Source organism: Uloborus diversus, chromosome 7, assembly GCF_026930045.1.
Source record: "Uloborus diversus isolate 005 chromosome 7, Udiv.v.3.1, whole genome shotgun sequence".
NCBI classification, from domain to species: Eukaryota; Metazoa; Arthropoda; class Arachnida; order Araneae; family Uloboridae; genus Uloborus; species Uloborus diversus.
Genome location: NC_072737.1, coordinates 16039823 through 16111911, shown reverse-complemented (window position 1 = coordinate 16111911; position 72089 = coordinate 16039823). Strand labels below are relative to the sequence as shown.

Genomic DNA, 72089 nt, shown 5'->3' with positions numbered 1-72089 from the left:
CACTAAATCAGGGCTTGTTATAAATGAGTTCGACTGTATTCTGTTTATTATTACACACTTGGTATTCCGTAGAAAATTGCATTGATTAATCTACATTTAAAATATTTTTCTGTTAAATCCTTTTCAAATAATTTGCGCAAATCATAATCAATATGGCTAGGCAAAGTAGGAATTTCCACATCATGATGCAATATCAACCTTGCATCGTAATGTTGCGGATACATCACAATGTACGGCTCTTTTTTTAAAGCTTTACTTAAATTTACTTTTTTAACTTTCACAAAATATGTACGAGATTTTAAAATATAATGTACAGTAAAACTTGTACAGTTGACCACCTGTCTAAGTTGACCGCTTTTGTCGGGAACGGAATTAGTCCTATGTTATATAATGAAGGAAAACCTCTGTAACTTGACTACCTGTCTATCTTGACCACTAATATACACCAGCTTTGGTTTGGAGTATTGTAGAAAACCCTTTGTAAGTTGACCACTTGTCAAAAGCATTAGATTGTTATAAAAGTTTAATCAGTTATGCCTCAAATAATCAACCAGACATTTTAGAAAAACCTATGAATATTTATGTTTTCATCGAAAAACATTGGGCTCATGTTAAGTCCCAGAAAATGCGCCAAAATTCAATAAGGAGGTATTTTGTTGAAAAGTAGGTTACCATGGTTACAAATGTACAAGAAAAAATCAAATGAAGAATTTGAGTCACTTTTGACTTGTTATGAATTTTTAGAAATAGTTAATATCAAGTAAGTAGTTTTTCATAAGCAATGAGGCAATTTTTTTTTTTTTTTTTTGATAGATTCACAGAAATATTAAATTTGTATGATACTTTATGCGTCATTCTGGTAAATAATCTCTAAAAATATTTAAGCAACATTTTTTCTTATTGTTTTAAAGTAATGTTAAACAATTACAGTGAGTTAAAGTACTCCAATTCGTCAAAAATGAATGCGTGGTACAAGAAATGACAAAAAAAAGTTTTCATTACTACCCTCTATAAGTTGACTACCTGTCGAAGTTGACCACCAAAGTACTGCACCGCAAGTGGTGAACTTCCACAGGTTTCACTGTATTATGTAACATACTCAGCAATAGATTCTAGCACCAACAGGAAATGAGGTTAAAAAAAAAAGTTTCAGGGGCAATATAGCAATAAATATTGCAGACGTGTTTTGGGATTACAATGAGCATATTTTTTCAGTGCAATAAGATGTGAGCTTATGGAAGCAAAATCTTGCTTTAAACCCCGTTTTGAAAAAAGTTTCTTGTTACCAACACCAATCTTCTTGGTTACTTGTTCCTTGTACACCAAAATATTAGTTCTCAATTTTTATTGCTGCTTTGAACTTTAAACTTTTTTTTTTGGTTGGAGGTTTAAGTAATTATGTGCTAAACTTTCTTTATGAATATATTTTCTGTTTAAAAAAGCTTTTAAAAAAATTGCCTTTCCTGCATGTTTTGGAAGAAGTAAAGGTCGTCATTAATTTATGATTCTTCCACCAGCGTCTGTTTGGAAGATTTCTGTAACAAACTCTTCACATCATCATTGTTAAGCTTGACACTCGGCTAATTCTATTATTGCAGTCCAGTGTCTGTACAGACACTGTGCCGCAGTGTTCAGATTCGCATTTAGTCTAGTATCAATTCATCAGTTTAGAGAAAAGCTCTAAACCGGTTTAATGATGTGGGATATAAACTGGTCTTTGGCGATGCATCACCCAGACCTGTTAGTCAGAGTATTGAAATCAACTTACACAAGTCACATTTGAACATTTCAGGTATTTATCGACTGGAGCATCATACTGTTAAGATATGTTATAATCTTTGAACATTGTTAAAGCTAAACTAATGAGAACTTTGCTACATCATTTAGGTTTACAATAATGCAGCTGAAGATGAGAATATGAGCAACATATATGGAAAAAGTCAAGTCCTTTAAAGTCGCCTGAGCCAAGGTTCCATAGAGTGCACAAAGGCACTTTGTCAAAGGTAACTATTCTGGATTGCTGTTATAGTATAATTAATAGTTGTTTTTATTACGAGTATTATTATTTATTAATGATCAAGAGCATCTTTGAGTGGGTTTAATTGGCAATCATAAATTCAGTACAGAATAAGTTGCTTTTTTCTTGTTTCTGAAATTAAAGATACCTTTCTTTCTTGGGTTCACACACACAGGTAGGTTGTAGGAAAATGTCTAAAGAGACAGTCATTTGAGAAGTACTGTTTCTAACATTCATACATGAGTATGAGCATCCATTCTTTGAGTAATTAAAAAACATTGATAATTTAAGAGACAAATGAGAAGCAAAGGGATGTAAGTGGACATTTTCAAGTTTTGAGTAGGGGTGAGACATCGATGTCGATGTTTTGGAAACATCGATGGTTTTTCTTTCGATGTTTTGGTTTCAATGTTGATGTTTTTGCATTTTAATTGAAAATTATCATAAAATTTGCTCCAATTTTCTCGCTAGGTAATTAAGTTTACTTATGGAATCGCCAAAAAAAAAAAATCATTTTTTACACCCATTTTATAAGATCAATTTTTCTGTGTAGAGGATGATTTTTGGGAAGATCACTACAAGATAGTAAAAGATTAACTAGAGGGTGAGGAAAAGGTCAAAGCTATTGAAAGAACCTAACACTGGTAGTCTGGTGCTAGAACTTGCAGTCTATTTCAAGGCCCCAGTTCTTAAACTAAAGGGATATCCTATACGTTACTACGGTGAAAATTATAACTGGTTAGAGAGAGCTGGTAAAAGTTTATTTAAAGTATTTGATGGTGATGGCAATTTCTGTTCCATCGAAAAGAGATGTTTCTCTGACTGGTGGGATAGTCTGAGAAAAGAGAAATACGCTTATAGGGAATGAAGTAAACAAACTTCTATTTCTCCAAACTGTCAACACCAATATTCGGGGTTACTTATCGACTTCCCTCAACAAGTCGTCCCTCTATTACTTACAATTTGTGTTTCATTATTAACTAACAATACAACACATATTTCTTGCTCTTAAAAATAATTGTTAGAATAATTTTGTATTTTTAAAATAATTAGCACAACTTTTTCTCATCATTAAACTGAGGGTAAGTGCTATGATACATTTTTCTTACTAGTTAGATTCTTTTTTGATGTAATTTTACTTTTAGTTTCATTCAGTTTGAAAATATTTCCTTATTACTATAACTAGTTCTATTAATCGGTGCTTTCCTTATCAATTTTTGCCCTACTATAATACTAAGATGTTGCAAAACTATTCTTATTAAATTATATTCATGATTTGAAGTTCAGTATTTTCAATATATTCGTCGGATACGTATTTTGTATTGCTTAAATTAGTGTAGAAAATTCAAAAATGTATGTTATACATTGGTAAAAAGATCAATGTTTTGAAACATCAATGTTCTTTGGTCGATGTATCAATACCATCGATGTTTTAATTTCTAACATTGATGTCGCACCTCTAGTTTTGAGTAAACCATGTTTAAAGATACGGTCCTAGGTAGGCTTTAACTGATTTTTTTTTCTAAATCATGCTATACAGCAGCACCTACCAGGGCTACTAGTACTATCTCTTGCTCCAAGACAGAGGAAAGGTTCACCTACCATGTGTACTGGTTATCTCCAAATTTTTAATTTTGCCACTTACATCCCTTTCCTTCTCACTATCTCATATAAGGAAATAGTGTGGGGTCCATACTAAATACTTTTTTTGATTAAGTTTTTATTTCCAAACTTGATGTTTGTAGAACTTATCTCAAACATTACTCAAAAACCCTTTCAAAGTCCTGTAAGGAATCAAGGAAAACTCTGTACAGTACAACCTCAATTTAAAGATTCTCAAGGGACAGAAAAAAGTTATCGTTAAATCAAAGAATTGAATGCACTCAAATCTGAACGAGTGAAATGTATCATTAAACAGAGGGTTAAATCAAAGTTATGCTGTATTTGAAGAAAAAAAAAATCTTTATCAGAATGGTGCATACCATAAAAAGGTCACAGGCAATTCTCTATAAAACGCACAACTTTTCAGAAGTAAACAATATGTTTTGAAGTTTGAAAAATCGCTGTTTTGCTTTGCAAGCATAAAAATTGTAAGGCACATTTAATTTTGAAACAGTTTTTCATCTTTCCATCTTCATTCAAAGCTTTTAAAGGAAAATTAGTACTTACAGTAAATAGAAAATACCTGATGGCTATTCAAAATGCAGCTGTTATGCAAACCATGAAGCTAGCAGAAGTGCAGGATAATGCACTTTCTTTTAATTGTGAAACGTATTTATTTGTGAATAACTAATAATATTGGTGCTTTCATACACATTGCAAATTAAAATCATTCTGAAGTGCTAATATATAGATATATTCTGAATATTAGTTTCAAAATTTTCGGAATGATCTGTATAACGCAAAAACCTGTACAACGCAAAAGCTCTGGTCCCATGTGTGAGTTATAATGGTCTTCTACTGTACTGCCAAAACATGTTAAACAAGTACTGTAAAACCCCTCCTAACTGACACCCCTCTTATGCGGACAATTTTTAATTCCCCTCCCCAGTTCCAATGCAAATAACATTATTAAACCCCTGTCCTGCTGATACCTCTCCATTGCAGACAAAAAAAAATGTCCCGTTAGTGTCCACATTAGAGGGATTTTAAATTTTTCTTTTTTGATAATATTACTCTTAGATATTAGAAGAGAGAGATATTTTTCACAATGTTTAATCTGGTTTTCAGTTTCCTTTTTAAAATTGTTTCTTTTAGTGAAATTTTAATTATATACTGAGGAATTTGCCCCATCTCTGTGAATGCTTTGATTTTTTTGAAAAGTTATTTTGATTATTGCATACTTGCATAATTTAATGCTTATTGGGCTTTTTATATTTTACCATTTTATTTTCTAGAAGGGCAGATAGAGCATGAGATTCGCACCCTTTTAAAAGATCTCACTGAAAAATTATTTTGATGCGGGGCTTTCTCAAAATTTTGTGACGTCTATTAACACTAGAACGAACCTATGTGGCCCCGCTCGCTTTTTGTTTCTCAATAACTCGAATAATAATTAACTTAACATATTGTCCCTTTCGGACTTTTCATAATTTGAGCCTTTCTTTGTGTATATGTAAGCATTTAAGTATCAGCCTCATAGGAGAGTAGATATTGAACTGTATACCTAGAACGACGAAAGGGGCCACAGTGGCCCCTGTGGTATTTTTCAACAAAGCGGAGAAATTCTAGCTTCTAGTTATTTGCTACACGCATGAAAAGTGTCATTTATTGACCTTCCTTCATTCAGAGGTGGTTGGAATTCTCCCACCCTTCACCCCCTACTGGGAGCAACTGGACGACTAACAATTGAGGTTGCTCTTCTATAGAGAAAAGAAATACACTTTACAATTTACCTTGCAGAGATAATGTCGTGGTATACTAGCTTTCGTTCCGTTTTTATTTAGCTATTAGAGAAAATGTGTCGCGCACGTGGACTCACACAGGAGGGAATTTTGAGAGAATTGCAGCTTTTAGATGAGCTTGATTCCGGCGATAGTGAAAATAGCGATTTGGAAGGTGACGATGAACTGACCCCCACCAAAAGAAAAAAACTCTGATGTTGAATCGAGCAATTCTGAAAGTAGTTTACAGTATGATAATAAATGCATTGAAACTTCAGATAATGAATTTCCAGAAGCTAATTTCTAAGAGATAACGAATTCTGTGCAAAAACGTGGGCGCACCAGGGGTGAGTCTAGTGGTATTAGTCGAAAACGTCGCCGAAAAAGTCCTGCTAGAAATATTTTACCCTCAGTTGGAATGGAAGACATTTCTAAGGGTGGAACTGTATGGAAAATAATTCCACCTTCTGGTATCATAGGTCGAAGTGCAGCCCAAAATGTTTTAAAAGAAGCAAGAGGTCTTTCATCATATGCTAAGAGAAATATTTCTGAAGAAAGTGTGCTTAGTGCTTGGAGATTGATTTTTAGTAATCAAATGATTCGACACATAAAAGAATGTACTGATGAAGAAGCTCGCCGTCGTCTTAGCAAAAACACTTGGACTGTTTCTGTCAGTGAACTCGAAGCTGTTTTTTCAATTATGTACGCACGAGGAGTGTACGGAGTGAAAAACTCTCCTTTGAGCACATTATGGTCCAGCGTCTGGGGTCCCCCCTATTTTTCACAAACTATGACCAGAGATTGTTTCAAGGAAATCATACGTTTCCTTCGTTTTGATCATAAAACTGAAAGATCAGAACGTTTGAAGTCTGATAAATTTGCTCTGGCTTCCGATTTCTTGTACCCTTTAATTGAAAACAGCACATCATTCTACAAACCAGGAGTGAACCTTACTATAGATGAGCAACTTCTTCCATCTAAAGCTAGATGTCCTTTTACCCAATATATTCCGAATAAACCGGATAAATTTGGAATAAAGTTTTTGCTTCTTGTTTGCGTGGATTCCAAATATGTTCTAAATGGATTTCCTTTTACTGGAGCAGATAGTGATAGATCAAAAGACCAAGCTGTTGACAAGCATGTTGTTTTAAAACTGTCTAAACCATACTTGTGGAAAGGTAGAAACATAACTACCGACAATTATTTTACAAGCTTAAAACTAGGTGAAAAATTGAAGTCTCATTCAACAAGTCTGGGTGGAACACTTAGAAGAGATTGTAGAGAGGTGCCACCAATAGCAAAATTAGGGAAGCAAAATCTTCATTCCACTATGTTATTCAAAATGGATAAGGACATAAAGTTTACTGCATACCAAGGCAAAAAAGGTAAAAATATTGATACTAAGCTCTCTTCATAGTACAGTAAGTATTGATGACAATGAGAAAAAGGAACCAGAAACTATGTATTACAATGAAACAAAGTATGGTGTAGATATTGTAGATCAAATGATACATCTATATAGTACAAAATCGGGAACTCGTCATTAGCCTATGCACGTGTTTTACAATGTTTTGGATATATCTGTGATAAATGCTTGGATTCTTCATAAAGAGGTGACCGGAAAAAAACTTAGTCGTAGAAATTTTATTTGGCAGCTATGTGAAGAGCTTCGTGCTCCATACGTAGAATCAAAAGTTCCACAAACTACTGATTTTAAAAAACCGATTGATAAATGTAATAATCGAAAAGACAAAAGTTTAGAATCGAGTCAAATGTAGGGTTAAAACATCCTGCAATGGAAATCATACATGGAACACATGTCCAGAATGCAAGAAGGCAGTCTGTGGGAAATGTGCTTTGAGAAAAGTGCTTTGCATTAATTGTACAAAATGAAAATAAATAAGGTTAGAACATGAGTATTTTCAGTTTTATTAATTTTTGAAAGTAAATTAACTTTGTTATTACTGTTTATTACTATTATTAAGCGTATAAACATGAGTATCTAAAAAAGGAAAAAAAGAATACGATTGAAAATTTTTACATGTACATTTTTGTCTAAGATTTTAATTTTGTAAATATACTAAAAATTCCGCTAAATGTTGCTAAATTAAATCTAGAATACACCTCTCAAATATATTTTATCTGATTTCTTGAATTTAAATGTTTGAGTGCACTACACTCCAAAAATCTGGGAAGGGCCACACTGGCCCCTTCCGTCGTTCTAGGTATACAGGGGTTTTCCGTCTGTCCAGTGTTAAATTGAACAATAAGAATTTTTTTTTTTTAATCTCGTTCTAATATCAACAAAGAGGGTGATATTTCCTCACCCACATTTTTTCCTCGAATGGGAACCCTAAAGAAGGGTTTGAAAAAAGATTGACAGCATTGTGTAGTCGATTAAGCAAAATAGCAGTTTATGATGTAAGTATCAATCACTTTGTTTGAAAACTAACGGAATAATTAAGGGAGGTGAAATGAACGTTTATATTGACACAAAAGCTAAATGTTAACTTTTTGAAATCTCTTTCTTTAGGAGGGAGGGTACCTCCTGGCTTCCTTGCAAGAAGTATTGGAAGAGACCAAAAAGGAGCCCTAAAGCCTTACTGTTCCTTCAATGGGCATTTCTCCAATATTCAGCCAAAATTTGAATTATTACTTTGAAATCTTATATTGAATTTAATTTCTCTCATACATGCACCATATTTATATTCCGCCATTTCTTCTTACTCTTCAATTCCAGTCATGAGATTCCTCAATCATATTCAACCATTATGTTGAACTTCATTTCATTTTTAAAGAAAATATCATTCAAACTTCATTTTTGGTATAGTAATTGCATCTCTTAACTGTCTGCTGCAAAACTGCATGTGTTTTTAATATCTTGTAAGCATAAATGTAGTCAACTATGTATGTTCCCATTTGCATGTACTTCAAAAATATTGCAAAAGGGAGTCCATAAGGATCTTGTTAAGCTGTGTTTGTGTGCATCGATTGTCTTAGATTTGATTGATGTGAGGGTGTTGGTGAATAATGTGTAGCACTAATGGAGAAAAGTTTTTTTTTTTTATAAAACTGTTATGGGAAATGATACTGAGTTGAAACTGTTTTGCAGTTTATCCCAATATCTTTGTGTAATTCAAAGTTTTTAGTTCAACATTTGTTCTGTGGTTCAGTTGCATATGTCTGACCACGGATTGTATGGAAAGACAAACATCCGTTTTACAGCCGGAAATGGACAAATCTATTATTTTTTAGCGATGTCAGCTTTTGCAAAAGCAGAGTCTCATTCAAATGAGCGGAATACAAGCATCAAATTTTTACTTTTCCCCTTTATTCACATAGATTCATCTTATCTAGACGTTGGGAAATTCCATGCAATCCGTGGTTGGACTATAGTCTTGTCTTTCACAAGAAAAGCTCCTGCCGTCAAGTCTGAGCCTGTCTACTGCCATGGAAACCAACTGCAAGGGTTAGAGGAAGGGATTTTTTAGTACCATTTCGCTATTCATCTTCTCGCCTTTGTGCAGTCATGGGGGGTTTTTTTCCAACATGAATCTTCCCTTGGAAAAATGAGACACAGCTCGTTGCTATAGCAATAGAAAGGCAGAGCCATTTCAGCAGGGGCTTTTCTTGTGATAGACAACAGTAATTCTAACCCAGTCAAGTGATTTTATATAAACTCTAACTCAGAAATAGCTATGAAAAAAAATATTGGTTTGATTTTGCAGTAAAATCGACAAAATGAAGAAAAAAAATGTGCCTATAACTTAGAAAAACCGTTAAAACTCGGCACTGAACCTAGTGAATGCTTCTAGATGATAGTACTGTCTCAAAGTGTTTCAGGTCCACAGTGTGTTGATGTGTGAATATTTCATAGTGATTCCTAACCACGCAGATGCCTTCCTCAGAGAGAGAGAGGGAAAAAAAATCAGGATTCTTTTTTTGTGTGCATTTCCTTGCCTTGGAACCAAGTGCTTTATGAAACTGGTAGTCCTCAAGAATTTGTCCTCTCTGTCAATAATTGTTATCTGGAGCATTTCAAAAATCCTTTGGGAATATTTTTTTTTTCTCAAAGTAACGGAACCTTCTTTTGGCAGTGTTTCCCAACCCATTTTCCCTTATGGAAAGCTATTGAACAATGTCCTCATTTTAGCTAACTATAATGCCATCTGCTAATATATTTGTATTGTAGTAAATTGATAACTAAAACCAAGAAAGGATTATTATTTCTAAATTTCAATTTCGCTTTAAAAATAAATGGAAAATTCCGGTTATACTCGACTTATTTTTAATCTTGATATTCCCCTGCCTCCCCCCCCCCCTTATTTATTGTCAGCAAGCGTGGTCAAAATTACAACTACAGTATAAACTCCCGATTATCTGAGAAATAGGGTGGTATGGTAACAGGATAATCCGAATAATAATTTAAAAAGGATACTACTGTATACAGTGGCTAAAAAATATGAATAACACTCACACACACTTAAATTAATTATAGCTAGAAACATTGCTACATTGCATCTACTAACATTGAATGTAGAAAAAATATATGTAAAACAGGGTTCGTACGCTATGGGAAAACCTGGAATTGTCGGGGAAAATGACATTGTTAAATGTCAGGGAATTTGCCAAATTTGCCTCAAAAAAAAATTTTTTTTCCAATTTTTTGCCTGGGAATTTTGTTCTGTGATATCTAATCCTCATTTTTATCAATGCGTCCTGAAAAAAATTGTAAAAATTTTAGGGCAAAATGACTCTGTCAATAAAAAAAGTGGTGACCCAAAAAAACTACCGCAGTTGCCATTTTCGACCCTCAATAGTTCCCAAGAAGGAAATTCCTCGGGTGAACAGGAAATTATGCACAATCTCAACAGGAAAGAAGACATTTTACTGCTTCGGAAGCACAAGCCTGAAGGTGGGAGGGTTGATCAAGGAAAAGGGGTTTTTTTTTATTGAAAAGTTTTCTCAGCTACGTGTCAAACGTAGTCCCCATGTTTGGTCATTCACAAAATCGAAGTAGACACGATCCTTAAATGTCTAAGTTTCCAAAAACAAAGCAGAATTGGATGTTTTCTTTAATTGAAAACTAATGAAAATAACACAAAATGTGCCACAAGTTGTTTCATTAGTATCATTATTGTTTTAAATAATTTTCTTGAAGTGAAAAATTTTGTTCTTAAAACTTAATCTTATCCTCCTTGCCTTGGACGCAAATACTAAAGTGCCTAAGTTTCTAAAAACTGCATTGGATGTTTATTGCAATGGAAACTATTGAAAACAATGCAAAATGTGCCTTTTCTCCCAAAAAATTCGTAATCATTTTCTGGAAAAATGCAAAATTTTATCTTCAGAACATTTTTTTACTCTAATTGATTTAGACGCTTATGTGCTAAAAACTGCCTATTTTCTCCTAATTGTAGTTTTTTTTAAGTATTATTAATTATTTATAACTACTTTTATGCTACGAATTCAGAAATCTACTTATCTTAAATTTTTTACTTAGTCGCCATATTTGGTCGTTCTCACAATGAAAGTAGGTGTAGATTTCCCAAAACAAAATTGGATGTTTATCTCAATGTAAACTATGGAAAGTAACATAAAATAAGTAACATGTGCAGTAATTTATGAATTTTTAAAAATTAATTTTTTCTAGAAAAGAAAAGTTTTAATTTTAACGTAAACATCATTTAATGTGCGAAAGAAAAAAAACTGATAATTATTGGCGTTGGCCTATGATTGGCGGATACTTAGTTTTGTTAACATACATTATATAGTATGCCAATCGATTCAACAAGTTAATCATATTTATACTGAAAAAAAAGCTTTGTATTTTGCTCAATATGTTATGTGTTATATACTAATTAAAAAAATAAAAGGAAATATTGTAAACAAAAGCGGATGCTAAAAGATTGCTGCGCGATTACAGCAAAATGCTAATGTTGGGCATGACACGTCACATCGAAGAAACGCTAAAATTAAGTTGAAAGTACTTTGTTTTCAACAAGTAGTAAATGGATTAAAACGATTTTGAACGGATTGTTAAAAAGAACTTAAAATTTTCAAAGAGAAAAGAAAGAAAAAAAACAAAGATTTTTTTTTTATCTATGGGCAGAAGTTTCAGTTTTTCTGCACTGCTACTTTAAACAATTTTAAGTGCTATTTAAACTTACTTTTGAATGAAGCGAGTAACCTGGAGTTTTCTGAAACAAATAACCTGGAAAAGTCGGAATTTTTTCTAACCACAAGTGTATGAGCCCTGGTAAAAGGTAACAATAACACAATCATATACAGTTGGCTCTCTGTTTAACGACTTTCAAGGGACCCAAAAAATTGTCCTTAAGTAGAAAGCGTCTTTAAATAGAATGCTTTTAACACTATAGTGGACCATCTGAGACCAGAAAAAAACGTCGTTAAATAGAGAAATTCGGTAAACAGAGAGCCAACTGCATTTAAAAAACATATAATGAGTTTTTTTTTTTAAATAGGAAAAGACCTGCAGATAATCTGACCCCTGATAATCGGGAGTGTACTGTACTTGTTTGTCATTACCATGCATTTTTATTTTTTTAATGGCCATTTAAACATGCCTATTCCTTTTAAATCTTTTCCAAATATTCTTACAAATTACATACTTCCTCCTGTATTAATTACAAATAAACTCACATATGTACATACCAGACACCAAAATGTTTGTCAGCCTATAAGAAAGCTAGTTGTTTTTTTTTTTTTTTTTTTTGGTGAAAGCTGATGCAAATTTTGAAACAAAAACGTTGAGTGGAGTTTTGTTTAAAATATATACGTATTTATTTTTAAAATAGGATTCATACTGTGCAATTTTAATTTTCTCAATATTTTTAAGCAACAAATAATCAACGTGCGTAAGATTTATGTAATAAACAAGCAGGGTTCAAAAATTTCATAATATTTTCAAAAATATCCGATATTTTCATTTATCACAAAAGTTTCCAAAATAGTAAAAGAATCCTTAAATCAATCTTTATTTTTTTATATTATTATTACAATATGTTGACTTAAAATTAAGGTGTCTTACATTATTCATATCTAATATTTCATTCTACATTTTTATCTATTTTAATGGAGTTAATTGAGCATTAGCTGTTTTACTCATTTTTCTTCTGTTAGGTACTTTTACAGTAATATGATTCAGAAATAAAAAAATATGCATTAGGCATTGCACAGTCATTAGACATTTTCTTTTTTTCTGACCAACGTGTAATATTTAATCAGGCACTTTTAATATGATTTAAAATTGTTACATTAATTATGTATTAATACATCATAAAAATATAGTACATAATATTTTGGTTACTTTTAAAAATAAATGAACAATATTACAATGATTGATATAGTTTTATGTTGAAAATACCGTAGTTGAAAAAATAAATATTGAAAATATCAAAATATCATAATGTTTTCAAAATAAATGTCGGATATATATCGGCTAACCCTGTAACCAAGCACAGTGAATTACTGTCCATGCGTTGTCCAGCAATGAATGAAAAGACATAACCAAAATTTTAATCAACCGCTTTTGTTATTACAAATCTATTTCACGTATATAAATTTATGCAAAAATCGTACAGTCAAGCCTGCTTAATGGAATTAGGAAATTTGCCACGAAAAATTATTCTAATAAGTTGGATATTCCATTATCCATGATAAAAATAACAAATTACAACAGTTTTGTGCTTGGAAAATGTATTACATTAAGCGCAATATTATATTATCCGATTTTCCTGTAAGTGGGCTGGACTGTATTTTGAGTACTTATACAGATGTGTACTAGTGTATTAGTTTGTAGTATTTTTAATATAAGCTACAGTATATGAGCTACAGGCGAATCTTTACAAGCTGCTGCCTTGTCCTCAGTTTTTTTTTTTCTTTTGTCATGTAAATTAGAAGTTTTTTTTAAGTTTTGTCAAATAATTTACATGTCTTAATACTTTTTAAATGCAATGTAAGTATTGTGGATCAACTATCTTGATTCATGAGACAGAATATCGGAATTGAAAAAAAAAACTCTCAGCAAGTTTTTTAATACTGGATACAAGCAGATTTTCAAGTATCTTAATCTCTAACTTAATTTACTGTAGTAATGCATGTTTTGATGGATACTAGTAATGGCAACAGTTAACTCATAATTAGTTATATGATATTTGAAAAGCGTACCTTTGTTTTCATTTTATGTAATATTCAAAAAAGTACAAATAGTACAGTAGTACAAATTTATGTTTAAGAAACATGAAAAAAATATTCTATTTTTCATAGAAAAGGAAGCAAAGCTTATGTCATAGTATTTTTTATTGTGGTCTTGCTCATTTTGGAGACGCCAAAAACTTGCGTGGGAGGTTTGACTTTCTAGTAATTTTTCCTTTTTAGAATATCTTTGAATATTTTTGTCCATTCAAAATTTAAATTTTTGCCACAAGTCAATTTAGGTTGAAATGAAACAAAGCATTTAAATAAATAACCTTATTAAACTAAATGAAGTGATCCATTTGCAAACAGTTCTTCATTGCATAACTCCTAGAAAAGCTCTTTTTTTTATAACTCAGTAAATAACATTTCTTAAGAAGCGCAACCCGAGATGCTGATTTCTGTGTAGGTATTACAAATCAATGGCTCGTAAGTTTTTTTTTTTACTAAAGACAGTTATGTGTAAAAATAAGAACAATCAACTTTGGCATTTGTTGACTTTCTGAATTGCTAAGCTAATTGGCACTTGTGTCTTGTTTTGGGTATATGATTTCTTAAATGAAAAAGCAACAAAAAATAAAGACAATTAGAGAGATAAAATATTAAAAGGTCAAAAATTATTGTTAAAAAGTTTGAAAGGCCCTTGAAAAGTGAATTTAGGAGTCGAGACATGTGCCGATCCATCTTCTCGTTTTGGAGGGTTCGATATTGAAATATGGGCACACAAATCAGACGAGGATTATGAGTAATATTGGGGCTCAAATAGTTAGTCTGAGTCTTTCCCTTGCTTTTTCTTTTCTTAATAAAAATCTACCAAATGCTGTTTAAAGCTCCTTTAGTCGCATTAAAGGGAGTCATGACATTAGGATATTGTATGAGGCAGTGAGAAGCAAAGGGATGTAAGTGGACATTTTCAAGTTTGGAGTAAAACGCGTTTCAAGATCCTTGGTAGGCTTTCATTGAAAAATTTTTCTAAATCATGTTGTATAACAGAACCTACCAGGGCTACTATAGTACCATCTCTTGCCCCAAGACAGAGGAGAGGTTCACCTACCATGTGTACTGGTTATATCAAAATTTTTAATTTTGCCACTTACATCCGTTTGCTTCCCACTGTCTCATATGATGTATGATGCACCTTGAACACTATCATTAGATTGTAAAATTTTAAGCCCATTCTCCCACTTTTCCACGTTAAGCTGTCCACCCAAAACACCTCTCTTAATAACCCTATGTGATCTGTAGACTCAGCTTCGGTTCCATTGCAAATACTAAATCCAATTTTGCAAAATACTTTTAATTCATATGGCGAATTTTCTTAGGTTTAAATTTCAAGTAATTGCAAAGATGTTACATAAATTATTTATATAGTACTAGCTGCGTTGCCCAGCTTTGCCCGGTCTACCTTGAAAAAAAAAAACCATTGCGTTTAGTGATCTTCAATAACCAGGATTAAATGAAAGAAAAAAAACATCATGCAAAATTTTCTCGCCAAACAATGACGATAGATACTAAAACACTTTTAAGAAATTAAAATAAAATGAGAAAGATGGATTTAAAAGGCGTAATCATGGAAACACAAAATAAAATAAGTTTAAGAATTGATAATGAGAAGGATGAAAATAAACAATGGATTCAAAAAGCGTTTCAACGCAAAATAAAATGGTTAAAAATTTGAATAGAGAAGAGATTTTTGAACTTCATATAATTTGCTTGTAACTTTTTTTCTAATGGAGATAGAGGGTTAAACTTTCGACTTTAGGTCGAGTTAGATCTGGAGTAAAAAAAAGCAGCTCTTTCCAATGCTGTCAAAAAGAAAACTGTGGGACAATTCCTTCACATTTTATTGATGGATTTAATGAAGAAAGTAGTGCCTAAATTTCAACTAAGCCTTAAAAAATTCGAGCTAAAAACATAAAAAACTCCCACCGCAAGTAAGTTAGAGCATTGGAACAAATTGCATAGAACGCGGAAAATTCTTCCCTTTCCAACGATATATACTATTACTATTTGCGAGTAATTCCCCCCCCCCCCCCATATTCGGGAATTTATGTGAAAATTGGGCCTAAATTGGAATAAAAAAAGAACTATTCATCGAATTGTTTTCGAACTGGTCTGCAAACCTTCTCAGGACTTAAAGGAACAAACTGCGAAAATTTCAGGGAAATCGGCCTGGTAGTTCTCGAGTTTTGCGAGTTCAAACACACAGACGCTTTTTGGGGACTTCATATTATACTATGTAGAGATATAAAATGTGGGGTGAATCTAAATGGGTCATAGAATTGATCTGTTTAAAGTGGATCACCGTGTCCCTTCGGAACCAGTTAAACTTGAAAGCTGCTTCCTCACCACCATTTTTCACTCCTAATTTCTCCCATGAGAGGAAAAGTAGGTTCTTCGTTGGGGTTCTAAAAGAGACTGTTCATTTGCAACTATAAATGGACCTATAAAACACAGGAAATGTTTTAATGAAATCAGAAATTGAATATTATACTTTGATGTTCCAAAGTAATTATTCTGTGTATATTTATAATTTGAAGAAGAAAAAAAAATCAAGAAATGCAAATAACAAGCTCGACTAAATTGATATCCCCCCCCCCCTTAATTTCAACAAGAAGTTTTAATGCTTTTGTTATTTATTTATTTATGAAGAAATATATGGGGAATTGCTTTTGAATAATTATAATTTCTAGAACTCTGAAGTTGTGATGTGTATTTGAATCACTAAAAATTGGATCATTTTTCAGAAATTTTTAATTACAATGTGAAAGTACAATTAAGTTTTTTTTTTTTTAATTTAATTGTGTGTGTGAAGTATTTACTGGGAAAATACGCAATATAATATATGATGCATTTTGTCAAATGTGAAATTAATTGCATAAACCATGTAATGAAGTAATATGGCAGCAAATGAAATAATCTGTTTATGTGATTACTTTCTGTGAGGGGTCTGTGGCTCCAGTATGATATTAATTGTTATTACAATTGTCTTTCCCAGGAATTAATCGATATGATAATGGGGTGGTTTCCTTCAGTCAAAAGTATTACTTTTAGTCATTGAAATGGATAGAATGAGCATAAAAAAAATAACATGGACCCAGAAAATATTTTCATTTTCCCAACAGTTTTTTTTTTAAATTAATTTTTTTAAATGTCCGATTTTTCAAACAAGGCGTGGTCTTGATGACATCACAAATGATGCACTTTGCCACATCTTTCTACTACGTTTCCACGTTATGATAATGAAGCAGCGAATTAAATATTGCGCTCTACGCTTGCTATCCATATCGTTGCCAATACATATAAGTAAAGATGCGAATTAAATATTTTGCACTGTGAATGGCATTTCATCATTTGTGATGTCATCGGCAGAAGCCGTAAACAATGAAAGCGCTCCGATTTAAGTAAGTTTTTTACCGTAAACAAATTTATCAAAAAATGGTCAGATCCTATGTTTTTAAGCATGCTCTTTCAGAAAAAAATACTTTTAAAATTTTGGAAACAACCCCATTGTAGCACTTTTAAGGTACCATGTTAATCTAGTTTTGTGTTTTTAAATAATTTCTTTTGTTTTTACAAAATGCAGGGTCATTTTGAATGTGTCAAATCTCCGAGGACTTCAAGCTATAAGTTTAAACGCATGAACTTATTTTGTAAGTACTCTATCTACCAAGAGCTGTTTTAATTGGTCCGAAAAGTGTTGTGGTGAACTTCTGTTAGAAATGCGGGTCATTTTGCATGTGTCGAAACTTAGCCGACTTTATACTGTGAATTTGCACATATGAACTTAATCTGTAATTATTTAAATCTTTCTAATGTAAGTTATGGGAGTTGGGTGGGAAAGAGAGATTCTGATCATTTTGGCAGTTCCTACATATTGGAGGATAAAGAAAATATAATTGATTTTTGTTTAGTGACTGAATTTTCAAGGTTCATGATACTTGAACATGATGTCGGACATTTTATCATGTCTTATTGGATTTCCTTAGTATTGAGAGGACCGGAAGATATAGTGATTTTTATCACATTTTTAGTAAACATATTTAGATCTAATTATTTGGAGATGATATTCAATGCCAAATTGAACAGCTGTTTGCGATCTGAATAAAAGGAAATCAAATGGTGCAATATTGGGAGATTCCAGAGATTGTCAGCAAAAAATGTACGGTTCTGGAACTTTATTATGCAAGACCAATCCTGGAAAAAAATAATGAATTGCTGTGGATTGCCTTACCCACCATACTTGCCTGATATTGCACCATACAATTGCCCATTGTTTCTATCACTAAAACACTTACCAAATCAATGCGAGAAAAAAATTCTAAAATTTAGTTTTAATTCAAAATGCCATCAAGACATTTTGTTACTAAACCAATTGATTTTTTATTGATCTAGGCTTGAAAACTGTTAGAAACAGAATTTAAGTTTAGGTGCCATGACGCCAAGGTTAATTTAAGTCAAAATCAACAACTTAGGTGTCATTTTTAATAAATTTAAATGCATACACATGGAAAAAATTATCAATTAGAAATGTTATATATTGCCATAGCATAAATGAAAATGAGCTGCAGAGTGAAAGAAAATTAATAGAAGACGAATTTGATTTATTTTAAAATCACTTGTATAAATTTATTCTTACATCAGTTGTGAGTCCCGATCAGGATAAGTCAGAAAAGAGAAGTTTTGATGCAATCCAAAACATTAGGCGTCAAATTTGGCTCTTAGGTAACCTTGGTGTTGAATAAAAAAAATTTTTGGTCTCAAAATGCGACTAACGACTGCTTATTTCTACACTGATTGTAAAGTGCCCACCAGATGGCAAAAGGTTGATAACAAGGGTTTTGATTTTTAACCCTTTAAGCGGTCGTGACGTAAAATTCCTTCATCTAGTGATATATTTAAAAGCAAAATTTTACATCACGACCATTTGAAGGGCTAATCATTAAAAAGAATTCGTTTCAGATAGAAAAAAAGACTTTCTGTGCCCCCTAATGTAACTGTTCAACGCAATCGATTATAGGGGGATGGGAAAGAAAGAAAAACAATGTGTAGGAATTCTCTATGATAAAAATAGGTATCTGTACTGTATCTTTACCAATATATGTTTGTCCTTGGTTATGGGTTTTGTGACTTTGCTTATTGTAAATATGAGTCATATCCCAAACCTGTAAAATGTTGCAAGGTGTTTTTGCATGTTCTTGGTTATTAGGTCAATGCGTTACGTTAAACAAAAATTATGAATTTTGAGAGCCTGTCAAGTGCTTAACAAAAGAAAAAAAAGATGCAGTGATTTTCGGGTTTGGTTAGTTTTATTCGCCTAATTATGGGGGGAAATTCAAACAGTTGGTTTGAATTGTTTACTTTATTTTAAAAGTGTGTTTTGTAGAATGTAGAAGCGGGTATTTTACTTTTTTTTTTCATGGGTGTAGTTTTTTATTTTATTCATTTTTGTACAAATGTCATAACTTGTTGTTTTTTATTCTTTGTTTTTTCTTCTTCAACAATGAACAAATGTTAAAAAGACCATCTTTCATGCTGTTGGGGAGTATTCATTACTTTTCTTTGTACCTGTAACATGATTTGGTTTTCTAAAAGCCTGCAAACACCTTATTTCGGTAATGACTTTTTTTCTTTGATATTATTTCTTGCTTTATTTTGAAGTGGAAAAAGCCAATCCACATACTTTGTCTGACCTTGATGGGACCATTATCATGTAAAACTATAAAAGTGTTTTGTTTGTTGATAGCAAGATAAAGAGCTTTGAATTATTTTCCGTATTCGCCATATGGATTGTCTATTTATTTATTTGAACATTGTGCGATTATGGGATAATTTTTTTCATTGTTAATATTTCATTATTTGTTGCTCTTTAGAAAATGAATAACAGCCCTTCTTCATTTATGGGCTAAAATTGTCTGTTTTGTGCTGGCATCTGGTGATCAATCTTAGGCAGTCTGTAGTTTTAGTTTTTAAAGAATTTTTTTTCCTTATCTGTGATAACTAACGATTTGAATTGTCATGAGTAAAATATTACTATTGTGTTATGGTTTTAGGTTCTTAATTTTTGTGACCAGAAAGCCTTTAAACTAGTCAGATTGTAAATCTTGAAAGATTGCAAATGTTTCGCATTTGCGAAGAAATAATGGCTGAGTGTCTTCCAAATATATTGCATGGTTAAAAATGTATTGTGATTTGTGCTCATGACAGTTTTTTTTTTTCTTTTTGTCACAGCTGCTTTCCGGTTGTGATTTTTTACACTGGCAAGCAGACTCCTTCCCCACTTACTCTGGCATTTGTTTCGCTCGAAAAAATTTCTGAAGTTTCAAACTCTTGTTCCTGTAGTAGTATGTGTATCGAGGATTCAAAATACCAAATGCAGTCAGACCTCCATATATCGAAGTAGCAAGTTGCCGGAAAAAAAAATTCAATATGTAGAAATGATTTTACTTTATCATAAAAATCTCCTAAAGCATTAAAATTAAAGCTAATTTTCGCCAGCTGTAATGCCCTTTCATGTTTTTGAGTGAGTTTTCTGTAAGTTTCAGTACTTTCATTATGGTTTTCCGATTTCTCATGATAGCAGGAACTCCGCTTGCGGAAATACTAAATTTTCCAGAAATGACGTTTTTGCGCTTTCACACATCTTTATTCTTCGTTTATTCAGCTCGATCCGCAACGTTAGGAGATTTTTGTTTTGACGATGTAACCGAGAGAAAAGTAAAAAAAACAATCTACTTAACTTGAATGATTTTCACTGAAACTAAAAAGACTAGGAATGATAATCAATTGACAATAGTGATAACTTGAAACTGATTTTACTGTATTACTGGTTGCAACTAAGATTTGAAATTAACTTGAGGGAATTTAAGAACTCCAGAATGGAACAACGATCTATCTACACGCCCTTCAACCCTAGATTCCTTGTGAGGTTCGTAGCAACCTTTAGTGAACAAAATTTTCTCTCCTAACCTTCATTTTTCATGAGACAAACAGTCTCAATTGGAAAAAAGTCTATGAATTTCTCGAAAATTTTTTTGACATATAGAAACAATTTTTCTATGCAATGGACATGGAAATTTGCTGGTACTTCGATATATAGAAAATTTCGATATGTGGAAGTTCGATATATAGAGGTTCGACTGTATTCTGGTAACAGGGGTGATTGTGGTCCGGTATTTTACCGAATTTCCGGTATTTTCGAACGTATTTCCGTTATTTTCATGTCTGAAAATACCGGAATTATGTTCTTTTTTCGTTATGCTTTTATCTCCCTACCTCCGCAATTTAGTTTAAATTATATAATATTCATCAAATATACATGCAAGAACCTTAAGATGGACAGCTATCCCTTAAGAGGGACGAATGTCAAGATAATTTGTATAACACCAGCTCAAAAGTAACTTTGTAATCCATTAAAAATTTAATTAAATGTGCACGCAATATTTTGACTCAGAACTATTTAAAACTATGGCAAAGGTGGACTTAAGTAATAGGGGCCAAAGATTACTCCCCCCCCATTGAAACTTTCAGGTATTTTTTGATGAACTCACAATCACCCGTCTGGTAATAATCGAAGCAAAATAGATTTCTCGGATATAACTTCAGTGTGCCAACTGTGAGGGGGACGGAGTCTACTTGGCAATGCTGCAACAATGACAGTACTTCCATCAGAAAGTGCTCCCTGTGCACCTCTAGTTGCTCAATTGATAAAAATGCCATGAAACGGGAGCCGGTCGGTGACCCTGGTCGATGCACGATGACATTTGTAGAATGCTGTAATGTTCAAAATGTCTTTCTTGATTTGTCTTTTCAACAGATGCTTGCTTGTTGAAAGTGTCTCTAGTTCAAACGAATAGTGGTATTAAATTAAATTGAAGGACTAAGTTATGAGTGTGCAAAGTTGTGCGTTTCTAGGATTGTTCAGTTTACTCATAATTTTTTTAGCACAGAAATATTTATTTATTAATTTCTAAATGGTGAAGTAGCTACCTGTTAAATACTGGCCTTTTAAAAAAATAATCTTTTCTGGGACGATTGTTACTTGCAATCCTTGACGTACTTTGGTAGTGCATGCGGTGTTGATTGTAATATACAACTGCAAAATTCAATAAGGTTGTTTTATTCTTTGTTTTATTTATTATTTTCACTCAAAAGGGAGGTTTAGGAAATACAATTACGTTGAAACTCGCTTCTCATCGCCAAAGTTCCTAGTTGTTCTAGATTCTTAAACATCCCCGTTTTTGCCTGATGTAAACTTTTCGCCATCATCTCCTTACCTTTTAGTTTGAAGCCTTAAGATTGCCACGTAGCACGGGAGAAGGGGAAGACCGGATATTAAGCCCGGATTGTTTGGGTAAAAGGCAGCAACCCTAACTACTAGACCACATGGGAGGGTCTTGTGTAAGCTGACCCTAAGTTTCAGGCAGTTGTGCCAGAAATAGTGTTAGTGATAGTTATTGCACTTATGATCATGTCATGATGGTTCACTTTGAGCTGCTGGTCCCTTGCTAAACCACAGGAGCACTTCTAACCCACCACTAAACCATTTTCAGTTCAATCATGTATAAATACATGAGATTGTTAATCATTTGGTTACCACTAAATTACCAAGCAAACCCTTGTACTACCAGAATTTTCTACTGGGGGGGGAAGGGCTGGGTTCATAACAGACCTTAAATTCGTTTTGATTATTATACTAGGATATGTGTGGCGATATGTCTAAAAACCAAGTTTCTGCAAGGGGATGCCTCTTGCCCCGGGTGATCCCTTTGTGATCCGAAAATTTTGGGCAGATAGCACATCTTAAAACTGTAAATTTTTTGTGTATGATTTTTGCATGCATATGTAATAAGTTTTTACGAGGGGAGGGTCGGGGGATCAAGCTTCCTTATGGTTTCCGAAAATTTCACCCTGTCTTCAGAGAATTTTACTTTGAGTCCACTATTACTCTTGCCTTGCACCCCTAATTCCTGGCACTGCTTTGGTGCAGAATAGCCTGTTAAGACTTATGCCATTAAAATTTTTATAATCAACCAGACAAGCTGTCATTTGAAAAAAAATTATAAAACTAGGAGGGAAGATTTATTTTTGTTTTTAGGACTAGACTTATTTAATGACCTGGGGCGATTGTATTCCAGTTTAGTCATGTAACCATCACCCTGTTTCAGGATGCAGTTTTAATGATTTGCAACAGAAAGTGCCTTTTGTTAATGAACTTTCATGTTTCCTCAAGAGTTTACCTGAATTGTCTTTGTGATTTGTCTTTTGTGATTTTTAACAGGTTTAAAAAGGGGGGGGGGGGTGCTACCAGGTCTTGCTGTGGTAAGTGTCAAGCTAGGCTACTGAAGGTCCAGATTGGGAGAGGCGGGCTACATTTTGTAATGTTCGTAAATTGCATGGATTCTAGTTGGCTGGCATCTGCTGTTTGTATTAACACGTAACAGGAGATGAAATAGTTCAGCAAATAGAATTTATTTTTTTCTTGAATGTGTTGAGGCAGGTATGCAGCCAGTGGTGGGTTACTTAATTTGAGGTATTTGAAAAATAATAATGTAGAGACCAAATGTAATAATAAATAAGTAATAATAAAGTTGGTGATAATTTTCTTCTCTAAAGGCAATGTGATATTTTATCAGCCTCAAAAAGCAATATAGTTAAAATTATTTTTGTGCCAGATTTTTTTGACTATGACAATCAAAAGTAATACTTGCTTTTTAAATTTGTATATAATTGAACCATCAAAATTAGAATAAATAATGATATGATGCCATGATCATATTTGGTAGTCTGTAGTTTTAATGAAATTAGTTTTTTTATAATGATGCCTATAAATTTCATTCTTATCCTTATTTTACTCTTCGTTTTTGTGGCTGGAAAAACATAACGCAGAACATAAAAATTGATAGTTGTTGGACTAGTCCCCCCCCCCCCCCGAGACAAAATTTTAAAAATGTTTTTTGGTTTGTACTATAAATATGATAGTAGGGTAGTATATCTGCTACAGCAAATATATCCTAATCCCAAGCCCTTTTTACAGTATTTAAACTTTTGTGTATTGCAAAACCAAATTTCTTTTGGCTTTGGTAATGCTTATGGGCAGGGACGGGTGACTAAAAACAACCTTGGTAACTAATTGTTTTAGAGACCATGTTACCCTGAATTTTCCATATGAAATAATTTGTCTTGTGCTCCCCCCCCCCCCCCACACACACACAAAAAAAAGATTCTGGCTCCTAAAATTTAACAGCTTTTGTATGTTTCTCCTTAAAGGACCTATAGAATTGGTTGTCACTTGGTTCTACAAGGTGATTATGACTAACCACTGTAAACTGCTCCTTGCAGCAAATATGTTTCAGCAGATGACCATTAATTTTACCGTATTGACACAACAAAACCAAATTCACTGAAGGTAATTTCGGTTCTCGAATGACTACTGGGTAAAAAAACAAAGTTTTAAGTTATGAAATGTCCAAGAAAAGCTTTAGCAAGTTAGCATTCAGAAGTCTTACGACATTACGAACAGCAAAATTTTCAACTAAAAAAAGTGTATTCTAGTATGTGGTCCCCTTCATGTGCACTAAATGATATCTGATGCATGTTTTATCTTATGGTCACAAAGTCCTTCAAGTTCCCTTTCCAAATCAAAACCTCTTGTGGTAATGGAACGAGTTGTTCAACCTGGGTCAAAAAATCTCTTGTCCTGGGTCAAAAAATCTGAGCTGGAAAGGAAAAACTCCAAACTTAGTTCATGCCAAGAACCTGATTTTGAAATTGGAGAGCCTTATGCCAAATCTTTTTTGGAGGGTCTCTCTGTATTCAAGCTTTACAATTTTAGCTATTGGCAAAAACCATTCTAGCCATTTTAGGGTCTCTGGGCCACAGCCTGGTTGGTCTATTCAGTGATCAGGACCCTATGACATCAGCAATGACTTTCCCTTGCACTCTACAACGGTCACCTAATCAGTGCCTAGTGTGAAAGCTACGTAGCAATCCTCCAGTGTTATGGTAACACAGGGTTGCCCCCTTAGGGGACGTTGTGGCTCAGACTGCAATTGAAATTTTTTACTGGGTGTTGTTTTGAGGGGTATTTTTCTCTTTTTTTTTTGGAGGGAGGGGGGGTTGGCTGGCTAACAGGTAAGGAGTGGTGTGGAGAAAAGTTAAAAAAGTGTTCATTCATCAAATTTGATGAGAATCTGCTAAAAGATGTTTACAAGAGAAATTGAATTATAACCATCCTGTGCATGTGCTATCCCTAATGTTGAGTCTCTAATAAATGCGGTCCATATTTAGTTAACAGTTAAGGTCCCATCAGGGCCGGATTTGGAAGTGTGGAGGCCCCAGGGCAACGAAGGAGTGGAGGCCCCTAATCAGGGTTCGAAAATATCTGATACATTGGTACATATATCCGAACATTTTGATATATATGTATCTATCTGATATTTTCGACCCGTGTAAGTTAGGATATTTTGTAAAAATTTTACTGTGGGGGGGGGGGGGGGGGGGCCTTTGTTGTGGAGGCCCCGGAGGAGTAGCCCCACTTGCCCTCCCCTAAATCCGGCCTAGGGTCCCATGAGTGCCAATCGTCAGTATCGCAGCTCGCATGTTTCTTGGTAGAGATAAAACTAAATGCCGAAAATAGAAATAGACGCAGGACTTTAAATTTGAAAGCAACGCAGATTTCAGCAAGCTTCTGTTAAAAAGGATGCATAACTTAGTTTTGTCTCTGTCAGCGTGTTTTGTGACCCTTTCATATCCGCCAAAATAAAATGAGCTTAGTGAACTAAACCTGATTGCAATAGTTCTGTAACATGCAAGGTTGCCAGGATTCAATTTCCCAACTTGGCCAGTATGAACCAAAGTTGGCCAATTATGCAATTTTTTGTCCCTTGCAGTAGTACTCAAGTACCTTCACTTTGATTTCTGTTTAAATGTGACTTGTGTTATGGCGGGGACTGGGGGAGAGTCTGTTTCAGATTTTAGAAAGAAATGGTACAAAGTACTTTTTGCTTTGAAAAATATTTATTGCGGTTTTTGTTCTCTGTAGTGATTGTATTATTAACTGTCATAATCACAACATGTTTCCGTGCTTCGACCAGGGCAATTCCTTGCGTATGTCTGTGTATCTTCATGTGTGGGTATTTAAGTGTATAAATGGGGACTTGTGTGATTGTGAAAAAAATTAGGAAATATATATATTTATGATTTAAAAGGACTATGTATTATAATATTGAAGTTGTTAGTCTGTTGGACTTCATTTTGTAAATGACTTGTACAAAATAAATATTATTTATCTAAATTGTGTTCTGTTTTTCATTATTGCAATTATTTTTGCATTTAGTGAATCGAATGCTTCTTTAAGCAGCTCACTTTAGTTCATAAAATCTACCTCTGAATAGAAGAATATTTATTTTTATTTATTACGAAGATTCAAATTACTCTACAGTACACTCATCTTCAGTTAGTTTTTGCTATAAACTAATTCAACAAATCATTAGAAAATTAAGTAAAAAATAGTTTAAAACGCTCGCATGTGCTCCATTTAATGTTTCCATCAAGTTCGATCGAACGCTCCAATCAAACGGAAAAAACTGAACACGGGCTCAGTTCTATCATGCTCAACGAAAACGGTAAAAACCCGATCCTTGAAATGAGATTTTTTTTTTCTTTATCCAAAAAGAGTATCGAATGTGCAAGAGACAAATGAATAACTGACGAACAAAAAACGCTCTTAAACTTGAGACTTCATCTCAAACAAACATGTTAAATTTCCGTCATTTCAATATTAGTGCATAAAAGGAGAGGGCATTCTGAGGATCTCTCCTGAAGAATTTTGTAAATTGAAGTTTAAAACTTTTAAGCTTAGGTTTAGGAGGAGGGGCTCTTTGTAGAGAAAATCCAAAACTGGAGTCAAAGCGTTCAGGGTCCCCCCCCCCCCCCACCAGAACAAAGCAACTCTCGATTAGAGGAGTAGAAAAAAGGAAAGACTGTCGCTTGTGAAATACAAGGTTTTCGTTTGACTATGAGAACAATAATTACCCGTATGCAGTAAATCACTTTATTCTTCTAGGTAGCTTTCTCTCTCTGGCTTAAGTCGAGACAGGCTATATTTCATTTGTGTTTAATGGTTCAGGAGCCTCTGCTTATACTATCCCCCCCCCCCCCCCCAATCCCTCCTTAATGTAAAAGGTGTCTTCATAGAGGACTTCCCCGTCCGGAAGTTTTGTATTTACGAACTACCCCAAAACAGAAAAAGAAACTCCTAAGAAGCTACTAGATGAAGATTAGAATTCGCAACAACCAGTAGCGTAGCCAAGGGAAGGCTCCCGAAATGAATAAGAAAATTCAAAAATAAAAATGTCCATTTTTTACTTCCTTTTACAAAAAAAAGGAAGTCTTGTATTCGCGAAAAAATCGACTTTATTTCCATTTTACTCACCCCCGAATGAATATTGAGATCGACCACTCGTGGATAAATGCCTAAGAACGTATAGACACGCGAAATATCCATTTTGAAGATTCCCAAGTTAATTACAATGAATTTTCTCGTGACGTATGTATGTCGCATAACTCAAGAACAGTAAGTCCTAGAAAGTTGAAATTTGGTACGTAGACTCTTATTGGGGTCTAGTTGTGCACCTCCCCTTTTGGTTGCATTCGGGTGTTTCTAAAGGGGTCTTTTGCCCCTTTTGGGGGGAAATCATTGTTAATTTCGATGTAAACTCAAGTGGTGTTATTTGGCGATATATCGCCAGTCTTTTGGTCGCCAACTTGGCGACAAATTTGGCGATTTTCTTTTTTTTTAAATTTTGTTTCAATTTAGCCACTGTTGGTGATATTTAGAGAGTAAACTATTGAATCACATTAAAATTGCCAGTAATGGGGTAATGACATTTAATTGGAGTAAAAGGAAGTCATGTGATGCACACATCAGCTCGGTTTTTTTTCCCCCCCACACATAATTGAGGTAGTGAAAAGCAAAGGGATGCAAGTGGCAAAATTTAAAATGTGGAGATAACCAGGACGCATGGTAGGTGAACCCAACGACTGCAACACTGAAATTAGAACCTAGGGACTTTCTGCCTCTGAGCCAAAGAGTGACATAGCTCGGATTTCTCTGTTCAAACTAACTACGTCACTTAGAGCTAGGGACACAATCAATCAAAGTGGAACCCCAAGCCACTCATATTCTAGTTATAAAACATTTGCTTTTCAATGCCTTCAACTTGGGGGGTACGTCATCGCCAATTATACGCAGAAAACGTACTCGTTGAGTCCGTTGGTATGAAAGTCCTGCGTTCGATCCCAGCAGTTACCGAGGGTGCAGGGTTCTTAGAGACTTCGTCCGCTTCAGAACTATGCCTAAGTTATGGACGTGGTGAAAGATGGTGCTGCCAGAGACCCTAAAGTCAGATTTCTGCCCTTATAGAAGCCTTTGTCGCATTTTTTCCGCCTTAACTCCTACTCGCTGAGATAGAAGGGCTGTTGTATATCCCTAATGGCACCAGTAACAACAACAGCTCTTTCGACTTTTAAGTCCATTAGTCTTTTCTTTTAAACGCGAAACATTCAAAAGTAAAGGTATGAAAATTCCTATCAAAATCATAATATCAGTAGCAGGCCGCCGTGTTTCTTTCGTAGATTATCAGGTGTATCTGATTGAAAACCCTTGGTCTGGGCTGATAAACTCGTTCGAAATGAGGTGGAAAACAATTCTTTTGAATGGTTGAGAGCTTCATTGTGTATCAGATAAGATCTAAAAAAGCCTGTAAGTTTAATATTATCTCCGAATGACAGAGTCTGGTATAGTATTGGAAGGCGATAAATTGGAACTATTGGAAAAGATATTGTTCGTTAAATAGGTAAAATGCTTGGAAGAAGATAAAAAGGCTGTAGAATTCGTAAGTAGAAATATATATGTATAAGGAATCATTTCTTCTTTTTATAAATGTGAATTAATCTATTGTAAATGCTCAAATAACGGTGTTATAGCTTCAAAGTGCAATTCTAAACTTCCGTCTACCGTCAAAAGGAATAAAACATTAGATCTCTTTTTAAATTAAAAGTTTAATTGATTTTTTTTTAATTCAATGTTAAGTATAATGAGTTTGCCAGTGGGTGTTGATTGATCATAGGAACACTGTGCCCGAAAAAAAGCCACTTTTTTAGCGTTCGAAACTGACAACTAGACGAAAAAAAACCTCCGAAATCATTTTCAAACTGTAACCATTCAAATATAAAGAACCGCCAAGGCATTGAAAATAATATTATTCACCAGTTTGACTAAACTTCGTTCACGGGAACGATAACTAGATATAAACAAAGAATTGCGCTATTTTGCGATCTCAATCACGTGTTTGACGTGGATAAAAACAAATTGGTGCCAAGCAGACGGCGAATACAAATCCTATTGGTTAACTACTTTTTTTATTATTCAAGAGAAAAATCCCCAAAAGTGGCATAGCGGCGCAAACCTTTTTGTTTACCTTCGATCTATGTGTTCCGTGAATTAAGTGTAAACATCCCTTTCGATTGCTGACTCGCTGATTAGTCAAACGATTTCTTAAAATCAGGCAAAGTTACGGTAACGTAATCATGAAAAGTTTCTGACACGCTTGGCGCAAAATAAAGGAATCAGAACATCAACAGCAATTAAAAGTTTCACTAAAATTTGAAATACTCCGTCGAAACAAGTAAAACAAGTCATTAAATAACGTTAAAATTCCACGTAAAACGTAAACTAATTTGCCAACTAAGCTAAACGTCATTAAAAGCTTTGTATCGCCAATCTCGCAAAGTGATCATTACGCCACCGTAACCAAACCAACCCGTTCTAGCAATATTAGCAAGGCCGAAATACAGTAGTATCTAGTCTTTGGCGTCAAAAATTTTGATGATATTTGATAAAATTGCCATGTGGCTCAGTTATCGAAATCTACTCTTTTCAATGCTATAAACTTGAAGCAACGATCATGAAGGATCTAATTTTCAAGCTTAGGGATTAAGATAATGATTACCCCAATTTATGGCTTTATGTTCTGCACAAACTTAGGGAAGATTTCGATAATTGGGAATCTGGCGATCTTTCTTAATTGGCGTCAATTTTTGGCTTCAGTACCAGCGCGAGAACTATTTTTCGTTTCAAATCTAAACAAAGAAAACGGAATCACACGGTTATTCACATAGAGTTACTATAAACCAGCAGGGTTACCAAAATAAAATTATTTACGCCAAAAATACGACGACCGCACCAGATTCCCAGTTATCGAAATATCCCCCAAACTTACCTATTTTATGACTATAGCGATTTTTCAGGTACTGGTTGAGCACTTCTTTGGATTAAATGCGTGGAATTTAATGGATTAATGAAACGCAAAGATTTGGCGTGCTTTTCCTTTTCATAGAAAAACAAACTAAACCAAGACATGTGGCCGAAGGTGCACAAACATCTTATTACCATTACATCTCTAGGACTGCCTCTACTTCTCTTAACGATAGCAGTAACATCATTACCAACTGCCAAAGGTAAGGAAATAAATCCTTTAACTTGAAAAAAATATTTGTGACTGTTCAACTTATTCGCCATCTTGATGAAAAAGGGATAAAGATATTTTGCAGCGGTTTACCAAATATTAGACTATAATACCTTTATTCTGGCTTCATCAGCAAGCCCGAAATGCTCAACCGCAATGGTGTCTATGTCCATAGATATATAGTATAGCTAGATGCACAATGGGGTCGTTTCCAAAATTTTAAAAGTATTTTTTTTCTGAAAGAGCATGCGTAAAACATAGAATCTGAACATTTTTAAAATTATTTGTTTAATATTTTTAAAAAATTACTTTAATCGGTGCGCTTTCGTTGTTTACGCTTCTGCCGATGACGTCACAAATGATGAAATGCCATTCACTGTTGCCATTCACAAGAGCAAAATATTCATCTCGCATTTTTACTCACGTGTATTGGCAACGATATAGTTTATAGCAAGCGTAGAGCGCAATTCGCAACTCCAACAAACTATAGGGGGCGCTGCAGCCACTGTCTAATGGCCGATGAAAAAACTAAAAGAAACGCACGCTGTAACATATAAATTGCTTCTAAACTTAGGAAATGATAGACATTTTTATTCGCATGTATGATTTTTTGTTCTTTATTCATTTGAAAATATTTTTCAAAGTCTTTTGGTTATTCTGACCCATATAGAAAGAGATTAGAAACCAAAAAGTATTACGAAAGTAAACAATTAATGCAGAACACACAGTAAGTTGTTCTGAAGCAGCCATTTTCACGATGTTGAATTCGGAATTCATCAATTTTTGGTTCGCTTCGAACGGCATTTTCATTTTGTACCGTTTTTTCTATACATTAGTACATATTAAGTTCAATTTCGTGACATTTCCGGCATTTGTTGAAATTTTTGTCACATAGTGCACATACGTGGCAGACTGTCAAGAGTAACGTTTAACACTAGATAATTTATTTCTATGACTATATGATTGGACATCCAAAGAAATCATGCATTTAATTCATTCGTCATGGAAATGATTTACCTGATATGCGAAATCTTGTCAAGATACATTATTCTTTCACACAATTTTAAAACCATAACCCTATAAACAGATTTTTGGCGAACTTTTATTGTTCAAATTCTTAACGTTCTTTCTGGATTTTTCAATCTGTTCTACGATAAATATTTTCAAGAAAATTTATTTGCATACTGTCTATTTCAGTAAGATTCTGTAGTAACAAAGGTTATTTAGATCATTTATGTGGAATTAGGTTAAGGAAAAGTGTCCAGTCAATGTTGTTAATTTCGTTTTTTTTTTTTTTTCATCGAATTGAAAAACTGATATTTATTCAAATTCACTCAGAACAAGATAAATAAAATGTGTACTCACAGTTTATATCAGATATTTTTGATGTTACGCTGTTGCGGATGACGATTCCAAACGATGAATTACGCAAATAAAAAAAATACACATAACAAACTGTTTGTTTTGCCCAAAATGAACACGTGGAACGCAATGTTTTAGTTTTTCCTGCAGTTTTGTAAATATCCGCAAGGTAGCGTATTCGAGCGCTGAAGTTGCGAATATTTAATTCGCTTCTTGATTATTATAGCGTGGAATCGCGGTAGAAAGATGCGCAACAGTGCATCATTTGTGACGTCATAAAGACCACGCCTTGTTTGAAAAATCGGACATTTAAAAAAATTAATTTAAAAAACTGTGGGAAAATGAAAGCATTTTCTGGGTCCATGTTATTATTTTTGCTTATTCTATCGATTTCAGTGGTAGTACTTTTGACAGAAGGAAATAACCTCATTCTGTAGCGAAAGCCAATGGACGCGCGAAACTTGAAATAGACTGGAAAAAGCGTAGCCTACCAACATCACACTAGAGACACACTTTCCAGTGTGGTGTTGATCCTACGCGGATGCAAAGCTGTTTTGCTTTCATCAGGCTAGAGCTGCTAATAGATAGGCCGACGCATCAGCTTAAGTTTAGCCTTTTTGGATCGGAGAGCGTGTTTGAGTGGTTGTCTTTTCTGGCGAGTAATCGCGTTGGTAATTGTCCACTGTAAGCAATTATTAGCGGCATATGAATCTAGTCTAGATATATAAAAATGGAGTTTGGTAAATTTGTTCCCTAAGATCTCAGAAACTACGCGGCAGATTTGGCTGAAACTTTCACCGTTGATTCTTTTTGGTACTGGGAAGGTTTATAGACCAGTTCGAAAAAAATCCTATTGATAGTTTTCTTTTTATTCCATTTATTCCAATTTAAGTCCCAATTTTAGCATAAATGCCCCAATTTGGGGACGAAAAAATCCTTATATATTATTTCTGTAGCCTGTTTTTGGTTTCTACGCCAAATTTCCCTCAATTCTTGATCGATTTCTTTGATTCACGGCTTATTTTATAGCTTATGGTGCTGGCTACTGACGAAAAAATAGACCCAAGGTCTGAAAATTGTTTCTTTTAACCGAAAAAACCTGTTTTAAAGAACCAGAATAAGGTTTTCGGTCAAACTTATAACTTTAATTTGCGCTATGACCGACAGAGCTGAGTAGCTTGATCGGCAGAGCGTTCTCTTCGTAACCAGAAGATTACGTGTTCGGACCCACGTCCGAACAATCTGCAACAAAAAAATTAGAGAAATATCGCGCATTACATGAACACTGAATTAAATGAATAACAACTATGAGGGAATAGAATAAATGAGAACGAAATGCTCCTTGCTGATATGAAAACATTCAGTGATTTTGTGCTAAATTACTTCGAAATTACACGTGTTTTTTTTTTGTTTTTTTGAAGCTTCGGCTCTGGAAAGAAAATTAAAGCATAATGTAAGCGAAAATATAAGTAACAGGTTTAAGATTTCAGACTACAAAAGAATTGTTTTTTGTTCAGAAAAAAAATAATAAATCGTATATTGAAATATATATTCTTCTAATGAGTTTTTGACTCTTTGTACGAATAAATAAAATACTACCTCAATTTGAAGGGTAAAATATATATTTTTTCTTCTTTTTGCTAAAAAACAAATAGCTTATCATTTTTACTACATTCGAAAGCATAGTTCAATTTATTTTGTATTTTAACCGTGCCTGTTAAATGATGAAAACGTGCTGCCATCTAAGTTATAACGGTTTAAGCAGCTTGCGATAACAAATTGTAAAAATTTTCAAAAATAAAAACATTTTTCTTCGATATCTTATCTTATATATTAATCCCCTCTCATTTTAAAACTTATCAGGCTGGCCAATGACGAAAAAAAGACTTACGGTCGAAAATTCAAGTTTTCGAAATCGCCTCTTGCTGTTTCAAAACCTTGATGCTGCCTGTAGTTTTTATGCATTTTTTTAAAGCAAAGTTCTAATGCAGTTTTCCTTTTTTTACGTCGCTTTCGACAAAAAAAAAAAAAAAAAAAGCCTGTGTGTGTGTTCATATTTTAATAAAGCTTAACAGCACTGGACTTAGTTGTTCGGTTTAATTGATAAGTTTTTTTCGGTAGAGCGTTCGGCTATAAACTATTTGAACTTCGGGCAAGCTTGGGCTGTCCGACATAATATCAAATTTATATTAGTATTACGCATTACATGTGCTCATAACATACACACCTAATAAAATAAATGCAGTGGGAATGCTACTTGGTGTTTCGACTCCTTTATGCAGGCTACAGTTATCATTCGGATAAGTTGATTGTTAATCGAACTGTGTTCTTTGACTACATCCAGACCACTCAACATAATGTAAGCATAAAAAAGTATTAGATTTACCTAAAGAAATCCTTTTTGTGCAGAAAAACATTTTTATTGTATGCTAAAATGTAGATGTTTCTAATAGCAGTGTTCGACCTTTTGTACAAATGAAAAAATACTACGCCCGATTAAAACTACGAGTTTCACTCAGTAAACCTTTAATTTTTTATTCGCGCGAATACAATATAAAGCATTAAAAGTATTATCAACTTCATTAGCAAGAAATTATTTTCTTCTCCTCTGCTTTCTGCTGAAAAAAAAAAATACATTTTGTCTACGTTCGAAAAATTACACTTAAGAACGGACTCAGTTCAACTGGTTTTGGTTTTGAATTTTAAGTGTTCGATTAAAAGAGAAACATGTGAGGGCATTTAAGCCGTAACGGTTTAAAGCAACCTTCTATGTGAAATAGTTCAATATTCAAAGATAAAAACACTTAGTTTCAATCAAATTTATTACTTCTCTAGAATGTTTGTTTCAGTCGCTACGTGAGATCTTCGTCATTCTTTAATCAAATTCCATGCTTTGCGAATAATTTTAAATCGTATCATGCTGGTTAATGAAAAAACACAGATGCATGATCTTATTATTATTATTTTTTTTTTGGCAAAAAGCTTTTTTGCTGTTTTTTACTACGCATTCCTTCAATGAATAGCTTTCGAAAAGGAAGGCGCAATTGCTAGGTTTGTTGGGGTGTCGGGCTGTTAATCAGAATGGCGCCAATTCGAATCCGTGCCAATAAATATCTCTTTAATGTTTCTTTTTTTCCCGTCAGATGCTGACATGTGCAGGACTGTATTTGCCACAACCTGTTTTTTTCACGAGTCACCACTCAGCCACACTTTTAATGACATTTATGTTTGCATTGAAAATATGTACGATTAAAAGGGGAGCTATGATCAAATTATCACAACGTTGTATTTAACGAGGTTTTGTTATTGATGTCTTTAAATTACATGCCTTCTCTTCGGCGTTTACTTTTTTTTCGGTTCTTCGTCATAATGTTCTTCCTTTGAAATTCTTAAAGAGCGAAATGCCTTATGGAACGATTTGAAGCACAGTGCGGAGTTCCGCACGGGTCGACTAGTACGTGCACATAAAAATTATGTGTCCATCGAAAGCGCTAATTTTTCTGCTGAAGATGGCACCTGCTAGAAAGTTCTAAGTTGTATAAAAAACGAGTTACGAGCTTTTTTATTCCATGTTCGAAGGCTTTCATCAACCCAATTCATTATTTAATGTATCATCTCAACTCCCAGTTGATAGTTGGAATTGTTGTATTGTTGAATATTTTTGCGTTTCGTCTGACTGTTCAAGGCTTTTCTCAAGTTAAATCTTAAAGTAACGTTTTTACACAAAATTGGCTAATAATTAATGGATTTGGCTGATCATTTTCCATTTAAACGGAACTTTAATGCAATTAATGGTTTTTATTATTATTTTTGATGATTGAACACTTACTCATTATCCAATCAACCAGCAGAAATATCGTCAAAATTTTTGCAGAAAGATTTCCGTAGCTGATGCATTTGGCAGTTTTTTTCAACGTCGCTGTTTTTTGAAGCCGAAAGACTACGTCATAATGTTTCTCAGCTTTCACCATGTAAACAAAGTATCGCCAATCAAAGGATCTTTAAAAAACTTTTTTTACTGTGTTAAATAATCCAGCAACTAAATTAGGCAAATCCATTAACACCAGAAAAACTTCCATTAATTTTCCTTTTTGCACAATTTCAAACAATCGCCAAATTTTACTACTTATTTTGGAAACATTTCGGAAGAAACTCTTTAACCCCATTTTATGATGACCAAAAGTATCTCAGCATCTGGCGACAAAATTAATATCATATCGTTTTACAAAGTAAGGAAAGAAGGGGGGAGCATCATCGAAGGTAACCCAAAACGATTCCTGAAAATTCACACCAAGAGTCCACAACGATTAAAATTTCCCAAAATAACTAAAGCAAGTGTATAAGGGGGTTTGCGAGAGCGGCTACATTTTTTTTAAACACTTCGTACTTCAATAGCTATACAGAGAAGGTTTTAGACTCCATGTTAAAAAAAAAAGTACCAACAGATTAATCTTTTTAAACATGAGAAGATTAATTTCATGTCTTGGAAGTTCTTCAAATTTGTATATACTTAAATGTCGTGCTTTCTTTTCTAAATAAATACCATTTTGCTCTTTATACTTAATGCTATTTTAGTTTTATGAGTAAGGAAGAAGCTCGATTTTAAATCACGTCAAGAAGGTGTGTTTTAAATTCTTTCACTTAAAACAGAAAACAAAAGCAAGTAACGATTTTTTCTCATAATTATTACTGACCCAGGCAACGCCGGGTATTTTTGCTAGTTGTTTATAAAATAAATATTATTTTCTGCATAGAACCGGTTTCTCGTTGTGAGTCTTGTTAATACTACATCTATGGTGGTGCCCAGCCTACGGCCCGCAAAGCTGACCCGTGTGGCCCACTGTTAACAATCGAAAACCATTTTCTGTAACGTCCCATAAACGTTCCAGACAATCCAACCCCCAATAACCCTCACTGATAGGTCCGTCCTTTTGAACGGTATATTGTTAACTATAAATTAAAATTTTAGACGTTTTGATGCTCCCTTGTACAGGGGTGCCTACAGGGGGGGGGGGATTATGGCGCTAGTTGCGCCATCAAAATTTGGGGGGGGGGGATTTTTCTTTCTGGAAAGTTTTTTCTTTCGAACATGAAATTTTTGAATTTTGGAAAGAAAAAAATATTTAAACTCATTCAACAAGAAATAGATGCATTAATAATGCTTTTTTCAGGTACTCTTAAGGGCAATCTCCCCCCCCCCCCGCAATTTTTCAGAAGTGGAGCCGCCAATTTTATTTTAGCGATGCAACTAACAAAGAAAAAGGGAAACTTCGTTGTTTTAAAAAATGAAAACAGTAACTGTAAATGAACAATTGAAATAATAGTGCCAAAAAGTGTTTTTTTTTTTTTTTTTTTTTTTTTTTTTTTTTTGTGAAATTTGAATAGAAAATGTAATTTTAAAAAACAATTTAGGAACATCCATGATTCTCTTTTAATAAGAATATCTAAGTAAGGGCTGCGGAAATGTACGCTTCAAACATTTTTATCAACGAAAAAAGAAATATTCAGTACAATACACTCTTTACTAGGCCGCAAAGTGGGTATGTCTGTATAGTCGAAAACTATGGGTTCGGCTCAAATTAAAGTAGTGTGCATAGAGTAAAATTAGCATAATGGAAGGGAGGACCGGCGACAAAACTGACTTGGTGCACGCTTTGTCTCTCGGCGGCCCGGGTTATACAAAACCATGCTTCATGGTTCTTCAGTTTAAAAAAAAAAAAAAAAAAAAAAAAAAAACATAAATAGGAACAGCTTCATTAGGATATCCCATAGAATAGGGGTAGCCGAAACATTCCTTTTTTTTTTGATGAAAAATGTTGTCCTGAAAATCATTACTAAGTGGAGAAAAATATATGGGTCGCCGAAATAAGTTTGAAATAGAGAGAGAGAGATGCCAGAGAGAGTCCAATGCAAAGAGAGATTCAAAGTATTGTGGTGAATACTCACAACAAAAGTTCTAAATGTTGGAATGTAAAAATCGTATGTAAATCAAAGCTTGATCAAGAGATGCAGGTGGCATATTTAAAATAAAATGAAGTGGAATAGAGACCTAAGGTATCTCAGAAAATTACCCACATCCGTTCAAAATGTTATAAGTCCTTTTCCTAAGGCCGCAAACGCTTGTATTGCAAGAAAACAAAAATATTAGGTGAGAAATTGAAAACTTTATTATGAAAAATCCTACCAGATAATTGTGTTTGGCAAAGGAAAATTGGAAGAAAATATTAACACAATATGTTTACCAATAATCAAAATTTAGAATGAAGATAGGAGAGATGTAGCAAGACTGAAAAGAAGAGTGGGGGGAACTCCAAACCCTTCTTTTTACGTCCCCAAAGCTGGCCTGTGAGTGACTTTTTAAAACTTAGGTTTTGTAAAACTCCCGCACTCTCAGAAATGGACTTTCAAATTTGACGAAATTTTCTTCGTTTTTGACGAAACCACTTCCAGGGATATGCTCCGAGCGAACATTTCGTCAAATTGAAGAAACTGCTTTTGTTAGTGGTTTGAGGATGCGAATTTCGTCAAATGTAACGAAATATTTCTTCATTCAAGTTTCATCAAATTAACAATCATTTTCGTAGTTTTGAGAGCATTAGTTTCGTCAAATTAATTTCGTCGTATATGAGGACGTTAATTTCGTAAATTTTTAAGAAAATTTATTTGCTTTTTTTTTTTTTTTTTTGAGCACATTAGTTTTTTTTTTTTTTTTTTTGAGAATACAGTCGAACCTCGTTAATTCGAACACGCTTAAAACAAATAACTGCTGAAATGAACTTTTTTGCAATCCTTGTCTTATTGTTTATTGTTTTTTGGATAAAGCGAACCACGTTTAATAATAATCGATTTTAATGGTCCCTTTAAGTTCGTTATAACGAGGTTCGACTGTATTTTATAAGATTTGTGTGCGTGTGATCAAATCCTAACTTCAGAATCTTACCACCGTAGTTTCCCACTTTATTGCGTATAGTCACTTTCACAGGCCCGTCATTTACGGGGTCAGGGGGGTCCCCCCTGACCCCGTAGGAATTGACCCCCTCCCCCCCTCCCGTCTTGATTTTTGAACATTCATGTTTTTACACATGATTGGCCGTTGTTTTAGTTCGTTTTCTGTAAAATTTTTATTGAGTACAGACTCTTTGTCATATTTGGGAAAAAATTGAAACCACGGGCCTGCAGTCCCCCCCCCCCCCATAAAAAAGACAAGTAATTGTTTAAAAAAGAGGCACATAAAATATGTCAAGCAAATTTTTATTTATGTAAAAATGCAAACAAACAACTTCTTAAAAAAGGTAAAACAAATCATTGCAGATTGAGCTCCCCATGGTATCTAATTACCCCCCCCCCCCATAATGGGATTTTCCTTCAAAAAATCTAGTTTTTGTCGGATATTTTCCAAGTTTGGCACAGAGGTTCGTTATTTGAGGCTCGGGAATTCACACAAGGTCGTTTATGTCCCTCTATGTGGGGGGGTGAGGGGGGACAGACGAACCCGCATTGGGGGTTCTCCGTATTAAAAAAAGTTTTTGTCCGATCTTTTTTAAATTTGCCACAAAGGTTCTTAGATGCTCAAGAATCACGCAGGGTAGTTTTCATCACTTTATAAGGGGAGGGGGGGGGGCCTTGAAAAAATCCAATTTTTGTCGGATCTTTCCAAAATTTGACACATAGGCTCTTTGATGCTCGGGGATTCACGCAGGGTGATTTTCGGCCTTCTATGGGGGGGGGGGGGCAACCCCTATAGTAGTTTTCCTACAAAAAATTCAGTTTTTGTTGGATATTTCCGAATTTGGCTGAGTTTCGTTATTTGATGCTCAGGAATTCTCATAGGGTGGTTTTCTTTCCGCAATGGGGGGCAACCCCCATACGGGAGGGGTTCTTATAAAAAAACAGTTTTTATCATATCTTTTCCAAATTTGGAACAGAGGTCCTCTGATGCTCGGGAATTCACACATGGTAGTTTTCAACCCTCCATGATGGGGAGGGGGGAGCAACCGCAACCCCGCATTGGGGGTTCTCCTTATATAAAAAAAGTTTTTGTCCGATCTTTTCTAAATTTGACATAGAGGTTCTTTGATGCTCAGGAATTCACGGAGGTTAGCTTTCGTCAATGTATGGGTTGGGGGGCAACCCCGATGAGGGTTTTCCTTGAAAAAAAAATCAGTTTTTAGTCGAATCTTTCCAAAATTTGGCATAGAGGTTCGCTCATTGATGCTCAGGAATTCTCATAGGTTAGTTTTTGCCCCGCTACGGGGGACAACCACCAAATGAGGGGTTTTCTTACAAAAAACCACTTTTATCATGTCTTTTCCAAAATTGTCACAGATGTTCTTTGGCGCTCGGGAATTCCCGTTTTCGTAACGCTATGGAGTGGGAAACCACGTGTGTGTATGTGGAGGGGGGGGGGGTCTGATCTGTTCCAAATTTCGTACATTTGTCTTTTAATGTTTCGGAATTCTCAAGTGTAGTTTTCATCCCGCTATGTGTGGCAAACCCCATAGGAGTTTTCCTTATAAAAATCCAGTTTTCGTCGGATCTTTTCCAGATTCGGCCCAGATATCCTTTGATGCTGGAAATCCACATAGGATAGTTTCCCATGGGGTAGTATTCATATGGGGTACTACCCCATGTGATTAAAGAACCTATGTGCCAAATCGGAAATAGATCTGACAAAAGCCTGGATTTTTGTAAGGAAAAACTTTCCTAATTGGGGAGGGGGGTGCCCCTAAAGGGGAAAGAATATTTCATACTGTTTGAACTACATCGCTACACCGCGATGCAAGGATGGCGATGCATCACGATGTAGAAATTCCTACATCGCCCTGCCCCTACTAAGAATATAAAAGTGCTACTTCCTCAGCAGACATTGGGTTCTGGAAAAATAAATCATGTGCTACTTTTACGCACAGTTGGATCGATACATGCTCGAAAGAAAATTGCTGAGAAGTTTCTTCTTCATTGCATCGCATGAAAAAATTCCAGAAAAAAAAAAGAAAAAAAAAATTTTTATCCAACTTATACCACAAATTTCAAAGAAAAAGTACAATAAAATGGACAACTTTAAGTTAGTACATATTTGTTCTAAAATTAGATACAGAAAATAAAATTAGATAATCTTAAGAAAAAGACCACCTTTTTCTTTTTCCAATTAATTATTTGTTTTATTAATTTCGCTTGTATGTAGAATGTTAATTTGGCCAAATTTATGTTTAATACAGGAACTTTATTATTGCATGCATTTCATACTTCATACTTTGAAAACAATTCTCTGCCAAAATTGCAAAAGGTATTTGAAAATATAAATCTTAAAAAAATGCAGATGTGAAATAAATCTTTTGGTAAAATTAATTTAGTGTAATGTTTGTTAAATAATTATAAAAATATATCTTTGCTTTTTACCCCTAAGTTTTTATTTTTATTTCCAAACATGTGTAACATGAAATCAATGTATAATATACGAACATTTAGAATATTGTTATAATTATGAAAAAGTCTTCGTCTGTCCTTGTTCCGATTATCTCCGTGATGTTAGATCCATCCTAAAAAAGTTTTAAAAAGAGAATATATACATAATAAGTAAAGGTTTAAGTCGATGGGTGTATGCCCTCATGCACATGGATCTTTTTTCTATTTCGAGGAAAGTTTTACGATTAAATTCAGCAGTTTATTTCTGAAATAAAACATGTTTTCACGATTTCTTTCAAAATCTGAGGTTTTTTTTTTTTTTTTTCTTAAAATGCTACGATTCGCTTGTGACTTTGAAAAGCATCTGATTTAATTTTCATATTTTTCAAAATATATGATTATTTCAATGCTGACAGCTTTTTTTCAAGCAGATTGCAAGAATGAGTTATTTTTACAGCGGAATGAACAAAATTTTTATTTAGGCAGCTAGACTCTCAGTTAGTTTCTGAAATTAATTTCTGAATAATATTCTAAAATTAGAGTTTCTTCAATTTATCGAGAATCATCATTATTTAGCCATTAAACGAGTTAATTCTTTTGCACATCAAGTCGTGAATTTTCATTTTTTTGAGTTATAAAAAAAATCAAAAGTGCGAAAATTGTTGATCTGTGATTTTTTTTTTTAATTTATTTTTTATTTTAACCGATAGCCAAAATACACCTTTTTTTCCGATTCTCGTGTTCCGTTTTCTTCACGAATGTTTTCTGAAGTACTCTCCCCCCCCCCCCCCACCTAAATTAGTTCCAATAAAGTACTTATGAATTAAGTAGTACTGAAACTGGTGATTATGATTTTATTTGCACTTTTTCAGAGATTTTATTGTGCTATGTTATCAATAAACAACATTTACTTACCGAGCTTTACCTTCTTAAACCACTATCAAATTAGAGTCAAAAACCCAGGGCTCCAACACTCAGAGCCACGCTCCATTTCATAAGATAACTAGTAATTACATAAAGCTACCTTCTAGCTGATGGATAGGGATTTAGTAGAAAAAAAAAACTGATTTTTCTGCTATACTGGGATAGAGTACTTACAAAATGGGGTGTAGCTTAAGGGCGTGTGTACTTCGGATTTTTTTAACTCAGCTGGTAATGATTTTAAGAGGGAATGCTTGCCAAGTAAAGTTGTTAATTGATAATATGGTACCTTGAAATCTTTAAAAATTATTCAAACAAAATCATAAAATCATCAGAATCAATCACTAGTACAAAAATATTCAAACGTAACTCAACTTACTAGTTTGGGACGGAGACGAAGGGAGTATCACTTTTTAACTAAGCATATTTGATTTTTAAAATATGCAATTTTCACGCAGTAAATAAAAAAACGCCAAGGAAGAAGAGCTGCCAAAGATAGGGGAAACCCAATAACAAAGTGCACTTTCTTGTTTGTTTGTGTCTTGAGAACTAATTGACTGATATCAATGGATTTTTTTTCAAAGGTATATAATGAAAAGAGGGACTAATGTGGTGAGCTAAGCTTGTTACATATATAAAGCTTATCATATATTTTCATTATCCTTTTAATTTTTCATATATTTTCATTATCCTTTCAATTTTTCAATTGAAGTTCGGTTAAATTTTCAGACATTTTACTTTATATCCAGCAAAATCACAACTCCAACTAAAAGATTTGGATTTATTGGAAGTTCATCTATAAAATGCTTCTTAGTCTGATTTAATGTAGACCGGGATTTCTCACTTTTTGTTGACAATATCTTGAGGCGGCAAATATGGCAATAAAATTAATGCTGCATTTATTTTAGCTGTAGAAACTATGTATAATGGAAAAATTCATAATTATGACAAATCATGTAACACAAATTGACATAGAAAAACTTATAAATTTAGTGCATGAAGCGGGAAAATAAACAACAAAAAAATGCTTATTATAGTTATTACAATTTTCAAACATGCTATAGGATCTTTTCTTTTTTTCTTTTTAAATCGAGGTTAAACATTAAAACTTCACTTCAATAATTTATTTTAATTTGCGGAAAAATTGAAAAAATATTGAAAATATTCTGCTGAAATATCAAGCACAAAGATAGAGTTCTTTACGGAAATTAATATTTTCTCTATCTTAAAATGATTTCATCAAATTGATATTTACTTTACTTCATGTTTTATGCAAGTAAAAAAAAAATAAGGCTGCACAAATAATGAACATAAGCACCTATTGCTAGAAACATCTGCCGCAGGGAAAGAGATTATATAAACAACGTATTCCATGTTGAAATTAAAAGCTTCAAAGTTCTATGCCTTTTATAAAAGCGCTGTATTTATCATCTGTGTTAGTTAAGCTACGGTGGAGGGGTTTTTTTTTTTTTTTTTTTTTTTTTTGTTTTTTTCCAAGTTTAAATTCGTACAAACTCTTTAGTCATGTTTGTAATTTTTTGTAACGAAATAAAGAAAGTACGCTTTTGGAAACAAATGTCAACAAACCAACATTTTCTTTTACAAATAAAAAAAACAACGCTAGCTAAGCCTAACGTGGAAGTGACTCAAAGTTAACACACACAGAATTCTAAACCTAATCGAACCGTTCGTTTTCAATTTTAATGTGTTTTAAATACAACTATAAACACAACACTAAACAAAAATGTAACAATACAAGGCACATTGCACATACAAATTTCAATAAATACTAACCTTTTTTATGAATCCTTTAGAATAAATTGAGGTAAGATAATTTAACGAGCAAGTACAAGATTGAAACGAAAACTCCCAGAATGCACTGCAATGTGACGAAATCGGGACGAAATAATTTCGTGAAAAATTTGAGATTTCTGGTTTCGTCAAATATCACGTGATTCGGTGACGAAAGGATCGTCGAAAATAACGAAATAGTGCTCGAGGATTGCCGGATCGTCAAAATTGAGCGTTTCATTTTTGACAGTGCGGGAAAACGTTCTCAAACCCCATCCCTTACTCTAACGTCATTAAAGATGGCCTACACCTGAGAACTTAGGACTGCAATTTCGAAAAACCGTGAGAGTGCCCCAAACGTTAACCTCCGAGAAACGCCCTCTAAATTAATCATTCATCATCATTCAAGGCCAAATAAATTTCGTCTTTTCTACTTTAATTTAAAAAAAAAAAAAAAAACTCGCTGACGTTTCCCGAAACTGTCGTTCTCCAAATATTACCGAAGATCTTCCAAAATTTCATTGTAAAAGGCTTCAATTCACAAAATGTTTCGGGGGATATATCCAAAACCTTCTACCCCTCTAACATTACTTAAAATCATCTATGTTTGCGTTAACTGAATTTCAATTTTAAAAATTTGGCAGGGGAGGACTCCCAATCTCTCCACCCATTAACATTACCAAAACTCTTCTAAAACTGCGGTTTCAACAGATCGAAATTTTTACGAGAGAATGCCCCCCCCCCCCTTTCCTTTCTCTCTCTCTCGCCAACATCATCGAAAAATGTCTTAAATCTAGCTTTTAGTGCTTCAATAATGAAACATTTCTGGTCGCGAGCACCTTCAAAACTCTCCCCTTCCCCTTTTCATCGAAGGTTGGATCAAATTACGTTTTTGGAGCTTTAATTTCAAGAAACTGCCGATGCACTAAATTTTCAACAAAAAAAAAAAGTCTACAATCGCGTTTTTAAGACCTCAAAATTTCAAAATATTTCGGGGGTGAGGGCGCATCTCTTTTTCTTAATATCACCATAGATCATCTAAAACTGCATTTTTCGAACTACAATTTTCCAATTTTTCCCGGAGGAGAACCTCCGGACCCCCCACCCATTACACATTTCACAATAAGAAATAATTCACAATTGGGAATGCGTGCTTGGAGTTTGCATTTTGATAAATCATAGAACGATGACCCCGAGTCTCTTCCTCCCTTAACATCACCACAGATCTTCTAAAACTGTGTTTCTCAGATAACAATCTTGAAAATATTCGGAGGAGATGCCCCAGATCATCTCTTCTGAACATAATTTAACATAACGTACGATTGTGTTGGAAACTTAAATTTGGAAAAAATATCGGGAGATGTTATGCTGGACCTCATCTCCCTTTCCTCCCAAACTTAAAATATAGTCTAAAACTGTATTTTTATGTCTTCAATTTCGAAATAATGCAGGAAGGTAGCCCTCCCACACCCCCTAATTCTGACTGAATATTATTCTTACGATTAAACTTATATTACTAGTACTAAGGTCTAGTAATATGACTATCCCTGCTAAACCAGAAGCCAAATCTTCTCTCTCTCTCTCTCTGCACATTAAAATATGCATTTGAAACAATTAAGGGCCTGCCAAAGCGTACCCCCACCCAGAAGTTGTTTGACCTAGCGACGACCCTGGTACTCCTTTCCAAAATTTAATGACCGTGTCTCTTTTTCAATGAAGGGAACACATCACAGACGGCATGGAGTTGGTGTCCGTTTCAAAGTTGGAACAGACGGTTTGACTTCTTTTCAGTTTTTTATGCATTTTCTGGAAGTAGCACAATTTTGCATGATTACGTGTGGCAGTGATGAGAGTCATCTAAAACTGCGTTTGTAGTACTGCAATTTTGAAAAATTTATAGGAGAGAGCACCTGATTCCCCCTTCTTTCTTTCACATGATCAAAGACAAGCCTAGAATTGCGTTTTTGGAGTATCAATTTCAAAAAACTGCCGGGTTAAAGGCACCGAAATTTACCTTCCACTAACAGTATAAAGATCTATCAAAACTGCGTTTTTAAAGCTAAAATTTGAAAAATTTAAGTGGAGCCCCCCCCCCCTTCCCCCCCCCCTCTTTTCAACATTATTGAAAAATCGTCTTACATTTGGTTTTCAGGGCTTCAATTTCGAGAAAATTTCAGGAGAGCTGCCGAAAACTCTTTTTCTTAACGTCACAAAGGTCGGCAACAATTGCGATTTTAGAGCTTCAATTTCAGAAAACTGCTTTTTCCCCATCCAAAGATAGCGTTTTTAAGACTTCAATTCCGAAGTTAAGAATTTAACTTCTTTTTAATTCTTTTTAGAAAGTTTTCCTGGATCTCTTCTTTCTCTAACATTGCTGCAGAAAGTCTAAAACTGTGTTTTTAGAACTACAGTTTTGAAAACAAAGGAGAGCCCTCCTTAACACAACGTTAGAGTATCTACAATTGCGCTTTTAAAATTTCAATATTGAAAAATTACTGGGAAGGGGCCACCAAACCTTTTATCTCCCTAACATCAGCGATCGTCTAAAACTAGTTTTAAAACTACAATGTCGAAAATTTTCCAGGGGAGAAACCCCCGGATCCCCTATCTAAGTGACGATAAATTCCCTTTTCAAGATACATATTGCATACATCTAGTAATGACTCCTTCTAAGCCAGATAGCTGTATCCACTCTCCCTGTAATAATTCATACGTTCGAAGAAAAAACAAGGTGTAGCAAAATACAGGGGTACTCAAAACTTGTTTAATCAAGGTCCACGCTGTAAAATTTGGGAAGACAAGGCGGATCAACAATCCAACAATATTTCAGTTCAAATAGTATTTGTTAGCGCTCCCCCCCCCCCCTTCTCGTGATTTTGACTAGAAATTTAACACTCTAAAAACTGCACTGAAAGTTTAACTTCGCCAAGAATGTCCGAGTCAAATAAACACTCTTGTAATCATTTACGTGCCCCATAGTTATCTGAGTGGACGTTGATGGTATATTACACCTTAGAAATCTACCGACTTCAGCCGGGTTTGAACCCGTGACATCGGCCCAAGAAGCCAATTTATAGGAGCAGAACTAAATTCTTGCTTATCCCAGCTTCTGCTGTAACGAATTAACCACTATACCACTCTCTCTTACAGATGAAGTATTTACAGTATGTCTTCTCGATGCAGTTTATCTGCATCGGTAAAACTAAACGTGCACTTTAATTCCAATAAAAGCACCTTTTTTTTCTAGTTTTCGAAGGTTATGTAAGAAATAAATGAACAATAAAAAGAAATAAACAAATAAAAGGTAAAGTTTTGCATCCTAGGTATCTGCCTACTCTGCCTATTTAGAACGTCACTCTAGATACATTTTTTAAACTAGAATGTATTACAAGGTTTTCAAAAAAAAAAAAAAAAAAGTCAAAACGCATTGTCCAAATGATGGTTTTTCAAGTAGGAAAAATTCCTTAAAATATTTTAACTAAACAATGTATAATTTTGTAGTTTGCGAGAGATTTCGCCCAAATTGAAATATTAATGAACTGATAGCAATACTTCAATTTATTAATTAGAATTTTGTTTTGGTTTAGGGCTTTCACATTCAGGTATTCCACAGAACATTACTTGCAAAAGTAACACCGACTGCCAAGCAATTAATGGATCGATTTGCCAAGACAGCATCTGCGCATGCCCGGAAGACAAGCCTGCTTTCGTCAATGTGACCATCAACGCGACAGTCAGTGAAGGTTACTGTTTAGATTGTAAGTACATTTATTTATGATTTGTTTTGACATCTCGACGGGGGGGGGGGGGACAAAGCGTATGAGGCTGTTAAATCTATCCTTTTTTTTGTTTTTAATTTTTTTTTAAAGTGAAGTTTTCCATTGTGGGGGAGTAAAGTGTTGACGGAATTGAAATGCTCGTGTTTTTAAATTTTAAATAACTTCTGCAAAAAGAATCACACTAACTTGATTTTTCCTTTAAAATTCATCCGAAATCCAGTCTTTTTTTTTTTTTTTTTTTGGCCCAAATTACTTCTGTCTAGAGCAAGAAGGATATGAAAGTTTTCGAAACTGACGTAGGACGTCATGCAGGGGCGGCAAATAGAGGGAGCAAGAGGGGGCGGTAGCACCCCCAAATATTTTGCTCAAAATATTAAAAAATCGGGAAATTCAATTCACATAACGCGCGAATCAGTGATCATATGCAATAATTTAAAAAAAAATCTGCAGACAATCTTTAGTAAAAGTTGATGAAATTCGAGACCTGTCCAGACAAAAGCAACTGTTTTTCGCTATTAGGGTAATAACTTAGGAATTCCTGAATCATTTTCAGAACTTCCAGAATAAAAAACAGATGGAGAATAAGTTTGTTTCGACTGAAGAAGAAATTTCCTCATATGGGTTAAATGGCTCATACTTTTAAGTTCAGAGTTAAGATGATGCTTCTGCTTCTAATGTGAAAGGGCAGTGTACAGTAAAGCCCTCGATCCGAGAGACGGATCCAGGGCTTTAGTGCAGAGGTGTGACTGGCCCGATTTTTACGAGAAGTTCCGTGGTATTTTGAGTTCGTTGTTGCGCGTATATTTTAAATGTATGTTCAGTTAGTGAGTGAACATTGATTCCTTCTGTTAAGAGGCATATTTGAGCAATTCAATACATTGTATACTTTCATGGAAACTTCTTACAAAAGACACGCTATTTTTGAAAAAAATTCGTGCATCAACAAATACTTTTGTTGGGTTTACTTTTGTATTTCTTTAACTGAGAGGTACAAAATGGTATTCAAAAGTTAAAGCTAGAACTCTTGATTGAGCTCCTATTAAAAGTTTCTTGTTAATTTGGAATTATTAGACCCATTTAAAAAAATATTTAAAAAAGTGATAAAAATTCACATGATGATGCAAAGTTCTATGTTTGGCTCAATATTTTGTATCAAATAATAGATTCATTCAGTTTCTAATGAAATTAACACAAGATTTAGTGATAGGTCTAAGTTCAATATTATATGTGCAGGTTATTGAACAAGATAAATAAAATATTTCAGTTACATGTAAAAGTTGTTGAACGAAGCAAAAAGAATTGTTTTGTGAAGAGCCAGTGTACTTCAATGATGAAAAATGAAGACTAGAGCACAAATTTTAAACTTGCGTGGTTTTTTTAAAGAGAAAATTTTTAAAGATGCATTTTCTAACATAACTTTGTAGCTTCAATTATTTTTCGCCGATTCCAATCAACTCAGCTAACTGTGAAAGATCATTTTCGTGTCTCAGAATGTTAGAGATTTTTTTTTTTTTTTTTGGTGCATGATGCCATGATGGGACAAGCAAGACTTTCATCTTCAGCTATACTGCCAAGAGCATGCCACTGGACATTGACGGAATATAGTACCAAGATTTCCTTTTTTTCTGGATTCCAAAAATAGAACATTAAAAATTTACTTTAGAAACGGCAGTAACAAGATCTTTTCTGTTAGTTTACTATAAAATAAATTAAAAGCGTGGAAATTAAAATTTGAATTTCTTTAATGACCTTACTTAAAAAAAATGTACTGGTATTTTATTCCATATTGAGAAAATTCATGTTTAAAAAACTCTACCTCCCCAAATGAAATGTTGAAATACCGCCCCTGACGTCATGTCCACCACGCTCTTTTAGCAAAAGTAAGCTTCCACCCATAATATCTCTGCAATATTTAACTATGCAAAGATGCGCAGTGAACTTGCAGTACAACGCGATTTGACGTAGATGAAATGGATACAATCCCAGTTTTTCCTAAGTAACGTATCTCAGAGCTAAAGCGAACTCCTCTCCCGCAACATAAAATTTTTCGGACGCAAAACTCTGACCTTTGTATCGGCTTCGTTATTGACTACTAATCTATTGGCTTCGTCCGTGGATTTTCATCCCTTTGTCAGCACTGAACACGAAAGTTACAATACTCTATGTTACTAGTCTAAATCTTGCTTTGCTAGTGTGTACGAAAAACCACTTACAGTTGAGGAAAGATTTTATGCAGCCACCGCTAGTTTATGTAGAACAGCGGTTCCCAACCTTTTTCTCTTTGCGAACCCCTTGGAACAGGCAAAAAAGTTCGCGAACCCCCTGATGTTGAAATTAGTAACATGTAAGAAACAATAAAAAAACAGCATGTTTGCTTTCCATTTTTTGCAGCATTTGATTGCAATAAACAAAAATATAATTGTAAAATATCATTAAGTGCAAACATTAATAAAAAGTTAAAACTACATCTACAAGAAAAATTATAAACAAGAAGTTTTATAAACCAACTATTTTTTTAAGCATACTTTAAATTGGGGAAAAAATCCTTAATGCGATATTTGTGGCTGTTTGACGGAACAAAGAAACTGAAAGTTTGGTTCAATGTCTGACAGTTTGAGTCTTAAATCAGGCTCTGCATTCAATCTGCTTCGGTATTTATCTTTGAGATAAGTATAGGAGGAAAATCCTTTCTCGCACAGATATGTTGTACAAAATGGTAATAAAATTCGAATTGCTTTTTTGGACAAAACGGTATAGTCATTTCTTACACTGAGCCAGAAGTCAATTAACGAGAGCTCTTTAAAGGTAGTTTTCAATGAATTATCACAGGATAACTCGATGAGCATTTCCTTTTCAGGTAATGTCAGGGGGTTCTCTAAGCATGGATTTCCTTCAAAAGGATTGCGTATCCAGTGGTTTGAGAGAGGGACGTTACGCCTATTAGGAAAATACTCGTCAAAAGTTAGTTCAAGATGTTGCAGATGTTCACATACATTTCTTTTAACGCTTTCATCAAGTTTCATTGAGTTTTCTGATAAAAAATACTAAGAGAAGTGAAACAAGAAAACTCACCCATTTCCAGGCATTGGATCCTGAAATTCAATTTTTTTACCATAGCTTCAATTTTATCATATACAACGAAAATATTAACAACTGCACCTTGCACGGATAGATTTAATTCATTTAATTTTGAAAAGATGTCAGCTAAATATGCAAGCCTTTGCATCCAAAGAGGATCGAATATGCAAGTGGAAAAGTGAAATGGATGATCAACAAAAAATGCTTGGACTTCTGACTTCAATTCAAATAAGCGTGTCAAAATTTTGCCACGGGAAAGCCATCTAACTTCTGTGTGAAGAAGTAAAGTAACATGAAGGCTTCCCAATTCCTCACAAAGCGCGTGAAATAGACGGCAGTTTGTGGCACGTGATTTTTTGCAATTTACAATTTTTACCGCATCATTCAAAGTAGCGGATAATTCTGCGGGAATACGCTTACATGCTAATGCTTGTCTATGAATGCAGCAATGAGTCCATTCAATTTTCTCGTTGATCTTCTTTACTCGCACCACAAAGCCAACAAATTTTCCTGTCATTGATTTTGCACCATCCGTGCACACACCCACACACAAAGACCAATCTATTCCATTTTCTTCAAAGTAACTGTTGACCAGTTTGAAAATTGCTTCTCCAGTTGTGTTGGTTTTCAAAGGTTTTGCAAATAGTACATCTTCTTTAATTGTATCATTAAAAATATACCTAACATAGACAAGTAATATTGCAGCGTTTGCTACATCAGTCGACTCATCAAGCTGGATCGCAAAATTATTCTCTTTTATTCTATTCACAAGTTCTTTCTCCACATTACTTGCCAAATCAATAATTCTGTGTGATGCTTTGTTGTTTGATAGCGGAACCAGGTCAATTTTTTTTGCTGACTTTTCTCCCAGCATACACTTAGCAATATCTTTAGCACACGGACACGGTCCAATTAAATTTTCTGCAATTGTATGTGGCTGTCCAGATCTTGCAATTCTATAACTGACTCGATATGAAGCTTCAAGGGCCATTTTACTATCTTCGTTGGATTCTAACAGGAACGTAGAGATGCTACACTTTTTATTATATTCCAATTTTCTTTTAAAATATTCGATAGGTTTGTCCTTGTGTGTCGGATGCTTTGTTTCGAGGTGTCTTCTCAGAAGTGACGGTTTCAAACTGCTGTTCGCTAGAACTTCGTTGCAGAGAAGACAAAGCGGTCTAGGTTCAGACTCTTCTCCAATAAAATAAAAGCCCATTTGTAAATAGTCACTGTCATATTTTCGCCTTTTTCCTTTTTTCTCCCCTAGTTCACTTTTCTGTTTAGTCGGGGGAGGCGGCAGTTCATTACAGCTATCTATTTCAATATCCTGTGTTGATTCGAAAGTTACTGCTGATGTTGAGGGTTGATCGATTGACTGCTTGTCCATTTGTCGCTCAACCAAACTACCAGTTTTCAACCATCGATCCATAACAGCAGAAAGTTATTAAATCATAAAAATTACCAACATGATTATAACTTCACAAACAGAGTAGCAAGTTCACGTAGCAAAACCAATTGCAAACAAAATCACTTGTTTTCAAGCATCTCCAAAGTATCTCTAAATACGTCTGTTAACAACTATTTCCCCAGAACTATGAGCATGCTGATGTTATATATTTTTGAAAACGAACAGATGGGTAAAATCCAGTAATAAATTTTAAGTTTGGAGCCTTTTGCTGTCATGTCTGTTATTCGATGACTGAATTCGACGGAAATTCCCGAGTTATATTTCAACCAGATTAGAAATAATACCCCTATGATGCACTGTTTGAGAATTCTTTATTTTTTTCGACATATGTATATTATGTATATTGTTTGATTGACTCCACGCGATGGCGCCTTTTTAAGGTCATCGTGATCCCCGCCACAGCTTAATACAACGTTTCTGCATGGCGCCTCGCAATAAAGAAGGAAGGATATCTCTTTTTGTTGTCTATCAAAAAAAAATGAGAAAATTTCTTTTGAACCAAGATTATAAAACCGCTGAAAGATTTTTTTTTTTTTTTTTTTGAGCTTAATACAAGAGTCTGGCGCGTTTTCAAATTAAAAAAAAAAATTAGTAACTATGTGTGCAAATTGAATATTTTATAATTTTTTACCAAACTAGGAAAAATCTGCCATTGCATCGAAATTTTCGCGAACCCCCTTCCTGCACCTCGCGAACCCCTGGGGGTTCGCGAACCACCGGTTGGGAACCTCTGATGTAGAATAACACTTTTTTTTTAAAATACAATATAAATTTAGTTCTTTATGTAGGAAAAGGTAATATATTGGTAAGGAACGGTTCGAGATAGTTTCTTGGATGTTTACTAGTGTTCACAATAATGATATATGTATATTTATCAAAAAGTTGTATATACAGTGAAACCTGTGTAAGTTGACCACTTGCGGTGCAGTACTTTGGTGGTCAACTTAGACAGGAGGTCAACTTATAGAGGGTAGTAATGATTTTTTTTTTTTTTTTTTTTTGTCATTTCTTGTCCCATGAATTCATTTTTTAACTAATCGGAATACTTTAAACTCACTTTCATTGTTTAACATTACTTTAAAACAATAAGAAAAAATGTTGTTTAAATATTTTTAGAGATTATTTACCAGAATGACGTGTAAAGCATCTACAAATTTAAAATTTCTGTGAATCGATCAAAAGAAAAAAAAAAAAGAAAAGAAGAAAAAATGTTTCATTGCTTAGGAAAAAATACTTACTTGATATTAACAATTCCTAAAAAATCATAACAAGTCAAAAGTGACTCAAATTCTTCATTTGATGTTTTTCTTGTACATTTGTAACCATGGTAATCTACTTTTCAACAAAATAGCTCCTTATTGAAGTTTGGCGCATTTTCTGGGACTTAACATGAGCCCAATGGTTTTCAATGAAACATAAATATTCACAGTTTTATCTAAAATGTCTGGTTACTTATTTGAGGCATAACTGATGAAACTTTTAGTGCTATCTAATGCTTTTGCAAAGTGGTCAACTTACAAAGGGTTTTTTACAATACTCCAAACCAAAGCTGGTGTATATTAGTGGTCAAGATAGAGAGGTGGTCAAGTTACAGAGGTTTTTCTTCATTATATAAGATAGGACTAATTCCGTTCCTGACAAAAGCGGTAAACTTAGACAGGTGGTCAACTTTACAGGTTTTACTGTATGCTCTTTTTCACAACTCGAAATTTTGACCTACGCGAGAGGTCTTGGAACATATCCCTCGGTTTAATCAAGACTCCACTGTATAACAGCTAAAACAAATTGCAAATCATTACATCCAAAATTGACTTTACTTACTGTTGCCCCTCCTTGTTACCCCCCCCCCCCTCCTCCGAATCGCAACCACTGAAACCTTCGATTAATGATTAATCCCTGGCTCTCCCTTTCGCAAAATCTGGTTGAGTGTAGTACACATGCACCGAAAAGTTATGAGGGAAGCAAAGCTAAGTTGGTCATTGATGTCCAGTTTTGAAATTTGATATTTATGTATAAATAACTTAAAAGGAAAATTTTAAAGCTAAATTTCTCATGCGCTAAAAATCACCATCAATATTAATATAGTAGACCCTCGATTAACGCGGGGGTTGCATTCCACGGAAATGCCGCGTAAATCGAAACCGTGTAAATTGAGACCTAGTTAAAATAGTGGTTTTGTTCCGTAGATAACGAAATACTTCATTCTAGTGATGACTAAGTGTATAATAAGTTTAATGTGTACTTATATCGACTTTTATGCACAACATGCATAAAAAAACATAAATTAATTTCGTGTCCTGTTTATAAAGAGGAGCTGGCTATGATAGTCTTTTGACAGTCATGAAGAATTTTTCTGCTGTAAGTCATTGCAGAGCATGAACGCATCCACGATCACTTTCGTCATTTCCATGATGGAATCTTCCTTCACTGACAAAACAGAAAGATCATTTCTATTGTCTAGGAATGGCTCCAAATTTTCAATGTGAATGTTTTTGGTTGTGCATCACCGACGTCGGTATCCTCGTTGGTTTTGGTTTCTTTTGTCACTCTTAAACACTCTTCTTCCGGTGAGTTCTGAACTGTGTGGGTTTAATATCTTTATTTCTGGGAAGAGCTCTGGAACCAATCGCATAAAATGCCTCCAGTGGCCCAAGCTCGATTATTAGCACACCAAAATGCATTTAATTACGCGTAATCTGCAATCTTTAGGAGTTTGGATTTTGAAAGAGGGGAAAATTTTTATCTGTTTGCATTGCCGCATCCGCGTAAAACCGAAACTCATCCGCGTAAAATAAAATAAAGGTGTCAAATCTTAAACCGCGTATAATCGAAACCGCGTAAAATAAACCCCCGTAAAAGGAGGGTCAACTGTACATTTATTTTTTATTTTTTGTCTTCCTGGCACTGGTATCTTATACGCTTATTACTGTTTTTACATTCGACTATTTCGAGCTTTTTAAAACAATTAGAAACCTAACTCTACGATACTTGAAAAAAAGGAGAAATTCCAAAATAAGCAAATATTATACTATATAATGTATAAAAAAATTCACTTACCACAAAAAATGTTTGAAAAGACTGAACTTTTTCAATTCATGATTTAATCGAAATGGCACGCCAGACAATTTCAGTCCTGTCTGTTGAATATCTGTATCTCTCGGATTTCAGTCGCATTCCACAAATGCTGCTCTGGTTTCGCAATAGTTTCAACGACGCAACGCATAAATCATGATTAGTTTCGCAATATCCTACGGTTTAAAACTCTAAAATCAGTAGCTTCGTCGTCTGGTATTGACGTGAGAGTTCTGAACTAAAACAAGTACGTCTGCACTGAGTGGAACAACTTGTTACAAAATGATCTATATTGAACGAGGACGATTCAATTAATTTATACACATTGAGATACCTTTTTTTTTTCGACGAAAAGAGAAACTCTTTTTTTTTTTTTTGTTTTTTTTTTTCCTATGAGTTTTTAACAAACGAGAGCCCGCAAACAATGGTGCGGTTCAACTTGAAAATGATGCTAAACGTGAGCTCGGTTATTAACTATTCCAGACTGATGAGTCCCTAACAAGGGTGAACAACAGTCTCTGACTGTCATAGCTGGGTTGTCGGTATATTGCATGTACTTCTGCCTCAGCCTTGGTTCAAGGGCGGAAAATTACAGCAAAAAATGTTTTATGGAATACTTGTATTTTTTGTTTTGCAACTATGTGGTTTGGTAAGGCAAGATATTTCGAGTAGTCCAGTGACGTACATAGCACCCCCGCAACAGTGAGTACAACTGAACGCAGCTATTGTCATGAGTACAACGTATGGAGCCTACTTGTGTGAGACTTGTGGGGGGGGGGAGCCCCTCGCAAAATTTAAGGAAAGAAAGAATGCTCTCCCCCCGCCCCCCATGATAAGTTTTTCTAAATTTTAACGTGGTGTTATGTTTTCAAAGAGTGCGTTCTCACACCTCTCCCCCTCCCCCACCCCCGCGCTGTGGTTGTTGCGGTAGTTCTATGTACGTCACTGGACTACTCGATATATCTTGCCTTACCAAACCACATAGTTGCGAAACAAAAAATACAAGTATTCCATAAAATATTATTAGCTGTAATATTATTAGCTTGAACCAAGGCTGAGGCAGAAGTACGTGCAATACACCGACCGACGACCCGGCTATGACAACCGGAGACTACTGTTCGTCCTTGTTAGGTATTCATCAGTCTGGAATAGTCAATAACCGAGCTTACTTTCAGCATCACTTTCAAGTTGAATCGCACCATTACTTGCGGGCTCTCGCTTCCTATTCCTATTCCAAGTCACAACTCAATACAACTGTATTTATGTCGAGGACTGCCTACTAAGTGCCTTGCCTCCATTATTTTATATACCGATAGATGGCAGCACCATCACCGGATCGAACAGTAAATGAGAATTTTGAACTAGTCCAGGAGCTAATAGCTACCTAGTACTAGCACCCCCAGAGGTATCGTTTCACTTGGAGGACATTGAGACCACGAGCATATTTAACGTCGCCCAGTCCCCTTTAATGACGACGGTGGGTCTTCGACCATCGAGGTCCGAACTCAGGACCCTCCGGCCCCGAATCCGACACTCTACCGATCGGGCTACCACGGCCCGGCTCTCGCTTGCATACTTAATTACTTTTGGCGACCAGTTTGTTGGTAATCTCGGCTCCAATGAAAGAACATCAAGACCAGTGGTCGGCAACCTAAATTAATTGACGATCTGCTTTCCAACTTCGGCGAACACCTAGATCAACTTCGGAGGGGGAAGGGGGGGGGGGGAGAGTTATGCACACACGTTACGCTTCTCTAATACAACTTTAAAAAGTTAAAACTTCTACTTTTGACTTTTTTTTTAATTTCTAAACTTCTGAAATTCAGAACTAAATTTACAATTTAAATTTTTCAAAAACATTACTGCTTTATTCTAAAAATAAAATAATAATTTGTAACGGATCCGGTGAGACTTCCAACTTTCTTGAAAGGACGACACAGTTCTTGATAAAAACACAGGAGCTTTATTTACACTATGTACAGAAGAAATCGTCAACAACTGCTAAATTAATCATCAGCAATTAAACAAATATCACTCAACACCGTAAACTCAACGGTTACACACGTATTTACTTCCAAATACGAAAACAACACAGCGAAATGCCTCGCAATAAACAGAGCTAATACCCTCTCAGTACGAATTCTCAATCGAAACTCCACTATTTATCACGCGGGACCCTTTTATAAACATCGAAAGAAATCTCTCAAATATTCCAAAAAATTATAAAATTCCAAACGCTTCTAGAAAATAGTAGACCGTTATCAAATGTTATCAATGAACAAAAAAAGAAATAGGGGGGTCGTATACTTCAGCCGAATGAAAAGGGGTTGTATATTCATTGCGGGAAACTATTTACAGGTTACGTTACTACAATAATTACTATTTACAGGATTTGTAACAAATTCATTGACTTCAATTTACAGTTAGAGTTAACCCTTAATGTGAGTCTTTCGCAACTTTTTACTAATTTAAAAAAAAAAATGTGAAATCCTGTTCGAAACATTTTCTTACTTAAAAAAAATTTGCAAAACATTGATATCAAGTTTAATTTGCTAATCTATAGTAACTTTTGCGGAGAACAAAAGGCAAAACGTTTTTTTTTTTCCTTTTAATATTAAAATTTGTGGCATTTCCAGCGATTTGAAAAAGTTGTGAAATATTTTCTAAGAACTTTTGATTTAAAAGTTGAGCCCGTTTGTTTTTTCAGAAAAATATATTTATTGAAGTTACTCTGACAAAAAATAAAGAAAAAAAAAAAAAAACTTCAGATCCTGAAAGTTGCCGCGATTGATTGAAAATTGACCCGAGATCGACTGGTCGCTCACGATCGGCGGGTTGCCCACCGCTGAATTGAATGTTTCGAACTAATGAGTCCATAACGAAGACGAAACTGCAGTCTCTGGAGGCCATAACCAGGCTCAGTGGCTGCGCGGGAGCAAAAGTCTGCGATGCAGTTTTGCGTTGCCCTTTTAATCATAAAATATTTTCAGACAAATCTTTGAATTCATAGAGTTAATTTTTGTAGGAAGTATATTGGCACTTAGATTTACCAATAGGGAAGTTTTCGATTTTTCAATTTTATTTTTATATGATAGAGTAACATTTATGAACATCATAGGTGAAAAAATTTTTGCGATACCATAAGTAGTTTTTTTAAAATTAATTTTTAAAGTTCAAGCCCTTGTGACGTCAAATGGCATAGGAAGTGACGTCATGCCCTCTTCCGATAGGAGAGAAACGCTAGCGAACCGGTTCCCATGTCATGGGAGAAACCGAAGAACGTGCATTCGACTTCGAAGACGAAACGTAAAAGGCTTATCTCCTCGCATTAATTCGTTTTTGGAACATTAAACCTCTCATCCTCTCGAAAATATTCGAATATCATCATTGATATTATTTGAGGAAGATTATTTAGATTGTGCTTTTTAACGAATCCGGCCTCCATAGTGTGTTCAAAAGGATTATTGAATTTCTAAAAAATAAAAATATCAGCGCGCTCAAAATGTTCCTAGCGAAAACAAGGGATCTTCGGCGGAAGGCTGCCCATTCACGCCCTGTGACGTAGGCTCGTGACGTTTCAGAAGCGCGCACTTTTGCGCGTGGATTTTTAAAAATTCATTAAAAATCAATCGCGGTGTTTAAAAATTCGGCGATGGTGAATTTTTTAGTTTTGAGGGTCAATTACCAATATTCAATAGCCAAAATATGAACATTTAATAGGTTGCAACTTCCCTATTCACATCTTAATTGCTCTGACAAAAACATTTTCGTGACTAGTGGTGCAATCAAAAAGAAGTTTTTTGGTGGTAGGGGGAGGGTCACATTGAAGAGAAAACGAGCTGATGTGCGCATCACATGACTTCCTTTTACTCCAATTTAATGTCATTTCCCCATTGCTGGCAATTTTAATGTGATTCAATAGTTAATTCGCTAAATATCACTAACAGTGGCCAAATTGAAACCGGGTTTAAAAATAAATAAATAAATCGCCAAATTTGTCGCCAAGTTGGTGACAAAACTTGGCGACCAAAAGACCAGCGATATATCGTCAAGTGTCCGCCAAATTATAACTCCACTTGAGTTTGCATCGAAATTAACAGTGATTTCCCCCAAAAAGGTGCAATGCAACCAAAAGGGGAGGTGCACAACTAGACCCCACTAGGAGTCTACTTACCTAATTTCAACTTTCTATACCATTCTTGAGTTATGCGACATACATACGCACATACGGACGTCACGAGAAAACTCGTTGAAATTAACTCGGGGATTGTCAAAATGGAAATTTCGGGGGTCTATACGTTCTTATGCACTTATCCACGTGTGGTCGGGTTGAAAAAAATTCAACATTCATTCAGGGGTGAGCAAAGTGGAAATTAAGGCCGATTTTTGAGTGAAACTTTTTTCGCGAATACAATACTTCCTTTTTTATAAAAGTAAGTAAAAATGACCTGATATAAAGGGGGAATCCGGGGGTTCTCCACCGGAAATTTTTTAAAATTTGTTGTTTAAAAAAGCCATTTCAGGCTTTCTTTGCTGAATGTTAGGGGAAAAAAGGTACATGGGTCTCAGCGCCATTGACTAAGTTGTCAGCATATTGCACGCATATTATTTTCATTTGAAGTTCTTTTATCTTTTTGATATTTTTCTTTCCAGCATGGAACACGACGGGGGCCAACTGCAGCTTCAGCGAGCAGTGCGACTACGACCACGGTCTCTGCGCGAATGACGTCTGCGCATGCGAGAGGAGATTCACGTCATCAGACGAAGGCGTATGCCAACCCGTCAGTACGTATTCACATGACCAGAATAGGGTCGTTTCCGAAATCTTAAAAGTATTTTTATTTCTGAAAGAGCATGCTTAAAAACATAGGATCTGACCATTTTTTAAATAATTTTTGACTAAGTTTAATACTTTTAAGAAATTACTTTAATCGATGCGCTTCCATTGTTGACGCTTCTGCCGATGACATCACAAATGATGAAATGCCATTCACAGAGCACGATATTTAATTCGCTTCTTTACTCACATATACTGGCAGCGATAGGGTTGATAGCAAACGTAGAGCACAATATTTAATTCGCTTCCTGGCCGTGGTAGCCCGATCGGTAGAGTGTCGGATTCGGGGCCGGAGGGTCCTGGGTTCGAACCTCGATGGTCGAAGACCCACCGTCGTCATTAAAGGGGACTGGGCGACGTTAAATAGGCTCGTGGTCTCAATGTCCTCCAAGTGAAACGATACCTCTGGGGGTGCTAGCACCAGGTAGCTATTAGCTCCTGGACTAGTTCTAAATTCTCATTAACTGTTCGATCCGGTGATGGTGCTGCCATCTATTGGTATATAAAATAATGGAGGCAAGGCACTTAGTATGCAGTCCTCGACATAAATACAGTTGTAGTCAGTTGTGACTCTGAATAGGGATAGGAATTCGCTTCCTGACTAGCATAACGTGGAAACGAGGTAGACGGATGTGCCACAGTACATCATTTGTGACGTCATAAAGACCACGCCTTTTTTTTTTTTTCAAAATCTTAAAAAATTAATTAAAAATCAAACGTGGAGAAAATGAAAGTTTTTCTCGCTCCATGTTCCTTTTTTTTTTTTTGCTTATTCTATCAATTTTAGTGACTAAAAGTTGTACTTATGACTAAAGGAAACAACCCCATTAGGAAGTTGATGTTTGATACTATTTAATTTTTCATCCACCAAGACGGGTCCTTTTTCCGTTTCAGAGAATGACTTCTACGAAAATAATTAACAATCGTTCGGTTAAAATCATCTGAAATACGGCTCTAATTTTAGACGTAAAAATATGTTTAGACGATGCATTTCTGATTTTAAAAACTTCAATTCGTCAAAAATGAATTTTATTTATTTATTTATTTATTTTTTAGAACTTTGGTCATTTTTAGTTTGTTGAGACTCATTCATGATTTTTTTTTAATTATGTACTTTATTCAATTTTTAGCATTTTTCTTTCTGTTTTAGAAAATAAGTTTTTTTTTTCGGTTTTATAAATATTTTTAATTATTATTATTTTTTGTTGTTCGTTTTAATGAATTTTGAATGATCTTTTTCATTTTACCAGCATTTCTCTTTTTAAAAAAATATATTCAGTTTCGATCGCTAGTAAATTTTAGGTATTAAAATTAGAAACATTTGAATCTTGTTATTCTTACCTTACTACAATTTCAGACAATAAAGTTCAGTACATGAAGTCCGAACGGTGCACTGGCAACACTATCGAAACAAAACGCTGCACCTGCATGGCGGCAGGTGTTGACCATCTGCCCCCGCTGTTGTTCAGTTTTTTTTTTTTTAATTAAACACAAAAAAACATCCCTATGCACCACATAGTATCACATAGGGCCAGAAGGTAAGATGCACTACAGTACAAAATACACAAAATAAAATGAACACAATTAAACAGAATTGAGAGGGAAAAAAACACAAACACAAAGGTTTTAAAAGGTAAATGGGTACAAAAAAGTCAAACAATTGAATTCCTTAAACGTTTAAGTAGAGGAAAAGCTTCGACAGTCTGAACCAGAAACAACAAGTGTTCTGGAGTTTCTTTATCCTGGCCACAATCACACACGTTACTAGCAGAAATATTAAATCTATGCAGGCAGTCTTTGAAATTACCATGTCCAGTAAGAAACTGAGTGGGGAAAAAAAAAAAAACAGTTTTGAGGTGTTGCTGCTTCAATCTAAAGAAAATAGTGGGAAGGAAGCGCTTGGTCCAATTTCCTTTTTTTGAAGACAGATACTCTGACTTTTTGTCACTAAAATTGATAGAATATGCAAAAAAAAAAAAAAAAAAAACATGGACCCAGAAAATACTTTCATTTTTCCAGCAGTTATTTTTTTAATTAATTTTTTAAAATGTCCGATTTTCAAACAAGGCGTAGTCTTGATGACGTCACAAATGATGCACGATGGCGCATCTTTCTACTGCGTTTCCACGTTATGATAATCAAGAAACGAATTGAAATTGCGCTCTACACTTTCTATCAACCCTATCGTTGCCAATACACGTGAGTAAAGATGCGAATTAAATATTTTGCTCTGTGAATGGCATTTCATCATTTGTGATGTCATCGGCAGGAAATGTAAACAATGAAAGCTCACCGATTTAAGTAATTTTTTTTAAATAATAAATTTAAACAAATTATTTAAAATTATGGTCAGATCCTATGTTTTTAAGCATGCTCTTTCAGAAAAAAAAAAATACTTTTAAAATTTTCGAAATAACCCCATTCCAATCCTTAATAGCTTTATAAGAGTACAACAGTTTCGATGACGAAGGCAGTTTAGCTACATCTAAGGGAACGTCGTTTGTGCTCCATGTAACACTTGTTTTACAAAGTGCTTGTTCAGTGCGTTGATCTTTGACTGAGAGCAGAGAAATGAATGAGAAAAAAATCAATTTAAAGTTTTGTTTGAAGCGTAGCCAAACTCCGAAAAAAATTTTTTTTCCACCATGTTCACCAGATCTCAGTCCTCCACATTTCTTCCTATTCCCACGACTCGAATTCTCTTTGAAAGGAAATAGATTTGACAATATTCCTGACATCCAACGCAACGTGACAAGGCTTTTGAACTTCATCCCAAAAGAAAACATCTTGCAAAATTTACAGGACATCTATAGCAGATCTCAGCGGTGCATAGTCACGCATAGTCATGAGAAGTGATTATTTCGAATGACAGTCGAGAAATTTTAATCTAATTTTATGTTACAGTACTATTCTCTGAGCTTTATTGCCAGAGGTTGTTTAATAACAATTGTTCAAGTTGAACTTAATTTTTTGAGGCGAAAGAATTTGTTTTTGGCATTCTCTGGGACTAGAAAACCGCCCGTCAAGGTATGACGGGTGAAAGTTGCTTCTACATTTGAACGAAGCCAGTGCCTGTTTGATGGTATTTTGATAGTTGAAATTTTAACCCTAACTCCAGTGGATGAACACTGAACTCCAGTAGGTAGCGTTCATTGTTGACCGCTTTTTCCTTTCTTCATTCTCCTAATATGACAGTCTTACCAGTAAAACAGTTAAGATACCGTATCCAGTTCAGCCCTGTCAAAATAAAGCATTTCCCTGCATGTCAAACATTCTCAAAAAGTATTATCAAACTAGCATGCCGTGGCACGAGTTTCATTGTTGATGACGTCAGGAGTGTTACTCGATCATTCCCTATTATATATATGAGGATTTGCTAAAATTAAGAACTGTTAATAAAACAATTAAAACTCTTAGACAATAATAGCCTATACATTCCTTATGTGATGTAAACGTTAGTAAAAAAACAAGCAAGAAAAAAAATAAGGTAAATATATATAAAGAAAGCATAAGCAAAAATAAATAAATAAATAAAAATAAATAAATAAATAAATAAAAATAAATAAATAAATAAATATAAATAAATAAATAAATAAATAAATAAATAAAAATAAATAAATAAATAAATAAAAATAAAAATAAAATAAACAAGAAAAAAAATAATTTGAATTTTGACATCTTGAATTCAAATTATGTTTTTCGCAATCACGAGTGTGTGTGTGTGTGTGTGTGTGTATGTAGGCGTGTGTGGGAGGGTATGTGTGTTTGTGTGTAGGAGGCATGTGTCTGTGTGTAGGCATGTGTGTTTGTGTCTGCATGCAGGTATGAGGGTGTGGGTACTTGTGTGTATGAGTGTTTGTGTGTGCGGGGGGATGTGTTTGTGTCTGGGGGGGGGGAATGTGTATGTGTGTGTAGGTATATGTTTGTGTCTGTGTGCAGGCATGAGTGTGTGGATAGCTGTGTGTAGGTGTGTGTGTATGTGTAGGTGTCTGTATGTGTTTGAGTGTGTATGTGTTTGTGTATGTGTGTAGGTGTATGTACGTGTGTGTATGTGTGTGTGTGTACGTGCGTGTATGTATGCGTGTAAGTGTAGGATATTGACGCAACGTGGAGACTGTTTTCGCTAGAGGAGCAGCATCGTGAGGAGCCGGTCGACGGTGATGCTGCAGAGGGTGCTGGCGGGAAAATAAAATGATAGCTCATCAAAACAATCAAATGAAAGCAATAAGCAATCGTGATTGCTCAATAAGGAAGTAAATAAAATCAAGAAGAAAAAATCCGCATCGAAAATGCTCACACGATACAAGTTTTAAATACCATCTCCTTTCGTAACCGCAAATAATCCTATCTTTCACCTCCCTGTGCAAATATTTGTGCGTCACAGATTTTAGGAATTGTTTCTAAAACTTCAACGCAAGCACCGGTGATTCTAATTGACAAGGTTTCAATCCTGATTGCAACGAACAGGTTGCTACTTCTCTGAGTTCCAAACAAATGCCATTTTTTATCTCTAGACAGATAATAATCGAACAATCAACTTTTTATCTTTGGCATTAGTGCTTTGCAGACGACTTGATAGCGTCTGTCTTTCTCTCCTGTTTATTTTTTCCTTAATTTTATTTTAATAAACTAGTGGTATCCGCACGACTTTGCCCGTGGTAGAAAATTAAAAGGTCATTTGGTTCGCTTGTACATTTACGAATAATGGATGGTGAATTTTTCGCCAGTATGCCATGCTTGTCCATGTTATGGTAATTTACTCGTCCACGTTATTGTAATTCGCTCGGTAAAATGTTCTTAAAATTGGAACTGAAGAGGAACAAAATCGAATTTTCGAAAAATCGCTTCGAGGTGCACACCCCATTGCTAGAAACTAACTTTGTGCCAAATTTCATGAAAATCGGCCGAACGGTCTAGGCGCTATGCGCGTAACAGAGATCCAGACATCCTACAGACATCCAAACATCCTCTGGACATCCAGACAGAGAGACTTTCAGCTTTATTATTAGTAAAGATGTAGCATTGTTTTTTTAGTTCATTGTATTTTTTAACCCCCCTTCCCATGCTGATGAAGTTTGGGGGAGGGGTTGAGCACCCTCTTTCAGTTGAAATAAGATGCCAAAATTCTTCCAGTATATTGCTACCCACAAATCTAAAAATATGGAGGGGTGTCCTGTTATCTAGGAGAAACTTTTTTTTTAACATGTATTTTTGAACCACCCTAATGCACCCCCATTAAATTTTGTTTCTGCATCTTTACAGAAAAAAGTGATCTGATACCCATAGCAGTGGGTGCGGCACTGGCTGCCATTGTGCTCTTAACGCTGGGCGCTTATTTCTGGATGTCGAGGAAGAAAAAGTGAAAGATCAGCCTGCCTTTTTCTCTCACAATGACAACTCAACTCGCTCTTGGGACCAGCAAAGCTAAAATGATCATGGATGTCGGCAGTAAAAAGTGCTTCGCGGCGCCAAAGACTTTATGGGGATGCATCAACGTCGTCATGATTCAGAATTTATATTTATAATAAATGGTTATTTTTTATAAAAAAGAATAGAGTGAATGATTCTTACAATTATTGACAATTATTGTGCATTGAGTGAGTTTGAACTCGGTTGGCGGAGGCAGGAGTGCCCACAGGGGCGGATTATGGCGCAAGTTGTGCCATCATTTTTTTTGGGGGGGGGGGAGATTTTTAATTATTTTGAATTTTTTATTTAAATTTATTAATTGATTTATTTTTAATTAATTTTTAATTTTTTGTTTTATTTTATTCTGTTTATAATTTTCTTCATTTATTTATTTAGTTTGTGTGTGTGTATGTCATTGCCATAGCGCATAACTTTTCTAATAAAATAATAATTTTTATAAAAAATAATAAATAAAAAATAATTAAAAAATGAATAAATAAAATTTAAAAAAAAGGAAACGAGGGTTGACATTTGGGGGGGGGGGATTTTCAATTATATTTATTTATTATTTTGATTTTATTAATTGATTTACTTATATTTCATTTTTAATTTTCTTTTGTTTTATTTTATTCTGTTTATATTTTATTTCATTTTTTTTATTTAGTTTGTGTGTGTGTGAATGTCATTGGCGTAGCACAGAACTTTTCTAATAAAATAAAAATTTTTTAAAAATAAATAAATGAAAAATATTTAAAAAATAAATGAATAAAATAAAAAAAAGGGAGAGAGGGTTGACATTTGGAGGGGGGGAGGTGGAATTTGTGCCAATGAACTTGGGGGGATGGGCACCTCTGGGCGGAGGTAAGCTAAGTAACGTGACGCTTGGAGATGTAGTTGTGCTGCGGAAAGATGGGGGAAGAACTGGAAGCGAAAACGGAAAAGTTTATTTTGTTAAAGGTAGAATCAGCGGGAACGCGCAAGCACTGAATTTTTGCTGCTTGCTCATTGTCGCTGATCCTACGCATTACAAAATAAAGTGTTCTGGTTCCGAATCCAGACCATCCGCCAATAAAATAAATAAATAGAATTTAAAAAAAACCCTTGTCCTGTGAGCACTAGAGATGAGACGGGCTCAGCCCAGGCCCGACAGACCGGGCCCGAAGCGAGCTCGGGCTCTAGAACCGAAGATAGATTTCGGGCTCGGGCGGGCTCGGATTAAAGCTAAGATATTCAATCGTCCATCTCTAAACAAGTTCAAAGCAAAAAAAAAAAAAAAAAAAACATTATCATGTTGTGAGAAAAAGAAACGAACATTTAAATCAATTCAATCAATGTGAAAATTTAACCAAAAAAAAAATAATAATAATAATAATGTTAAATAAATAAATAAATAAATAAAATAACGCTTAATTTATGTATATACTTTTTGGCGATTACTATTGCAATATGCCACACAGTAATGCATGTAAAATGGAGCATTTTGAGAAAATTTAGAAACTTCTGTTAATGAAGAACACTCAACAACATTTTTCATTGACAGAGAGATAAAAAAAAGAACCAATCGCAGTTGCAATACAAGTACCCATATCATGGGCGCCCATATGCAAAATTGTAGGGGGGGGGGGGCAGATATTTTAACCATGGAAGCAGATTTCAGGACAGATTAGAGTCATTAAAATTTCACATTTTTAATAACTTATTCATTAATGACTGGAGAAGAAATGTTTTTACATTTTTGCAAAGAAAAAAGTACTAAAAGCAAGAAAGTTCTAATTTCTAGGGGGGGGGGGCCTCGAGCCCCCCCCCCCCTCTCCCCTATATGGGCGCTCTTGACCCATATATTTAGTTGTTGTAAAACAACAGCTGAGATTAGCACTTCATTAAATCATGTCAGACTAGAAGGTTTTTGATACAAGAAAGTTTCCTTCGGGTTCGGGCGGACTGGGCTTTTGGTTCGAGACTATTTCACCCGGACTCGGCTACAAGTTTTCGGGCTCGTGCTCCCAAAAATGAGCCCGAAGTCATCTCTAGCGGGCACCCCTGTTTTACCAAAGAAAAGGTTCGTCCCGTCAATGTCCACTCCAGAGGGGTTTGTTTTTAATTTTCTTTAAGTAAATCCTGTAGAAACCTGTGTAGTTCTTTTAAAGTTACTTAAAAACAGTTTACAAGTAACTCTTGATATAAGTTGATTCATAAGAAAGAAAAAAAAAGTATCTGACTTTAATTACAAATCTGTTCTTGAAATTACTAGTTACACACTCCATTCTTGATTCTTTTCACAAAATCTTCTTTTACTCGAAACTGTGTTAGAATGATATGGCTGATGATTAGAGTGTTATACCAATCTTCATTCTAAACCTCAGCGTATTACAATCACTATAATACATATAACAATACAGTAGACCCTCGTTTTACGCGGCTTTATTTTACGCGGTTTCAATTATACGCGGTTTAAGATTTGGCACCTTTATTTTATTTTACGCGGATGAGTTTCAGTTTTACGCTGATGTGACAATGCAAAGAGCTAAAATTTCCCCCTATTTCAAACACCAAACTCCTAAAGATTGCAGATTACGCGTAATCAACTACATTTTGTCGTGCTAATAATCGAGCTTGGGCCACTGGAGACATTTTATGCGATGGGTTCCAGAGCTCTTTCCAGAAGTTAAGTTATTAAACTCACACAGTTCAGAACTCACTGGAAGAAGAGCTTTTAGGAGTGATGAAGGAGGCCAAAAGCAACGAGGATACCGACGTTGCTGACGCACAACCGAAATCGTTCACATTGAAAATTTTAAGCCATTCCTAGACAATAGAAATGATCTTTCTGATTTGTTAGTGATGAAAGATTCTATCATGGAAATGACGCAAGTGATCGTGGATGCGTTAATGCTCTGCAAAGAATTACAGAGAAAAATTCTTAATGACTGTCGAAAGACAATTATAGCCACCTCCTCTTTATAAACAGAACACGAAATTAACTAATGTTTTCTTTATGCATGTTGGGCATAAAAGTCGATATAAGTACACATTAAACTTATTATACAATTAATTAGTCATCACTAGAATGAAGTATTTTGTTATCTACGGAACCAAACCCCTATTTTAACACTAGCATTAGGTCTCCATTTACGCGGTTTCGATTCACGCGGCATTTCCGTGGAATGTAACCACCGCGTAAAACGAGGTTCTACTGTAATTAGAAATAAATTGCGCCAAGTTCTACAAGCGTTCTCCCCCCCCCCCTCCCCTCTTCCTCAGGTCTTGGTCAATGTAGAGAGTCATCGGCTGCATTTTCCTTAATATTTTACTACTACAGTTGCTCCCTCCCTGATTTTTATTCTGAAATCGGTCACTAATCTACTAGCACCAAAGCTACTAAGCACGATAAGTTCTGGAGAAAAAATGCACATTGTGTATTTTACAGATCTTGAAACAGGGGTGCTCATCCCCCGCCCCCAAGTTCAATGACGTAAATCCCCCCTCCATTTTTCTCAACCCTCTTTCCTTTTTTTCATTTGTTTATTTTTTAGCTCTCTTTTTTTATTTTATTTATTTTTTTAAACATTTTTATTTACTTATTTTTAATTATTATTATTATTATTTTATTAGAAAAGTTCTGAGCTACGCCAATGACATACACACACACACACATAAACTAAATAAATAGACGGAATAAAATATAAACAAAATAAAATAACATAAAATAAAAAAAAATAAATATGAATCAGTAAATAAATTTAAATAAATAAATGGAAAAAATTAAAAATACCCCCCCCCCATTTTGAAATTTCAGATGTGCATAATGCTTTTGGTGTGCGTGTTGTGTGTGTGTGTGTGTGGGGGGGGGGGGGGGTTCGGAGCAGCAGCATTTTGAACATTTTCTTATTTTTAGAGGAACTAGGAAAAAAGAGAAAAAAGAAAGGAAATAGAACAAGGGTGGAGGGAGTAGAATTACCTGATCAATAAAAGCTGTAACTATTGAATAAGTTTAATCTAAAGATTTCTTTTGAAAAGAAATTTCACTCATTAATTTCTTTCAAAAAAAAAAAAAAAAAATGGAATAAGTAAAACGTGATGTAGAGACTTGAAGAAAGCTGGATAATTTCAACAGTTTCAAATGTTTGCCCGCGTCGGAAAAATCGACGATCAGGCACTGCTCAAATTTGTACAATCATTTTGTAAAAGGCCTCCACAGAATTCTCCAATCGGGCACCGCATCTGCTAAGGCTGGCTCTGTGCCGTCTCCCCTTCACGCAATATTTTAATTACTTTTGTGTCTGTTTATTTAATGAAAGCTTCAATTGAAATTGAAAACATGGAACTTTCTTAAAACTTCTGAGAATTTTGCGAAGCCCTATCTGCGCGAGGCCGTCGGCAGTCGCCAACGCCTAGCGCCGCCACTGAACAGTGGCGTATTTCATTGAAAATCGTAAGTGTACGAACACTTTTGGGAGCCACTGTAATGTCCGAAAGACGACGCTGTTGTAGCAAAAAAAAAAAAAAAACCTAAGCCCTTTTTTTCTTCATAATGTGCAAGACGCAATTTCAATTAATTGAGATATGATGAAATGAATTTGCTTGTTTTTAAAGAATCTATAGTTCCAATGTAAGTAAGAATGTCGTCCCAATTTGAGTTTGTGATTAAAATTTATACTAATGGCAGTTGCTTAACAAGAATGATTTATGAAAAACTTCAAGCGCAAAGAAGTCGGTAAGTGAATTTTGAATTTTTATTTTATCGAAAATGACTACAAAAATATTTACTATTTACATGTAAGACAGTTTTGAAAGATCAAATGATATAGTTTCAGATTCATTTCAGATTTTGATATCTATCAATTAAATTTAGTGGATAAAAATGCGAAATTGTTTTGTAGAATTAGTAGAACTGCTTAATCAGATTTGAAAAACATGTTGATGAATATCCTGAAAAAATATATTTTGTTCAAATAGATTAATTTCTGCTAAATAGAGAAACTTTGAAGTTAAGAATTGTATTTGGGTGACGCTATTACCGAGTTAAAAACTGAATTTAATCCTAAGGATGTGTATAATTGAATTAAATTTCATCGTCTGTAAACTGGAAATATCTACGAAAGGCCAACGTTCTCAGATTTAGTTAATGCTAGTGTACACAATATTGCAAACTTATAAAACGCACCAAAATTTGTCGTTTTTAGAATTTAACAATCATTACTATTTCTGATTGCAATTATTCTGATTGTAACCGTTCTGAAGAATATGTTTCAAATAAGCGCGAACAAATTTTTGTTCGTGTAAAAAGGGTCATGTTATTATTGCATGAAATCTTCGGCTGCAATTTTAAACTTAGTTGACAACGGTAATGAAATAGTTCTTTCTCTTAAAGTAGTAGATGAAAAAAAAAAAGTTAAAATAATAAGTGAGACATTTTAATGCATCTTTATGTTGCAGAAAACTGGTCATGATATAAAAAAGTGGTTTGAATGGCTGTTAAAAAAGGAAAATATTCCAAAGTTAACTGATTTCATTGAATTTTTGAAAAATTATACCAAAATGCTCAGAACTGCGAATCGCGATGTAAAAAGTGCATTTCACTTAAAGCGACAGGTAAAATTCTAACTCTACAGTATCCCAGAGAGATCACAATGAACAAAAAGGTCCCAACGTTTTAAATTCGAACGTGCAAAAAGCAGTTCAATTTGTGAAAATAATAATAATAATAATAAGGATTTCACACGTTTGTCCAATATTTGCGGAACTAATTTTTGTCAAAGAAGTAACAAATTTAGGTTTTTGGTCCTTCGGAATCGCATGTTGATGAAAAACGAATCACTATCAATTTGCGCTTGAAGTTTGTATGCGCTATAACACGGTTAATTCGTACCGTGCTATGTCGAAACCATGTTATACGAAATTTATTTGTTTATTTAAATAATTATTTTAGTTTATATGTATGTAAATAACATAACTCAGGGCAATACGTACCGTGTTGTATCGAAACCAAGTTTCGAGTTATATCGAAGCTGTCTTATGCGAAACTTGGATATTATTGTAGATCAAGGCAATGTATATCGTGTTATATGATAGTCACGTCATAGGGTGTCAAATTTTATCATAACTGAAACCGTTCTAATAAAACATACAAAACCCGCTGTTTACTTTCATAGAAAGAAAAAAGAAGAAACTTTAATCAAATTCATTTACAAAGAACAAAACGCATACTGTGAAAAAGAAAATTAGAGATTTTCTGCAGCAATAAAAATTGTCTGAGCAACAACAACGAAAAAATATATGTATAAAATAAAATAAATAGAATTATTCTATTGCTATTTTTTTTTTAAATCGTTTGCCAAATTTAGCTTAATTCGCAACTCCAGAGCTCGAATACGTTACCTCGCGGTGATTAATAATACTAAGGAAAAAGGTAAAACATTTCATTCCACGTGTTTTCTTTGGGGTAAATCACAGGCTTCAGACAGTTTGTGGTGTAATGTAATTTCAGAAAAACAGAAAAGAAAGCTTCCCACAAGTTACGGCATTTGTTTTACCTTTTTCATCTGCCATTAGACAGTGGTTTCAGCGCCCCCTAGAGTTTATTGGAGTTGCGAATATTATTTTCAACGTTTTTTAAGTGGAATTAAAATAAAATTCATTTTTTCAAAAATCGCGTTATATCAAAACCGTGTAATATTAACTTCCAACTTTTATGCCATGTGATATCGAATCCGTGTTCTCATAATGGCAAAATTTATTCCATGTAATATCAAAACCGTGTTATGCGAGTTCCGTATTATGCGAGGGGCGCACGAGGGTTCCACATTGATGTGACAGAC

The 72089-nt window shown here is 34.6% G+C and overlaps 1 protein-coding gene across 1 annotated transcript; it reads left to right on the top strand.

The window, feature by feature from the left end:
- The first annotated feature begins 28386 nt into the window (after positions 1-28386).
- Positions 28387-65252, top strand: LOC129226628 (uncharacterized). The gene is made up of 5 exons (XM_054861258.1): positions 28387-28514; positions 29929-30138; positions 47213-47383; positions 59679-59810; positions 65125-65252. Exons 2-5 carry the CDS (start codon positions 30039-30041, stop codon positions 65223-65225), a joined length of 504 nt encoding a protein of 167 aa, XP_054717233.1. The 5' UTR covers positions 28387-28514; positions 29929-30038; the 3' UTR covers positions 65226-65252.
- The last annotated feature ends 6837 nt before the right edge of the window (positions 65253-72089 follow it).

What these genes read in the sequence shown, in the direction of transcription:
- LOC129226628 (XM_054861258.1), top strand. Translation starts at nt 30,039, where the DNA reads ATGTGGCCGAAGGTGCACAAACATCTTATTACCATTACATCTCTAGGA. An exon ending in TGAAGGTTACTGTTTAGATT is followed by an intron (nt 47,384 to 59,678) that starts GTAAGTACATTT and finishes TTTTCTTTCCAG; the next exon opens with CATGGAACACGACGGGGGCC. An exon ending in AGGCGTATGCCAACCCGTCA is followed by an intron (nt 59,811 to 65,124) that starts GTACGTATTCAC and finishes GCATCTTTACAG; the next exon opens with AAAAAAGTGATCTGATACCC.